We start from the raw sequence: 72089 nt of genomic DNA, 5'->3' as shown, positions 1-72089 counted from the left end.
CTCTAAAATATTGCTGTTTCTGAAAGGCCTCTGGTCCCTGGGTGCACGGAGAGATGCTTTTACACCTCCTTATTGTAAACCTAGCAGTTTGATCAGGTGCTGACTGGCGCGGCTCTCCCCAGCACATCCCGTCCAGAACGCGGCCCCGGCTGCACGCTGAAGGGCCTCTGCGGATCAGTGCCATTTACTGTGGACATCTGTTCTGGGTTAGAAGGCCACTGGAAGTCCAAGTGCATATGGAAGTCCCTTTCCACAGCAGAGGGAATCGTTCCTCCATGGTTGCTTGGGATGTTCTTGGGTAAGAGACAAGTCAAGTCACCTTCATTTATAGCGCTTTTAACAATATAGATTGTTTCAAAGCAGCTTTACAGTGATAATAGGAAATTAAATCAACAGAGATTGTTTTGGTTTTACAGCAGCTCTAGAATAAAATTATTGTCCAGCTAAAGTTAGTTTTGATTGATTCACTTCCGTTGCAAAGATCATTAGTTATTAATGATCTTTGGGGCTTCTTACACGACAATGTTTTAACTGAAAACAGAAAACTTTTAATGTGTTCTGGCCGCAGTGTTTGGTGGCTCGAGAACACAAACTTTGAAATAGGCTCCAAGGTGCAAGTTTTGAAAAATTTAGAAAAACGTCATCATCTCCGTATAAACTTCAAAAGAGGGGGCACCTTGGCTACCGCTCTGTCAAACACACACTCACACATGTCGAGAGGACAATGGTTTAACAGTGCGGCGTTAACGCACACCCGGCAGGCAGTTCCCGGTCCCGTAGTGGTGCTCCTCGCCGCACGCTCTGTTTTTCTTACTGCACATTCCTGTTAGTTTAGTTTACTGCAGCAGCATGACTGGTGAGGTCATTTATGGCACAACATGGTGGGAATTCATTTATAATGGTAAAACCTCAGCACTTTAAATGAGATCACCAGCGTCTACATCTTCCTTCCCTCTCTTCTCCTTCCGTGTTCTCTTCCGTATGTCTCGCTTTCTCTCTCAGGTGTTCTGCAGATAATGAAACGACTTGTTTGAATGTATATTTGTGTGAGGATACGAGGGAACAGGGAGTTGTGCAGTGGCTCTTTAGGGAGTGTGAGGTCGAAGGTCATTGCACACACTCCCCCGCCACTGGCTTAAATATCCACAAGGACAGGTTAAATGAATTTGCTGCAGAGAAATTTTGTAAAATAATCAGTAGGCACTAACAAATCCATCTTTCTAAAAAAAGAAAAGAAAAAAATGAATAATGCATATTTATAATACATTACACACACACACACACATATATATATATATATATATATATATATATATATATATATATATACAGTGCTATGCATAAGTTTAGACACCCATGCTAAAGTTGAATATAAAGAGGAATAAAAAATCATCTTTTGGAAATTGAACTTAATGCCTTAATTAAAAAAATTAGGAAAAATCCAACCTTTAAGGACACCAATTTTCTTTGTGAATGAATAATGTATTGTAAATAAATAAATGTTCTTCCTTAAAATACAGGGTGCCCTATGTTAAATGTCACATCCACCATCTGTCTTCCTCATCTGTCTCTGCACTACACTCCCCAGAATCCTCCTTGGCGCACACCTGCACTCACTCTCTAAGTAGTAATCACCGTCACCTGGATCCCATCACCAGCTCACCTTTATATTCAGCACTCAGTCACTCTTTGTCTGGTCTCGTTGTCAATACGTCAATTCATGTCTATTCATGTCTATTCATGTCTATTCATGTCTATTCATGTCTATTCATGACTATTCATGACTATTAATGACACACAGACTCTCTACTTCACCTACCTGCATACTTACCGTCGATCCCGATCTTCTTCAACCTGTCTTCAGTCCATCTTCAGAGAATCTTCATCATCTGCAAGAGAAAGAGAGACTTTGTTATCATTCAGTTAAGCTTCATCCAATTATCTACTTCCTGTTTACGCACCTTTCACGCTGTGTCCGATCCATTCTGCTATTAAAATATCAAACTTACCATCTTGCCTGCTTCGTTTGTACGAAACCTGACATTAAATTCCTATAGAGGCAGGCAGCTTTTTATTTTTAAAGGCCAGTTACTTCATGGATCCAAGATACTATGCATCCTGATAAAGTTCCCTTGGCCTTTGGAATTAAAATAGCCCCACATCATCACATAGCCTTCACCACACCTAGAGATTGGCATGGTTTTATTTCAGTTAGCCTAATAGCTGGTTTGATTTGCATTGAGAGATGATCTTATGGAAAGTACTCCATGCCAATCTCTAGGTATGGTGAATGCTATGTGATGATGTGGGGCTATTTTAATTCCAAAGGCCAAGGGAACTTTATCAGGATGCATAGTATCCTGGATCCTTGAAGTAACTGGCCTTTAAAAATAAAAATCTGCCTGCCTCTATGGGAATTTAACATAGGGGTGTCCAGACTTATGCACCCTGTATTTTAAGGAAGAACATTTATTTATTTACGATACATTATTCATTCACAAAGAAAATTGGTGTCCTTTTTTTATTAAGGCATTAAGTTCAATTTCCAAAAGATGATTTTTTTTATTCCTCTTTTTAGTTAACTTTAGCATGGGTGTCTAAACTTATGCATAGCACTGCATATATATTTTCCCGAAGTTGACTATTGGAGTATGTATTACAAGGGAAAACCTTTCAGTCTTTTATTCTCTCTACTTCAAAATTTCACATTTAATTCAATGCGTTACTTGCATTTCTTTGCAATTATTTGAGACACTTACTAGCAATTTGTGAAAATTGTTTCAAAGTAAATCCTTCACCAATTGTTTTTTTTTTTTTCAGTGCATTATAATGCATGCATAATACCATATATATATATATATATATATATATATATATATATATATATATATATATATATATATATATATATATATTTCATCTTGTGAATAATCATAACAACAGTTTGTCATGTCTGTTGTTGGTTTTGTTCATGGTTCATGTCTTTTATTTTGTAGTAATAGTTCCCGTGTCATGTGCTTCCCAAGTCTCATGTGTTATGTTGTCATTGGTTCATTGTCTTTTCACAGGTGTGTGTGTGTCTTGTTTAGTCATCAGTCTTTGTGTATATATAGCCCTCATGTTACCATTGTCTCTGGTCTAGCTTTATTACCTGTAACCTCTGTTGGTGAGTTTCATGTTCATAGTTAAGTTTAGTTCCTGTTCATGTTCAGGTTAGGTTGTGTTATGTTTAGTTTAAGTTATCATTTGTTTTGTTCACGTTTTGTTTAAATAAAAACTACACTTGGGTTCTTCAAGCTTGTCTCCAGTGGACTATGGTACACAGTTATAGTACATCACAATACTTTCTTATTTGTGGTTATAACCTTTAAGAGTATGATGATTTATAACACATTTATAACGAATGTTTTCTAAGTCTAATGTCGTGACATTGTTTAATTAAGATCTGCACAGTATTTTACCAATTCTTTTGAGTGGTTGTTCATATCTGAGTGTTCTAATGGGTCTGATGAGCCAAATGTGTCATGTAACCCCTTCGTAATTTCTTAAAAGAAGACTTAACTCATGTTACTTTACTTAAAGCAGAGAAAGATCAAATATAATAAAAATCATGACCACATTATGAAGCCTTATTTAACTTATACTTAATAGGTAAGTATTATAACTGTTGTTATGATTATTCATGAGATACAACATCTTTTTGTTTTTTAAGGCATTATGTTTATGATATGGGATTCACAGACTGTGTTACCATTTTTTTTAGACAGCCATTGACAATTGAATTGTTAGTGTATAAGACTTGTTATGTTGTATAAGGCATTATGCATGCATTTATAATGGATGAAGAATACCCTTAAAGGTCCCGTTCTTCGTGATCCCATGTTTCAAACTTTAGTTAGTGTGTAATGTTGTTGTTAGAGTATAAATAATATCTGTAAAATTATAAAGCTCAAAGTTCAATGCCAAGCAAGATATTTTATTTAACAGAAGTCGCCTACATCGAACGGCCCGTTTGGACTACATCCCTCTACTTCCTCCTTTAATGATGTCACTAGAACAGTTTTTTGACTAACCTCCACCCACAGGAATGCTCCCTCAACTCTACCGAAATTCGTTTATGTACTTGCGCACTTCTTATAACTTACTGTGTGTACTCAGCTCTTACGGTGATTTTCTGAAGTAAAACTGACGCTTCATCTTTTGTTTGATGTACAATAAACTTTATTAAACTCATCAGTATATGTTTGATCATCATTCGGACCTGGTCCGAAACAGCAGACTTGTAGGCTATTAATAAATAATGGATACATACAAGCAGATGATAAATACGTTATAATAACCTTAATTAAACTACTAAACTATACCTGTTCCATCTCTATACAGCACTCTGACTCTGCAGGCATTATTGTCCGACTCGAAATGAACACCGTTACTGAGAGTTTCTGATATTATCATCATTCCGTGAGATGAAATTGTCCTGAGAGACTGAGCGCGAGCTCATGAAGCTCCGCCCCCTGGGTCGTCCAGCAGCAGCTTATTTGCATTTAAAGGTCACACTAAAACAGCACGTTTTTCTGAGCCCCAAAAAATGACAATTTAAACATGCTGTAAAAAATTATCTGTTGGGTATTTTGAGCTGAAACTTCACATACACACTCTGGGGACATCAGAGACTTATTTTACATCTTGTGAAAAGGGGCATAATACGGGACCTTTAATATGCATTTAAGTATCATAAATACAGGTTTCAAAGAAAGTGTTACCAAATTTTCATTTTAAACCAGCTTATTTATCATGATGACATTATTCTAAGTTAATCTATTTCACTGATGCTTTCAAAGATAACAGAAGCATAGATTGTCTTTCTGTCTTCTGGTGGTGTGTGTGTTTTGCCCTGGCTTCTGTCTTGTCCGTCCCCCTGCTGCTGTTGAACTTGTGACCTCATTTCCATGGAGACATGTCAAGACAAAGATGGAGGGCAGCAGAGAGAGTTGGACGTCAGGCTGGAAACCTGTGTGGTCTTCAGAAATGTGTAGCCTAGTCCAACACACACATTCATTCCTGGCCCAAAAACCTAGCTCTGATTCGTAAGGAGGATTCATCTGCTTTGGAAAACCAGCAGTGCCGTATGCAGCCACAGCCGTTGAAGGAGCGCAGAATCCCTGGATAACAAATTCCTTTTCAGTAATGTCAAATGTGAAAGCTGTCTAGATGTGGGGAGGAAAAGCAAGGAGGAGGAGGTTCATAACTCATATATATATTTTGAAAAGTCGTGTCTAGTTTATAAAGGTGTGTATATTTAAGCTTTTCAAGATGAGTAATGGTAGCGTAGGTCATGGTGCATGCAGGATTGGACACCTCTCAAATAAAACAAAAACAAACACTGGCGCACTCATTTTTTCCCCTTCAAACAAAAAAAGCATAGTAAAAAGATTATGAGATGTTTTAATGGCCTAAACTTACTAGATGCCTAATCAGTCTTACAACTAATAATCATGTCACTTTATTTTCGATAGTCCACTTTAGACAATCGACTAACTATAAGTAACTTTGCAACAACATGTCAACTAACTCTCATTAGAACGTCAGTATACTGTTAGGTTAGGGTTAGTAGAATAAGTTGACATGCACTTGCAAAGTGTCTTATAGTCAGTAGAATGTCTGTTGGGGAGCATCAAAATAAAGTGTTAGCAGATATTGAGCAGACAGTCTACTAATACTCTAATGGCTGCTAGTTGACATATTACAAAGTTACTTATAGTTAGTAGAATGTCTAAAGTGGACTAAAATGAATAAAGTGTACCTTATACAAAACATAATTTCCATTAAAAACTGAATCCAAGCTCTGATTGACTGAAGTTCCCTTTCTTTTGTGGCATTCAGGGTAAGGAAATGTTATAATCATAACAGAAGAGCACATCACACTTTGACTCATAGCAGATCTTCATGCCTTATGAAAAAACATCTGGGTTAGGGTGCAATGGCAGCTGATTTCGAGTCCTTGGTATATGCTACAATGGGAGTTAAAGCAGCTGAGATGCATTAGAGGAAATGGCCTTGGAGTGAAAGACCAACCACAAGAGGAAAAAAATCTCTACAGATCTCCTGCCACTCAGTGTAAGACAGAGGAAATGCATCCCCCAATCTTCCATACTCAATCACGAATAACTACATTTTTCTTGCAGGCTAATGTTATTACATTATTCACAATAAAAGCTAGTGCACAATTTGGGGTAAATAGGAAATCCCAGGATGTGTTTTCTATTGAAATATGGTCTAGAGTTGAAATCCATGAAATCTTCCATCCCTTTCCATTTCCCATTCAATGGCATCCCATGTGCATGCATCATGTCCTTTCTACATCATCAGCCTCATGAGGTAAAGAGATGAGGTCAGGTAAAATGGCCTCATCCAGACCTCCGCAAGGCATCTGCTGGAAGCGGACACTTTCCATTATGGCAGGACGTGCTGCAGGGGTCAGTTGCTGCGAATAGGCTGCCTATTGTGCCGTCGCCAAAAGAGAGAAGTTCAGGTCAACAAACAGGCACAACTCAAAGAGGAAGTCAAATGCTGACTAACCATATTTCATCATATATATAAATATACTGCACACTACATCAATATACTGAAAAGTATATTCGCCAAATCAAGTAAATCACAGAGCTGAGTAAATCAGAATCCAATGAGGGGTTGTTAGACTCAAGGGATGGTTAGTCCTCCATTGGTCTACAACTTTCCACAGATGGAGAAATCAGAACAGAAGACCATAAAATGGGCTCTTACTTATAACAATCGCACATGATCAGATGACCAGGTCATAATGGATAGGGTACAATATACGGTAAAATTAATTCAGTTAAAAATCGGTAACACTATCCAATTCTCACTATCAACTTTGCCTATTAGCATGAATATTACTAGGATATTTGCTGTTTATTAGCACTTATAAAGCAAATTTTAATGCATGACCATATTTTAATCCTTTCCAATACCTAAACTTAACAACTCCTTTACGGACTAATAAGCAGTAATTAGCAGTTCATTGAGGCAAAAGTTGTAGTTAACAGTGAGAATTGGACCATAAACTAAAGTGTGACCAAAAGCATTCAAAAAGGACTTAGGAATGTATTTAAAGGAATAGTTCACTTCAAAATAAAAAATCTGTCATCATTTACTCATCCCTTAAGTTGTTTCAAGCCTGTATGAATTTATTTATTCTGCTGAACACAAAGGAAGATATTTTGAATACTGACATTCTTCAAAATATCTTCTTTTGTGTTCAGCAGAAGAAATAAAATCATACAGGCTTGAAACAACTTGAGGGCGAGTAAATGATGACAGAATTTTCATTTTTAAGTGAACTTTTCCTTTAAGGTTGCAAACTATTGTAAAACCTGATCAAAAATAATGTAGTTTAATAATGAATACTAATTGTGTATATATTTATGTATAACTGAGGAAAATAATACAATGAGTGATACAGAAATTGTATGAGGCACTGTTGTGTTTGAGTTTATCTTGTCATTTATGATCTATTTTGGCTCTTATGGAATACATTGCTTATCATTTATTCCACTCCTAAAAGGAAATCGTTTATTTTGCAAATAAGCTATACTACTATTCTTATTCACTGCAAAAAAAAAAAAAAAAAAAAAACTTTAGTAAACTACACTTAATTTATTTTGTTTGTCCTATTGATTTGCCTACTGTATTTGAATTAAAAAAAAGAAAAGAAAAAAAAAGTGTCTCAAGCTAAACCCAAAAATTCCCATGCGAAAAAGAAATGAAATGTAATGAGTTGAGATTTTTCTGCCGTTCTACAAGGTTGTCCAGTTTCAGTAAGTTAAACAGGTGAAACGTGTGAAAGCTTATCCTCACTCTCTCCGAAGGAATGACTAGTGATGCGTTAATCCCTGGAATCTCAGGGTAAATAGCAGTGAGCTAGAATATCAAGAGGGTCTCTCTCAATATTTGGATAAAGGATTCAGGTAGGAAGCTTTTAGGGTTGTCTCAGCTTTGAGAAAAAACAAGCTTTGTGCTGGCAGGTCGAATTTTTCACTCAGAGGATTAGAAAAATGGACCTGCTCAGTCCTCAATAGGAATTTACAACATCCATTCTATTAAGTACTAACATATAGCTATTCTATTGTACAGTCCTGTTTCGCATGGACTTATTCACTAATTGCAGTAATGACACTAACTGTGTAATAACTAGGTACTAACCCTGAACCTACCTCTAAACCTAACCTTACATGACTCAGTTCTTTCATGGGTAAGTACACTGCAAGTAGGCCTACATTGAAAGTGCATGTACATGTACAGTAAAATAAAGTGCAACCGCACAATTTTTTCCATGTCAAAATTGTGTTTGAGTTGATGATTTAAAAGACAGAAGGGACAAACATATTTAACATTTCTATTTAATATATTTAAGCCACTGACCTCCCCTATCTGCCCTGTTAAAACAAATCAAATTCATGTATGGACCACGGAAAAATTATTAATTTTTGAATTAAATTTTGCATAAGGGTATATTCAATATTATAAAACTCCTTGAATGAAATTAACCAGGGCTCAAAGCAAAAATGCTCCAGATATTTAAATGTGAAGAAAGTTTTTACATGTTTATATTTATATTTAAAAAATTCTACTCTAGGCATAGAAAGCAGTACAATATTTTTCCAGAGGTGTGTTTTATATTGCACATTATTATGTTTGTGTTCTATGTTGATTTGATTTTATAAATAATAATTGTTCAGAATGAGAATTTATTGTCATTCATTGTCTGAAATATTGGCGTGAGTGGTCGACTCTACTTTAAAAAAAAATTATTAATCCCTTTCAGTTACGGGAGGTAAATATTGCCCCTTAATGAAAGTTAATTGCTGGCACTAGTTCAAACCCTGCAAAACATGTTTCCAGTACAAGGAAGGTGTAACATTACAATGTACCAAATTTTATTCTTTTCAATCAGATAGTAAAAGCAAGACTGTGACTGATTGCTGCAGAACAAGTCTCCGTCAAAGTAACAGAGACATCACCATAACAGGGATTTGTCAAAATGTGACAGTAATTATGCATTTGTGTACTCTTGAGGATAAAACCAGCCACAAGAAGTTTCTGTTTAGGTGAATCACAAGTTTAGTTGACATAATAATTAATTCCATGACACACCCTGACATAACAGCAGCCAGCATGTGATCGATTGCGGTTCGGCATCACAGTATATCTCGACAGGCAGCGTTTTACATCAATTACTGACTTAGTCACCACAAAAAAGTCTTAACAGCCTCAACAGCTATTAAACATCATTTGCCATAACACTGCTAATTACACCTCGTCTCTAGCCATGTTCACGATAAGCTTTCCCCTTGAAGACAGACTGTTGGTCGAAGGCCAGTTTTGAACAGAACAAGACTTTGCAAGCTACTTTGCCTGTTTTAATAATGTAATCTCACCCAGATCTATATGCATGCATATACACATACATATATTTATACATGCACAACCTCTCATGCACACAAGCGTGAGCGTGTCAACACTAACCCCTATATACATACAGTACACAAACAACAAACAACACAAGCAAAACTCACATGCACACACACTCCGTGTTCTATCTCCACCTGACATCAGAACACAACACACACAATGAGCAGCACATTTGGTCCTGATATGGGCCACCTCACACGCAGAGCAACAGAGACGGGGCCAAGAATGCTTGCATGGGTGGTGCCAAGTTTGATTTTGGTGTAGGTCCATTACAAGCACAATCGGTGAGTGTGTGGCATTATGGAAGACATCCAGATGGTTAAGATGGAATGTTCTGATTTGTTTCTGAGACCTGAACCCTACCCTCTTTGACATGATCGTTATCATTCAGCACTCCAACCACACACAGCTATTCATTAGAGATGATTATCAGAGAGAGGGAGGAGAGAAGGCGTTTCGGGGGTGACAGACATGGAAAGATCAGCCGCCTCCAGTCTGAAATGAGCACTGAGGTAAGGTCATGTCACCGAAAATATCAAAACGATTAAGGCAAAGTCTGAGAATTATAGCTTCTCAATGTATTTGGGGGGCCTTTACTTACACCTATACCATTGCAGTAGCCTATCCATTGACCAATCAGATTGTGACAGCAAATGACTGACTGAAGGCTGCAGCACAAGCCTCTGTCAAAGTAACAGAGATTTCACGGTAACAGGGATTTGTCAAAAAAAAAATGCTTAAGACATAGCTTTTAGATTTTAGAATGAACATTTTAGAATATTTACAATGAAGACAAACATACAACACAGACACAGAGTATGTAAACACAAACATAAATAAATAAAGTTTCTATAAAATAATGTTTATCATCCATGTAAATTTTCCACTGCACAAAAGGTTCTTTATAGTGGAAAAGGGTTTGCTAACACTTTGTTACATGTAGTTACTATAGTAACAACTATAAATAATGCATAATTACATGCAACTAACCCTAAACCAAACCAAACCCTAATCCTAACCCTATAGCAAGTACATGTAGTTAATTAATATTACTCAATACTTACATGTATAATTACAGTGTAACAATGACACCTTAAAATAAAGTGTAACCAAGGGTTCTTTAGATTATTAAAATGTTATTAACACTAAGGTTGTTAGAAAAACTGATCACAAAAAAAAAAAAAAAAAATTCTTCTCTGGCATCACTGCAATCGAAAACCTTCATTTTTCAATTGGAACCTTCATTTTAACAGTGTAAAGAATCTTCTGTGCAATGGAAAGATTCCATGGATGCCAACGGTACTTCATGGAACCATAGATGCCAATAATGTGGTACACAAACTTGAATTAGCATAAACAATAGTAGCGAATTCTGTAGCACTTACAGTTGTTCTGGGTGTATATACGTATTATAGTAATTACGATAACTGGGTAATAACTAGGTAATAGCATTGAACTTATCCCTACCTTAACCCATGTGTTTACCTTATATTATTTAATACTTACACTGAAAGTGCAACTGTGAATGACCATAAAATATTAGTTGAACATATAGCATATCTTAGACATAAATTGATAAGGAGAGAATGCTAAGATGAGAGTGAACTAGTTACTGATCAGAGAGTCTCAGTCCAGTAGACTTTGGTATCTTGGCTAATCCAAAAAAGAATTGACAAATTAAACTTCCATTGTTCTGCCATCAGAGAGAAACGCAGGATGGAAAAAAGCAAGCTCAAGACTCATAATAAAGATAAAAGCCTGTGTTAAATCATAATTCACTTGAAACCTGCTTTTGGGAGTATTACATTTATTCCCTTTTGTGTAGAAACTCCTTGCAAAAACACACAAAAAAGGCAAGCAAAATGAACATGTTATATTGTGAGATTTAATGATATTTAAATAACATTCACTTTATTTGGCATTATAACTGTTACATTCTTTTCTATGCGATTTCCATAGACTAGTCAGAAATGACCAGAACCATATGAGACTTTTAACAGATAATTTATCAATAAAAATGAATCCCAGAAGGGATTTTCAGTTTTGTATCATGGGATATCATCAATGACAATCAGCAAAAACATGTTTGGTAGATGAAATAATAAAAGTGCTGGGAAAGTTGTAAACTTTTAACTAAGTTCGCAATGAATTCAGTGTTCACCAAAATTCACCATTGTATTACAAAGTACAAATGAATTGTCAGTTCATTGTGGTAGAATACTATAAACGAAGGTACTAAAAAATTGAAAATTACCGTAAAATTTTAAAATCAGTTTTGATTTATAACATTGTTGAGAAACATTGTATGCTACTAGTGAAAATAATATTATTACACCTACTCATCTCTGGTCTGTGTACAGTAATTCCCAGGTTGAATGGCTACTAATGACGCGTGTGTGCGTGTGTTTGTGTGTGCGTGTGTGTGTGTGTGTGTGCGTGTGTGTGTGCGTGTGCGTGTGCGTGTGTGTGTGTGTGTGTGTGTGTGTGTGTGTGTGTGTGTGTGTGTGAATATTCAATAATCCTATAATTATATTCAAAAGACAGATGTTTAATATTCCTTTGTGGTAAGCTATGTGCTTCAAAATTTGAATTATTACATAAATACTATTGTTGTTATTTTTTAATCATTAATTTCATTAATTTTTATGAAGTTTTCACACACACAAAAAAAAGATTTGCTCTAGACAGAACTATTGTACATGATAGTCGTTTAAGCCCTTAATTAATGGTCAATAGCAGTTGACTGACCACTGCATGAATGATGCAGAACATCAAAGTGAAACACTGAACATCCTTGTTAGTCCATCCTTATTTTTGCTTTGACCTCAGAGCCAAGGTTTTCCATTTTAATTTTAATAGTAAGGCTGTAATTATTTGCAGATGTTTTGAAAGGAACAGTGTATCAACCCAGACTGAGAACCTGGAGAGAAAATCCTTGCCCTTTGAGGCTGTTCAAAAGTTAAATGTGCTGTCTTTATTAGGCTGGCTGATGTAAGATGAACCACTGTGTAATAACCAATTTCACAAGCAGACCAGAAGACAATTCTGTAACAACTGACATTCCATGCTAAAATGGAGAAGAAAAAAATCCCTGTTGTTAACTTATATATACAGTATGACTTCAAATGATCAGGTGATAAAGTGTGCTATGTCTTCTCGTACTGATTGAAAGTCTGTGGCATAGTCAACATTTTCAGGAGAATTCATTTAATCTTATTACTACAATATGGCATTGTTAGTAAAATCACATAGTCCAAACTTTGGGTCAACAGCTTTTATCTCCTTGAACTACTTACTTCTTGTGTTACAAGTCGGGTTACTAAAGTGAGCTCTTTTTCTAAAGTGGAAAGATTTGCAGAACACAAAAAGGCAGAGTACTAAGCTCGGTCTGAAGTCTGACCACAGTGGTGAATCCCCATTTGACACAGATCTGCTTTGAATAAAATCAGATTTGCTTCCCCCTAAAATTAGTCTCTTAAATTACACAGTCCAAGGAACACTGTATGAGTGCAGGAGTCTTGAAGGCTGTCCTGCTCTCCAGATTGTAATGAGAAACTGCTTGCAGACTATGCTCGGTCATAAAAGCAAACACCTGCAATGTTGACACCAGGGACATCCATCTTCCTTTATCCCCACCATCAACACCCACGAGGAGGGGTATTTGCTTGACCTCTTTATTATTTCCATGTGATGAAAGTGGAGCCCACTGTCAGGGAGAAGTACAAATGCATGCTGAAAGCTAATCATCCAAAAATATTTGTATTTGCAATGAATTTCTTTCCAAATCACTTGGTAACACTTTACTTGGAGCCTGTATAAATAATGCATTAAATGCTGCGTTAATTATTAATGCTTTATTTCAATAGTCCACTTTATACTAACTATAAATAACTTTGCAACTCTCATGGAGGATTAGTATACTGTTAGGTTAGGTTAGGGTTAGTATAATAAGTTGACATGCACTTGCAAAGTGTCTTATAGTCAGTAGAATGTCTGTTGGGGAGCATCAAAATAAAGTTTTAGCAGATATTAAGCAGACAGTCTACTAATACTCTAATAGCTGCTTGTTGACATGTAGTTACAAAGTTACTTACACTTAGTAGATTGTTTAAAGTGGTAAAGTTACAATTATATCTTGTAATGCACCCTTTACCCTCTGTTTACAATTTTATGAGATGCAATGCATTGTGACGTACATTATGAATACCTTTATAGTGCATTATACAATATATAAAGGTATTATAAATGCTTCACTTAAAATGTTACCGGTCACTCTAAACATTCAATGGGATTCAACAGATGAGATTTTATGTATGATCAGAGAGAGATTTTGCATATAAAAATATCCAATCGAATAAGACACCTTTTCAGCACTATGACTATAGAGAATTATATCTTCTAAATACACAAAAAGTATGGCATACCCCCAGTAATAGTGTTTCTCTCAATAATCTCAACCCATTTCCACAGAAGAGTAAAATACTGCTGTGGGTGTGTGGACCCACTATGGACTAGTCACCTGTTGACACCATAGACTAACTAACAGGGCTCGCTCAACTGTGTTTATTTGCTTTGTATTTCAGGGGTGACAAAAAGGTGCAAAGAAAGGCGGGCTTAGAATTTACTCAGAGGATCCCATACTATTCTTCAGGAAATTGCTCTTCAAGACCAAAGCAGATACCTGAGTCACAGACTACAAGATGAGGTTAAAAGCACTTCTTTAAATCTTCTAACACAAACCTTTTGTTCTCTTGAGACTCTGAGAGTCGTAGATAAAGAGTGAGTGAGTGGCAGCTAAACACTTGTGCTCCTGTTTCCCACAAAGTTGAAGGTTTGAGGTGAATTCTTCCGGCCCTGTATTATGGCTCAGATACCTCAATCACAACATTTATTTGTTGATTTGTATTATATATAGTTAACTTTATGTTGTTAGAAGACTTCATACAGTACCACTTCAGTTCATTCTCTTTGTTAATGTTTTTTTTTTTTTTTTTTTTTTTTTTTTGTAGTCTTTTAGATTATTTTTGCTTCTTTATTTTATTCCCAGTGTAAATTATATTCAACAGACCCTCACTCTATCAAAACTACTCATCCAAGGAAGCAGATCAGCCTTCACAGGTGATGCAATGTGTCATATAATTACATTTAAGAAAACATCTAAGGTCCTCCCAAGTCCAGAAAGGTTGGGCAGAAAGGATGTTCTGGCTTCTGTTTGCATAGTGTGATCAGTAGATTGTTAGTACAAAGGCATGGTTGGGCCTCTGCATTGATGCGACTCTGCTCAAATAAAGGTATTTACTCTTGGATCATGTTGCATTCCCCATTACTGCCAAGAAGCAACTAAAACTCAACAAATATAGCCTACTTTGAAGATGCTTATAATGACACCATTAATGCTCTACTGGAAAGCTATTACTTAGTGATCAAATGAACGTAACACAATTAAATGTAAAATTTTAAATTAGAAAGACTAATTAGAATAGTGTTTTCTTGTAAAACCTTCTCAAATAATCTTTGTTTTTACACATTTTTGATAAGTAAGAATGTTCCATGTTGTTCAGAATTAACTGTAAAAAAAAAAAAAATATATATTTAATATACAATATACAAAGAAGAAGAAAAAAAAAACATTTTTCAGTATCTGTAAAGCTTCCGAACATTCTGATTGACTGACTGACTGACTGGCTGGCTGGCTGACTGACTGACTGGTTGGTTGGTTGTCAGATTGTCATATAATGTCAGTAAATTATGGAGTGCCCCAAGGATCTGTGTTAGGCCCTCTGCTATTTTCAATATATATACTGCCACTTGGTAATATGATTAAAAAAAAACATGGAAATAATTTTCACTGTTATGCCGATGATACTTATCACGACCAGATGAATTCTCTAAATTATCTAAGTTGACAGACTGTGTTAAAGATATAAAATATTGGATGACCTGTAATTTTCTTCTATTAAAATCAGCTAAGACTGAGTTATTACTTATTGGACCAAAATCATGTACACAGAATCTCTTAGAATACAATTTGCATTTGGAAGGATGTACCTTCATCCGTTTCAGTTAAAGACCTGGGAGTTATATTAGACAGCAACTTGTCTTCCGAAAATCATATTTCATGTGTTACATGCATCCTCAATAAACAAGCAACAATTACCGGTAGTCCAAAATGCAGCTGCTAGAGTTCTTACCAGGTCAAGAAAATATGATCATATAACACCAATTTTATCATCTCTACACTGGTTACCTATTAAGTTCCTTATCAATTACAAAGTATTGCTACTGACCTATAAGGCCCTAAACAGGGACGTGGGAACTATATTGTGAGAGGGGGGGCGCGATTCTTGAGGGTGGGGGGGGGGGGGGGGGGGGGATTGTTGCTTGGGGTTCAAGGCGACCGTTATTTAGAATGTCACTTTATGGTTTCCATGGTGACGCGTCATTGCTTGTCACGTGTCATACCGCAGCAGCAACAGAGCTGAATGAATGATGATCTGCTTTTATGTCATTTTTTCCCTTTTTTATTCAGAATATTCACAGATGTGTTAGCTATGGCATGAAATATCTGATATTCCGATTGTCAAATACATGCAAGTGGAATGTCTTGTATTGTTGTTTAAACACCTTTATAACGATCGCATCGCGTTAGTTGAGCTGTATGCGCGATGGGCGGCGCCATGTTAATTTATGCCGCAGACGCAGGTCACAGAATCGGATCTGTTGGATTTACAACACGTGAATTCATCCACTTCTCCCGAAATACTTAAAAGTAAGTGGCTGGTGAACTGGGAGAAGAATAGAGTAAACATTAAAGTTACTTACACAATGTGTATCTGATGTGAATAAAACGTGTCAAATTATAATGGAAAGTATTATTATTACCTCTTCCATAGACATCAGTGTGTATTTTACAAACTCTAAATGTATTTTTTTTTAGTACTTATGTGAATTTATATGTCTGAAACCTAAAATAAACAGTATGTGGTTGAAAACACTGAAAAGTTGTGATATATGACAGCTCTGAGCGCGCCTGTCTCTGGCTAAATTCAACATTTGAATTTAGCAGTTGATCATGTGATGCACTGACCGTTCTAATCACACCAGTGTGAACGTACGTGCGAAAGGCTTAAAAACAAGAAATTTTATGACACAAAATTTTGAAATAGGCTTAAATCAAACACATTTTAATTCAGATTCTGTATTTATGTATTTATATATATATAAAAAAAACAACGGAAAACAAAAACAACGAAACAAACAGCTAGCTGACCCCCAGAGGGGTGGGGAAATGGGGGGGGGGGGGGGGGGGGGCGGCCGACCCCCCCGCCCCCCCTGTTCCAACGTCTATGGCCCTAAATGATTTAGCTCCTGTGTACTTAACTGATCTTCTATCGCCTTACAATCCATCACACTCTTTAATGTCATAAAAATCTGGGCTTCTGATAGTAGAATTTCTAAGTCCACTAAAGGAGGGAGAGCGTTTTCGCATTTGGCTCCTAAACTCTGGAATAGCCTTTCTGATAATGTTTGGGGCTCAGACTCACTCTCCCAGTTTATAGATTAAAGATGCATCTCTTTATATAGCCTAGCATTCATATAATGCATCTCCTAATGCTGGGTACACGCTAAAAGATTTTTAAAATCTTAAAAGATTTTAAAAATGTGAGACCACAAACATGAGGACAAAAAATCCTAGATTTAATCGTTTTGCTCCTATAGTGTGTGGTGTGCCATGATGTGACAAAGACAGCACACCACACACAAACAGATTTTCAACCATCTTGTCAAAAAAAAGAAAAAAAAGAAAACTATAATAAGTTTATAAGTTTAACTATAGTATTTATTTGGTTATACAAATCTTCAATATGCCTTATAATAAAACCATGGTTAATTTTTGGTCTCTCTCTCTGTCACACACATACACATGTTTACTGGTACACCTATCCTTATGTGGACATTAGGCGTAATGGTTACTGAGCTAATTACATTTTCTAGCTCCTTTCCCTAACCTTCCCAACACAGAAAACTTTCTGCATTTTTACATTTGAATAAATATGGGTCATCATAATGTAGGTCAAACCAGACACACACACACACACACACACACACACACACAAATCTATTCTGTTGCTATTTGGTTAGCTACCTGGTACATCCATTGCAGAAGCTAATTCTGACCAACTCTTCTCCTTGTAAAGTCTATTGTGGTATGTTTTTTTTATTTTTATGACAAGTTGTATAAACACTCGTGCTGTTGCCACAAATCGACAAGGTGATCCTCCATCTTTGCTGTACTTTTAACTTTGTGCTGTGCCGTTTGTTATGCTTCTGTCTTCTCTCAGCTTGCTTTCTGATTGGATATTGTTTTGTTTCACGTAATAATCTCCAGAGCTTGTGCATGTTTGTCTTTGGGGTTCCCCCAGGATTTCTGATCGTAAATATTCAATGTTGAATATTTACGATTCGCGATCGGGGCGCTCCAACGTTCTTCCGAGCAGATTCAGTCACTCTAACACACCTCACACCAAGGGAAAATCTGATAAGATAATCTGTAGAACCATCAAGATAATTGGGACATTACCTAGGATTGTTGTAAGGGGAGAAATCGGCCCAAAATCAGCCCAATTATCTTGTGGTGTGTACCCAGCATAACCTTAAACAGTTTATCAGATCAAATGCACATGATTATCCTTGATTAATGTTATGAACAGCAGCTATGCTAAATATTTTCTATTTGCTCCTCTGTTTTATCTTGGGATGCCCATCCTGAGGTAACTAGAAAGTATGTCAGCTCCAGTTTGGATCCAGCCTGTTATGAAGACTTCAGATGCCCAACACCTGAGAAAAGATGACTCAGACTCCTGCGAAGACTTCAGATGACAAACTCTGAATCAACATGCACCACTGCTACCATTTTCTAAATGTCATAATCATTCAACAAACAAACAAACAAACAAACAAGTGTGCATTACTTCAATGAGCTCATTGTTTCTGCCTTAAATTATTACATTGTTCAAATGAATACATTTTTAGCTAACTGTGATTTTGTATATGCACATTTCTGAAATACATAACTTAGTTACCTCTGATAACAGATCACTCTAAATTGTAGTATTTTCTGTAAAGCTGCTTTGAAACCATGTGTATTGTGAAAAGCGCTATACAAATAAATGTAATTTAAATGATTGATTGATTGGATTGATTGATTTAAAATAAAATTGTGTAGTGTAGTTCATATAATTGAGAATCTATTAATTATGAATTATATATAACTATATACTTTAGTGGCCTATCCAAATCTCATACTTTGACTAGCGTCCGGCACACTGCACTTCTTTGCACATGCAGGTGTGTCCTTTGTCTGACCTTGAAACGTCTGATTGCATCCGACTGAATTAGTCAGTCTACAGGCTGAAGCTGAATGGAAATGTTGAGGTGGAGATTGAACTGGGGTAGCTCTAGTAATAAGAGGACATGACCGCTTCTCCATGGCTGGCCACGCTTCATGCTCTTCAAAGACCCGCGGAACCATCTGTGTGGAACTGCTGTGGGCGGTTCAGAGGACTACCGCATGTACTCGTCTGTGTAAAACACCATGTCTACATTGCAAGTGCCCCAATAATGAACTATTTGAACGCAATGCTTCAAAACCACAACACTAAACATTTGTTTTGGATGGGAGAGTGGATCATATTTTGAAATCATACTGGAAATCATACTAGTTTCATTTTATCAAAATATCACAATTAACCCATTTAATCACTTTTTTTTCACAGATAATGGAGCAAATGTATTTTACTCCCTGGAATGAAGCAAATGTAACCCCATCATCTCACAAGGGATGAGGAGAACTTAAGAGAGGGCCACAACCACAGTGTTTCATTGCAAATATCACAAAGTTTATTACACAATATTCACAAGGAGCACATGGGGTAATCAGAGATGGCAAAGAGAGAAAACAAACAAAATTGTAACCGTTACAGACAACAGGGTTCCCAATCCTATCCAATGGAAATTGCTCTGAAACTATGTGCACACTCACAAGTTCAATAAACACAATTTCACTCCAACCTCCACAAGTGTAAATTAAATCAAACCACTACCATCTGTTCCCCAAACCTTAACAGAGTAAACCATATACAAGAAAATGAGAACCCCACCATCAGTTGTAGGTCCAAAACAAACAAAACAAAACAAAAAAACAAAGACAATCTCACAAATTAAATCAATCCCTTTGCCACTTCCATACACAAGACCCAATTCAACATTAAAGTTTCAACATTAAACTTCAGACACCCATTAAGCCACCAATGCTTTCAATAAAGTAAACGGCAATCATGCATCATCTGTAAAGAAAACAAAGAAAGAATACAAATTGGTGACTGCCCTATAAAATATTTACAAGGATTAAAAACCTTAAAACCATTAAAACACAAAACACAAATTACAAATATAAAATAAAGCTTAAAACCAAATCTCCCTATTCAATAATTCAATTAAGATCAGTACCTGTATTCTCAAATATATCTGCTTAATTCTCTGAGGCACCAATCAACACCATTCCCATAAGAACACTAAAACAGAAAACAAATACAAACATGTTAAAACTAGACAAACTCACTATAGTCCTTACCTTCCCAATTCAGTTCTATGCTGCTCATTAATCAACTTGGTTTTTCATCTGCTATTACACAGCCTTGAAAGACACCAAACAGCTTTTCCTGCTTGACACATGGTATCACAAAGAGGAAGTCTAAACAGTTTGGTTTCGCCTTAATAGTGTCTTAACTCATGGGATTTGTAGTCCATCTAATTTGTAGTCCTTCACCTTCTACCCCATTACACAAACTACATGAAAGTGAAACAGTGAAACTACAGTTGCTCAGTACTATAGTAACATAATTTTATATTTTAGTATACGTGGTTCTATGAATATGCAAATAAGCCCTGCCTCCACTCACTCACACAGCTCAGAGATCCACTCGTTGACGATCACACATTGACCTGATTGGTTACAAGCTAGTTTGTGACATCAGAAACACCAGCTATTTTAAACCACATATTTGAGACTGTCTTTGGTTCACTGCAGTTTTAAGGAGAAAATACTCAGCAATGGTATTGACTTATGAATTTGCACATAGTTTGTCTTAAAGCATATTAAAAACACCACATAGACATATAAATAACATTATAAGCTTGATTTTCACCACAGAGGGACTTTAACAATGTATTATTTACAACATGTCCTGTGATCGTGATTAGTACAGTAGGTACAGATGAACAAGGCCACTCTTGTAAATTAATATGTATTATGTATGGCATTTTGACATGGCTCTGGTTATGTGAGTGTTTACACCAAATGTTCACATGAAATCAAGCATTATCATGAATATGTTTTAGACCCTTCAAACCCCAAACAAAATGTCGGTCTCTAATGCAACCAGTGGGATTAAGTGAACAAAGGGATGAATTTTAAACAATTTCGCTACTTTACGTTTCTAGACATTTAGCCATGTCCCTAAGTGCTATGTATTAATTTCTGTAAAATTAATTAAGAAAGTTTTTTTTGTTGTTGTTGTTGCTGTTGTTGTTTTACCTTTGGTTTAGGGTTAGTTGCATGTATGTATAATTTATAGTTATTACTATATTAATTACATATAACGTGTAACAAGGACACTGTTAAGCAAAGTGTTAGCATAATTTCATAGTTTTTTTTGGGGGGGGGGGGGGGGGGGGGGGGGGTTGTGTAGATCTCTGTTTTGGAAAATGTCTTTACCTGAGCAAGTCGCTCATGTTAGCATTGGCCTTTAATGGCAATTCGTAACTTAAGTTTAGCAGAATTGGTGGCAAATTTGTATGAATTTGTTCGATTTCATTTGTACATTTTCATGTGATCTGCTTATGCCCCACTGAGGGTTAGGGTTATAGGTAGACCTTCATGCTTTGGTCTTCTCAAAGATTGAAGTACCTTTTTCATTGGCAAACAGTGCAAGGCTGCAGGTTGGATTTGAATAGAAATATCCCATTACTGTTTTACAAAGTGAGAATTCCACCCTTAACAATTCAGTGAACTCACAAACCAATTCAGACTGTTTTGCTGACCTGTTTGACCAAGTATTTGACTCAAAAGAGAAGCTTCATTCTGATCTTCAGATCTCATTCTGTATGTTTAAAAGAGTCTAAGCATGTGTCCACAGTTTTACCTAGTGTGTAATACAATTAATATTTTTATTCTGTTTCTGCCCTTTCACCACAGATAATATTATTTTTTCTTGTAACTTTTGTTGCTGAATCTGTGGTCTATAGGATAAGTTATGTTAGCTGACCATTAAATACGATCTGAACTCGAGTTCCCTAAAAATGAAAACTATATATATGAAAAATATGCGAAAATTACATATAACTTCATTGTCTTGTTCAATATATTTTATGTATTCATATGTACATATTCAATTTTCTAATTTTACACAAAGATCAAATTTGTAGCTAATAGCATGAGATGAATTTGTAGCTAAATGCTTGTGAGAAAGGTGATGGTGAAGTTATCTGAGGAAATCAAGTAAAAAGTAAGGAGGAACTGGATGTAAGAACAAATGTATGCACACTCTGATATTCTCTGTCATCATGTCAGACTTTATAGGAGTGGCATGCTGTCAAAACATGATTAATGACAGGATGGTGGCAGTGTTCATTCCGAGCTCTATTGTGTACGTGGTGTATATGGCTGCTTGTCAGGTCCCGTTGGAAACTTTTCCGCATGCCTCACTTGAGTCAGACACTGACTCTCCACCAGCTCAGCAAAAAAAATTCATTTGTCTTTGTGCATGTCTTGTATTTACATCACACATTAATCTCTTGCTAGCCTACCTACTTTATCTGTCGTCACTGGTGCTGAGCTACGCACCATTACAGTTAGTATTCTCACTGTCTCTCACATAACCAGACACTCCAGCCGAAAAAAAACAACAACTTTTGCCTCTGAATTCAATGCATGCATTTGTACACATTGTCATTTTAAGTATTCACTCAAAGTGAACAGCTGATTTTCAAAAAAGCAATTCCTTTCATTTCTCGCTTTCCCCTTTTAAAATGTTGTGATGCAAGTCATATCAGAAAAATTGTATTTATGAGTTTAATGCACATGAACGTGACCACAAAGTAATAATTACAAGTGGGAAACGTGCAACTTTGATGTTGATTTACTTTGATGGTAAATTAGTTGAAATTAATGATATATATATATTTTTCATTTATAATAACACTAGCTACATGTAAGTTGCATGTACAAAATACAATAGCACAGTACAATTACGGTAGAATATCGGCTCAAGAACCTTCATAAATTGAATTAAAACATTAAAAACACAAAAAACACAAATGATGCTCATTCTTTATTCATCATTCTGTAGAAGAAGAGTTAAAAAATCTTTCTGAATTATTTGTTGAAATGGTACATTAACATCTTACTCCAACCAAAGTGACATGAACACATCTCATGTCGTAATTACAACTTCCCAACTTGTAACTTCCCAGGAGGACTTGAAAGCACCATTAGAGGACTTCACAGTGTGCATCAGAATGTCTTGTGTCCGGTTACTAAAGCAAAACTGTGTTGTATTGCTCTGTGAATTGTGCAGTGACCTCCTAGTACATGGCTCCTAGTACATTTTCAACGATAATGGCATCATTTTTAAGCACAAAAATAAGTTGCATTTTCAGACAACAGAATTGTTACAGAAGTCAAAGTCCTGCTCTATGACTATTATGCAAATGATGGCAGTTTGCATATCACAACCAAAACAGCAAAAATACTACTAGCTTACCAACCTGCAGGAAAATGACAACATTTCTATTCCTGTTTTGCCCATTGCAGTACTGCTCACGCTATTTAGATTTGAATAAAACATACACAAAACCAAGACAGAACAGTGGCTAACCACAAAAACATTTTTCTGAGGAAAGTCATCATCTTCTTTTCACCTCATAAGAACCAGTGCCAAAAAATTAGTTCAGCAACAGTTAAATTCTTTGCCACACAGCCTGATGGTAATTGCAGAAATATATAAGATGGCATGGACCACACATAACATATTTCAGCTCTTGAAATAAATCACAGATGGGCATCTTAGCAGATGATTAATTCTCTAGTCCCTGAAAATTAGGGGGAATCATGCACATCTCCTTCCATTCCCAGAGATCTGTTGACCACATATATAGAGTCACTGCATCAGAAGCCACGGACACAAAAGCATTTTTCCTACTCAGTACAGCACAAATATTTTCTATCAAAGATATCCGTCTCAGCCGGATGCATGAAACATGACAATTTGTACTAGCTACAGTATTTACATAACAACTGTTAATGCAACGCAGAAACTGACCATATACTTTAGAACAAGTCAGTGGCCTGAGTGCTAAAAAAAAATACCATCTCAATTGTATGTCCAAATTTAATTTGATGCTGCTGAAGTTTTTTTTATCTATTATTATTATTATTATTATTATTTTATGCAATCATCTGAGTTTAGGATCAAAGAGAAACTGTTGTTATTGCACATATAAAACTGCAGAGTCTTTGTCTCCAAAGCAAATCGTTCATCTAAGAATCATGTCTGTGCTGGGGCCTCTGAGGGGACATGAACATGTTATGTTTTAATTAGAGAAGATGAATGCCATTGTCCCATCTGTGTGTCTCAACGTTCAAAGTGACTGGTTGATGTGGTGAGCTGTTACAACGAGTTGAAACTTAGTAGAGAGTCATCTATTATATTGAATGGTGCTGAAGACACGTTTCTTCATGACGGTTTGCTTATATGTTGAGTAGGACAACAAGCAGCATTTACGCTGACTTAGTTTTGGCTGGCTTGATTTTTTATTATTATTATTATTATTATTATTTATTTTATTTTTTTAAATTGCATGCTGCATGAAATTAGTTACAGATTTCACTGATCAACTGATCCTTGACCTCATTTAGCACAGAATTCATCTAAATGCAAAGTGCTGAGTCAGTGAGTCAGATACAAACATTAAATAACGTTGTAACATGAAGCCGCTGCATCACTTCCAGTGGCTTGTTAGAACCATAAGATGAGCACTTGTTTCTACAGAGTCAGTCCTATCTTTCCTTTACACACAGGAGACAATGACAAATCACTCACTCTCAGGATAGGAGTACTGATGTCCTACTCTGACTCGGTAAAGGCATGCCTCTCACTATTGTTTGGCTTAACAGATGAGATTTGTTTCACCACTGTGAGTATCTGTTTAAGCTTGTTACTCCAAGACTGCCTTTAGGAGAAAAAACTTTCTTCACTTTAAAGATGTATATCTTGCATACATAGGATTTTGGGGAATTTTCATTAAAAAAACTTCTACTACAGTTCAAATTCTTAAAAAGGCCAGAGGACAGAAAGATTGATTGATAATTAACAGATAGTACATAATTTGTCTTGAACTGAGTTGCTAAAACTTTTTAAAGTCAAGGAGAACCTTTATCCAGACTTTGCTTTTACTATTTGACATCGACTATTTGAAGGGTAGCAGCTTAAGCAAAATACATAAATAAATACACCTTTAATAAAAAAGTACCAATGACAACAACAAAAAAAGTTTAAATGTCTATGAATTTCTTTCTCCTTTCACAGCTTTCTCTTTTCACAGACTAAATGCTTAAAGACCTATGATCTTCATATGGTGCGTATAATAGAATGTTAATGACTCTCTGCAACCATTCTAGAAAATCAGTTGGACATATTATAAATATACAGTTTCATTAAAGTGTAACATATTTCACATTGTGAAACTAATTATTTAAATGTCATTATTGAGATTATCATTGCATGTCTATCAGATATAGTCTTAATATTTAGATCTTATATAGCTTGATAAGTGTGTTCAACAACATTTCTCAGTCAGACTCTCTTTACCCTGGAGAACATTTTTAGCAGAGAAATTAATCAACAATGTGTGACAATGAATTGCTATCCATTATTTATTTATGGATTCTAGCTCAAATAGTACACTGTAAACATGTCATTTTACAGTAAAATACTGTTATATATACAGCTTTTGAATAGTTAAAAAGAACAAGTCATCTTAACTTACAGTAAAAAAAAACAAACAAAACATAACTTGGCATTCCCAGAATTCCCTGTGTTATACATCACATTAGAATTAAATTGTATTTTTTGGACCTTGTGTTGTTTAATTCTTTTTTATTGCATTAATTTAGTGTAATGTTGTGAATATGGTGTTTTGAGTTTGTGTGCATGATACTGCATGCACATATATTAGTATTTTCCTCAGCTTGTGAAAAGGATACTTGTGATGCACTTGGATTTTGGTTTTATTATGTTGCTTTTTTTATTTATGAACATGATATTATGGTTTTCAGTTTTCATGTTAAAGGTACAAAACAGATTTTAGTAGTGTAGTCTTTCTAATTCTGATTTTTTTTAAATCATGCTCTTTCACCATTGTTAACAATGGAATTGGCATCATTTCTCCAACGATGCATCTTACTAGTCACATCATTGTATGGAAACACACCCCTAAAAGGCAAGAAAGAAAGAAAGAAAGAAAGAAAGAAAGAAAGAAAGAAAGAAAGAAAGAAAGAAAGAAAGAAAGAAAGAAAGAAAGAAAGAAACAAAGCTTAAAAACTGCAACACTATATGTCTGGGTCTTAAAGGTGCAGTAAGCAATTTCTGAGAAACGTTGTTGATATTTGAAATCGGTCCTGCACAGACCGATCGGCGAGAGTTGCCACTTGCAGTCGGGGGTGGAAGTGAAAAATGGAGTGGGTCTATATATTTTTTTTAGCAGTTTTGTTTTGATAAACATGATACAATATAATATTATGGTTACATGAATAAAGAGATTTTACCATTATAAAACACGGATTTGTGAGCATTAGCAGAACTGAAGGTGTCAGAATAAATACAAAACACATGTCATTGTTGTCATTGGTGAATCCAGCTAAGAGTCGAGTGAGTCACTGCTGTCTCAAGTCTGACAAAATTTCTAACCAGCATGCACTGCTCCAAGTCTCGCCTGTTTCACACATGATCAGTTTGCAGTGCATATGCGGTGCCTGTTGTGGTGCGTATGCGGTGCAGGAGCAGCACGCACTATAGTGCTTTCACATATGATGTGTTTGCAGTGCGTAACTGAGCCAGGGCTGTACCACAAACTCACTATTTTTATTTAAAATCCATAAGTTATGCAGCAACTTTTATTTAAAAAAAAAAGTTTTGTCAGCATTGCGATTCTCTTTGTACACATATACACTCTTTAATAGACATATGCACGTTTAAACACAATTTAAACAATGTAGGCCTATTATTCCATGCATTACTTCTACTTATATTAAGTTGCTCAAGCAAGTTGTCAAATATTTAACCATGTACTTATATTAAAATCGCAAACATTTTAAATTAAAACTTAATTGACAAAAACAGCCGACTCTCATGCCTTTTCTTTTGCATTTAAATTTTAATACAATACACCTTGCATGTCACAAAGAACTTGTTTTTCCACCTCCACGAATGAGACAAGTGTTGTTCATTATGTCGCCTTGTTGAGGTAAATTGTAGTTTTCCTTGCTTTACCCCGGTCTTAAAGTAAAAAGATGACTGTGAAAAAAAGTAGGCTAGTATTTAATTAAATACATTTATGGTGAGATTACATTTTATTTAATTAAACGCTTTTATGGTGAAATTACTAAATTTTCAGGTCAATCTGTTCATTTTGACCACGAAACATGCGCTGTCACTTTAATTCAGCGTTTGCAGCACAGCAAAAATAGACTCTGCTGCTAGCACTGCTGTATACGCACCGCAACTGGAACGGATCGACGGACTGCAACCGCGTGCAGTGTGAAAGCTCTAACCTGTTAACATGGGTACGGAAAAATATGCACCGCATACGTACTGCAAACGGAGTAGCCTTCTGTGTGAAACGGGCGTCAGACGCTGATTGTTCTGCGCAGCACTGCATAAAGTCAAACACACCTATTGTTAATATGGTATTAATACACAACGCATTCTCATCCTAGGGCGTCATATACTGACGCTTTTGAAATTTCTTCAATATCCGACGCAAAGGGCACCCTTTAGCGTCAATATGAGACGCCGGTTATGGGTAGGTTTAGGTCTGGGGTAGGTTTAGGGTTAGACCGCTAGGAGGCGCCTCCTAGACTCATATTTATCTGCGTCTCATATTGACGCCTAAGGGTGCCCTGTGCGTCGGATATTGAAGAAATTTCAAAAGCGTCAGTATATGACGCCTTGGGATGAGAACGGGCTGCAATACATAACATTTACAGGTGCAAAACGTTTTGGTTTTTTTTACATTTGGATAGATGCTGAAACGCAGGCTACAATATGGACGTATTGACAACATTTAAACTTAAAAATGTATGTATAGCTCAAAAACATAAAATATTTATGAATATTTTATATCTTTTATATAAAGATAGCCTATTTGTATAATTGCCCTTTAATAGATAAATTGTAGATCCCTTAACCCTATCCCCAAACAACAATTTAGAGGATATAAAAATAATTAGCCTACCTATAGGCCTATGTTAAACTATGGACAGAATAAATGTGTAGAAAAATAACAATTTTAGTAACAATATAGTTTTAAACAGATACTGTGAGCTGCTAATTCCACTCTAAACCTAACTATTTATTTAAAAGAAATCTATACAGCTATATATATAAAAAAAACAGACAGACAAGTGTAATCACAATAACTATTTATTGCAAAAATGTCAAAAGCAGTACCAAGAGTAGTCAAAACGACGATGAGTTGAAGTCGCAGTCCTTTCTGGTGGAATATAATAGTTTTGTATGAGGTACAGACCAGAATTTAAGTTATTAATTGGTGAAAATCTTATCCCGATGGACACGATCCACTCTGTAAGCTAAAGGCACGCGCTTCACAAGTTCTCATTCAAAGGCACATCATGGCATGAAGCAATCTGTATGAAGCAGGCAAGAGCCAATGAACGTTTGATATCACTGCAGTAAAACATGTTTTAGGCATAAAGCTTGAAGCAGCAATTTTTTTATCTATAATGGCTGCGTCCGAAATCTTAAAAATGGTGCCTTGGAGGATGCAGTGCAAGGTAGGAAGGCATCAAGGCATGTCCGATTCACAAAATATGTTCACTTCCTGTGTCCTGAGATACCTTCATCTGATAGATTTTTGAAGGCAGCATAGATCCTTCGATGCCTTTGATATCCCACAATCCTGTGCGTTCCATTCCGTGACAATAGCTAAAAAGGGAAGATGGCGTCTGAAAGTTGCGGTTGGTAGTCAGTTTGTGTATGTACGTTTTTGACCTACATTTCCACTTTTGATGTAGGCCTAGGCCTAATTTATAGCGAGAAATTACTATTGTAGCCTAGTAATAAAATATTAGCTTAGTTTTTACCAAAGCTCGCTCTATTTTGCTGTAGATCAACCATATGCTGCCTCAGAAGTCTGTCCTAAATCAGTTTCTTGATGTAGGCTACCTTCATGCAGGGGTGTTAAATAACGAATTACAAATACTCACGTTACTGTAAGTAGTTTTTTTTGTTTTTTTGAAATTTTACTTTTTTGAGTAGTTTAAAATTGTGTAATTTTACTTTTACTTGAGTAGGCTACACTGTTAAAAAAAACTGTGAAATTTACGGTAAAAAAACGGCAGCTGTGGTTGCCAGTATTTTACCGTAAAAAATAAGGTAGCAACCTTTTATGTTTTACGGGATTTAAATTTACGGGCAAAAAAACACAATGTAAAAAAACCCCTGTGAAATTTACGGTAAAAAACGTCAGCTTGGTTGCCAGTATTTTACCGTAAAAAATATGGTAGCAACCTTACTTTAAAAAAAAAAAAAAAAACCCTTCAGCAGGATTTAGCTTCAGCTCCAGCTTCACTTATTACTAACCAGACTGACTTTATTTCTGTCAGACGTCTACAGTTCTGTTTGAGAATTAACAGAGGTTTAGATATTGATGATTTATTGTTTCATTTGAAGTCACCATGATGGAGATCAGTGACTGCTTTAGTTGGGCTCTTGACCCTTGACTTTCTGACATTAGTTTTTCTCTGCCTGCTGTAACTCTGTGTTTATAAGACATGTTGATTATGGCTAGGAAATCAGAGAGAAAATGAATCATGTGATGTTGGTTGTGTATCAGTGATGGCAATCACCATGTTTGATTCACTGAGCTCTTATAGAGTCTTATCTTTGATTATATGTGTTATTAATTTTACATTATTGATTGTAGTAGCCCTATGATTCTACAGCATGTGATCCATCATTTCTGTGATAATCAGAAGAATTTTTAAAACATTGTGTACAATAAAGGTTTGAACTGCTGTATCTTTCAGACACACACAGACATCAAGAGTCAGCGTATGAATCTCAACGATGGTGATGATAAAAGTGCAGTGCACTAGATGGAGCCTCCAATCAAAACTCATCAGTATCTCCCAGCATGCATTGCAGCAGGAATACATTATGCTGAATTGCCTTGGTATTTTCTTTTATTATTATATCTGCTTTTATTTTTGATGTTGTTTTTGTTGCAGCTTTTTAGTAGCTTGTTTTGTGATGTTCAGAGTTTTATCTGATTATTGTGTTGATTGTCACCGTTGTTGAGATTCATACGCTGAATCTTGATGTCTGTGTTGGTTTAAATCGAGCAGCAGTTCAAAACCTTTTTTCTACACCATATATTTTTAAAGTTCTTCAGATTATCTGTTGCTTGCTGCTTACAGAGATATTATACTCAATAATATGAAATATTTATTTTTAATATTATAATTAATATTATCACTTTGTTCATAAAGTGAGAGATAAGACTCTTTATGAGATCAGTGAATCAGGCCACAATATTACGATTATGTCATCATTAACCTGCCATCATCACCTGGTCACATTTTCTCTCTGATTTTCATGCCATAACGTTTGTGTTATTGTTTGTGTAACTGTTACCACACAGTTAAGGCAGTCAGAGTAAATCTAAAGTTAAAAAGTCAAGGGTCAAGAGCCCAACTAAAGCAAACACTCATCTCCATAATGGTAACTTCAAACTTTATTATTTTCAATAAAACATCAACGTCTGAACCTCTGGTAATTCTCAATAGGTAGATTACAGGAAACCACAGCTGGCAGGTTTTTATTTTTTATTTTTTATATAAAAGTTCAGTTCAATGTTCAATGCCATAAAACCTAAAATATTACAACCGTATTTTTTACGGTAAAGCACTTGCAAGATGCTAGTTTTTTACCGTAAACTTTAGTTCAGTGCCGTAAAAGCAAAAACAAATTATACCGTATTTTTTTGTTTGATGATGTAAAACTTTGTAAAATTAGTAAACATTTGCTACCGTATTTTTTACGGTAAGGTACGGTAAATGCAACGGTAAGTTTTTTTTTTACAGTGTACTTCCAAAATCCATACATTTAACAGTATATTAATGTAAAATTACATGAAATGTCCCGTGAGAGCTATTACAGTTTTTCACTGTATATAGTAAGGGTACATACCGTTAGGGAAAAAATAAAAAAAATTCTGTTGCTTTTTTACAGTTTTTTACAGTTAAAATTACGAACATTTTTTACAGTGTACATTTTAAGTGATGTATCGGTACTCTACTATTTTCCTTCCGTTTGTGGGCGTTACTCGTTACATGCTTGTTTTAATTTTATTTTTATCCATCAACATGATTGGATCAAGTAATCAGTATGGTGACTGTCATCAAATCAAATACTGCATAAAACTTTAACCCTATATCTGCTGTTACTCGTGGCTGCTGTGGAAGTGCATTCTTACAGCATCAATTCAATCGAGATATCTGCGTCTTCCTCTAATATACTAAGGTACATTTCTGCATACTATGATATGTATATAGGCTGGCCTACAGGGCCTAACATTTTGTGTGAGGTTGGGGTATTGCATAGGCCTACTGTGTTAACTCCCTCAAGTGCTGAGTTCATAATGCGGTAAATTCCCTCTCATATAGGGAATAAATTCCCTTAACATATAGAGAGATGCACGTAGCGATATGTGCACTGCTGCGTCTCTCCCTCGCGCTCGTCATGCAGCCTGATTCGGTATGCAGTGCACTATGGCGTTAACTTGAACTGCATTTCTGACAGTGTGTTCCTACAGCTCGTTAATAAACAACATTTTTTTTTATTATTATTGATCAATTTCATATAATCTGCCTTAATTTAGCAAGTGCACTTGCGCAAAAAACATTTTTCTAGTAAATCATTATTATTATTTTATTATTTTTATTATTATTATTATTTTGTGGATGCTGCTGATAAAACAGCTTTGCCGAGACTACAAAGAGACATGCATTTGTTTGTGTGCATGTATGTGTTTGTTTCATTTGTAAATTTGAAACAAATGAAACAACCCCCCCCCCCCCCCCCCCCATATGAATATATATATATATATATATATATATATATATATATTCAAACAGTCTGATTTAAATGGTGATGAATGTACTGGGTTGATGCATTTTAAAAAGATGGATGATAGCTATTCTTCAATCTTAATGACAAAAAAAAACAAACAAAAAAAAAAAAAACAGAGAATGTGAATTACAGTATGTGCAATGTTTTTTTTAAAAAATTGTTTAACTGTTTTGCTTGTTTAATTTAATTGTTTTTTTTTTTTAATTGTAGTTCACAGTGTTTATTATAGCCTAATAGGGTAGAATCGCAGTTCAGTACTCACTACTCATGAGTACTTTTAATTTAGCTACTTTTTTACTCTTACTCAAGTAGTTTTTTTGGACAAGTACTTTGTACTCTACTCACACTACTTTTTTTTTGGAATGTAATGGTACTTTTACTTGAGTATGTTTTTTCAGTACTCTTTCCACCACTGCCTTCATGTGCAAACGCTGCCAGCAAAGTCGACTCAGCGAGGCAAAAAGTCAAACAACCAGTGCGGGATGTGATGTTTACGGTCTTGAGGATCACTGAATAAAGGCTCAAATTTGTGTCCGTTCATACGACCTCACTCGTACGAATTAGTACGATTTTTGCTAAATCGTACATATTTTACGAATTGCCCAATTCCTATGAATTCATATACGAATGACCTACCCCTGACCCCGCCCCTAAACCTACCCATCACGTGGGTTTAGACAAATAGTACAAATTCGTGAGTGAGGTCGTACGAATTCGTACGAATTGGTCGTGAGATAGCGTTGGTTCTGGATTCTAAAGATTTGGATTACAGCGCACGAAAGAACCATAAAATACACATAAATTCACAAAATTCACACACACGCATAGGCCTACACACACACACACACACACAAAATACAAAAATAAAATAATGTAGGCCTATTCGTACGCTGTAATCCAAATATTTAGAATATTTACGTTTGTGAAGAACAACGACCGAAATTCTCAGCAATATCTTGTCAATCACAGCAGAGAAAACAAGATACACCCTTGGCAAACAAAATAAATATTACATGATACATAATGGTTGAACGATTACAGAAATACTACTATTCATTTTAAGGTTTTAAAGTGTAGAACCAAAACTTTAAAACAAATTTGCAGCAAAAGTCTCAGAGCGAAATGGTATCACAAGGTGTGAGTAAACTGCGTTTAATAAATGCGACTGAAAGCATAACGTCATATAAATGACAACTGAATACCACAGAATCAAGATATGAATTCCACGATTTTATTATTCATAAATGAGGATTCGTACACATTTGTACGTCTGTAAAGTTGTTCAAACGTAAATAATTTAAGTTTTAGTGCTGTCAGTATTGTAGGTTTCAGTGTCAATGGAAACGTAAGTAAATGTGTGGTAGAACAACATTTTAAAACACATACGAATACGCATGTCATGAGATCACGCTGCAACAGCACCAATGTCTCACCATTCATGCATTTGGTAGCCCCATTACATTGCATTCAAGGAATACATTTTTACCAGTTCATGTTTTCCTTGAACCCATGACATGACCTTGCTGTTGCTGTTGTTACAACAGCAATACTTACGTAATGACAGCACTCTCAAAGTTTACAGCAGCATCACTATCCACTATACCAACTGTAAACCCCAAAATGTCTGCGAGTGCTGTGTGACCGTTTCATTTGAGGAGAAGTGCATCAAAAGGAGATATTAGACTACAGTTATTAGCAGGCTAAAACTGTACAGTGTGCAATGTCTTTATAAAAGGAAGTAAATAATTTAATGTAAGGAAGTCAATAAGACGTTTTCAAACCTCGACCAATTGGTGCTAAAAGAGTTTGTATAAACAGGGCACAGGACAATTGCTGTTTATTGCAACGTTATATTTCTGGCTACAAGATATGTGCTAAGCTACTTGGTGTTTAAATTAAGCTCTTTAATTTTGATTCCTAAAAATGATTCTGCTCCTTCAGTCTATTAAATAATAATTAGGATTTCTATTAAGGTCATGAATTTGCAATGTGTACATTATTGTAAAATGCACTATGTGCATAGCTCACATTGCATCATAAAAACATTACAATTTATTTATTCATAAAGGGTTAGTTTTTACCTTTCCCTATAACTACATTTATCGAAAAGAAATAATATAATAAAAACACCTTAATGGTCAAAGCATATATGTGTTTTTAAGAAAAAAAGCTCGCATGTTTGCTTGTTACCAGAAGCAAAGAGTTTTGCTTAGAGCTTGCTAAGTAAAAGTCTATGACTATGATGTCATTGACAACTTTAAGTGCCAAAATGGCAGGAAAGTATACAGTACATGCATTGATAGGCTCTCTCTAAGGGACATGTCACAGAGATCTTTCCGTGGTGAAATCAGTCGGAGTCTCTACATTATTACCTGACAAATTACGTTAATTAACTTCAGATTTAAGCTACAGAAAGCCGAGAAATGAACCCACCAGACCTTGAATTAGAACTAAAATTTCAACTGTTATTTGGAAGATGAAAAATATCTCTTTATAATTTTCACCTTTTACGATTTAGCATGATAGCATCCATCAATGATACCGATCCTTAACTTCTACCTTCATTCAGTTAACATTTGTTCCACTTTTATTTCGTTTTACTAACTACAGAGCAGAACTAGAAAATCAACATTTCACAAGCTTGCATGAAAATGTTCCACATTGACCAGCAGTCCTAAACCATCAAACATTAACATATATAAATATTTGCATTGCACGTAGACTACTGGCTCCTCCATTTTAAATTAAACATTTGGATAGTTTGTCTTTTTTTTATATAATAATGTATAGGTCAAGTCTAGTTGTTTTATTATTATATTATTATTATTATTATTATTATTACTACTACTATTATTATTATTATGTTAACGTTATTACCAGTGAATGTAATGAAGTCGTGAATTGTTGTTGACTTTCATTTCGTTGATTGACTTTTCCACAGTAGAATATTCGATGTTTTAGGAAAGATTATATGGTCGTTGTCCTGAATATGTTTGAAACAACATTAGCAATAGGCTACAAGTACTAATATTGATAGATATTGGATATTTGTTATCAAATATCATATCGAGTTGACCTGTCAGTTTTTGCTATATCGCTTAACAAGACGTCTATTAATCAATGAAATTTCAAACAATCCAAAAAATAAAAATAAAATAATAATAATAATAATAATAATAATAATAAATTCTCACTATAATGTTTTGGCTCTGACAAGTGCAAAATATTGCTTTTCTCACAATAGACTTGTCTTTGACACGCGGGTGTTAGCCTAATTTATAAAATAAAAAATAAAAGACAAAGTAATTAGAAGACTAAAGATTAGATTAAAGACTCCAGTAATTTTAACATCATATTTAGAAATCGTATTGCTGTATAAATGAAAGCTTCAAACGAACGAATATCACCGGCCAGCGCAGCGTTTCTTATGAGGGTTCTGTATGTGCCAGGCTGTAAGGGTTCGTTCCTTTTTTTATGAATTATCCATGCAGGAAAAAATGTCAGTTGTTTGTCATTGTGTAACTTTATGATCTATTACGGTTTGCTTGTTGAAATATTAATAATTTATCTGTCCGGGGAGGTTATTTTCTCAATATTTAATTCCTAATTTATTTACTAAAATGTTGAGATTATGTAGGCTACTTTTATCATACAGTGGACGTTTTTCGTGTTTTATTTTCACAAATGAATTTGTGGCTCAATGTGCACGTTTCCAGGGTCAGCTATTTTGAGTAGTAAGGTGTAAGCTGCACTTTAGGGACATTCACCGATTTACTCCCCCACAGTGATGGAGGCAGAAATGCGCAACACATGTGCAATGTTGGCGCGAGCGCCTTTGGGCGTCAAAGAAAATAAAAATGACCACGTACAATATATGGCCGTTGTTTAAGTCACTGAAAATGTCTGCTCCCACAGTCCCACTGAATTTCATTTATAGGCATTTCATTTATTTAATTTACAGTTGTCCGGAACAATATTTGTTCGTTACAAATTAGGACACTTTATTTAGTTCTTACTTTATCTATTAATTTATTTTCATGTTTTTGTGCATTTATTCCAAATCATTTGAAATAATTGACAATTAAGTAGCCACAAGTATAAAATAAAGCATCATAATGTTAGTCACAATGTCTACTTGAAGTGTAACTCAATTACGTAGTAAGTTTAGGTGTAATTTTACAATTGTCCTACAGGTGACTGCAAGAAATGATTTAATGTATAGCCTAATGTAGTAGCTATAATAACAATCATCATCATCATCCTCATAGTGTCGAACATTATTCAAACGGTTCAAACTTGTGCACGTTACTCGAAGATCCGTATCTGTATTTTATGCTGAGCTGGCATATCTTCCACAAGATTGCAAACAAAGAACCCCTCAACAATGTCATCAGAAACGCTTTAAACAAAATGGAGGTAAACCCGTTTTAGGGAACCTGTCCAATCGAGGGTCATATGCTAAGCCGAATTATTTATATGCTTATTACTTAAATAAGATAGCTATATATTTGCACTGTGTGGCAGTGATCCAGCATCAACACAGATAGCATCACTGGAGGCGCCAAATGCGGACAAGCACCATTACGCCCAGTAGTGCACAGAAAACAGCAGAATGCCTTATCACTCCCTGCGTGCAGAGCCTATTGCGTGAAACATTCTGTTGATAAAAAAATAAAATAAAATAAAAAAGCTGCTAGCTTTACAGTGAACATAAATGTACTGAAAGCCAAGGCAGAATGAGCAGAGAAAAAACATTTGTAAAAGTTCCATATACCTTGGCGAGAACTGAAAGTGAGATTAGGTTCTCATGAAAGACAACGATTGTGACTTCGTTTTATGCAATACCTTTATTTAGCATATTTACACGTGAATTTATAAAAAATATATAACTAAAGCTTTCTTCATATTTACATTAACAATTTATTACTTTGTTCACATAGGGGTTATTTAATGTACACGTTTAAGTAATGTATTTTCACTATTTTAAAATGCACTGATGCACTAGCTTTAAGATGACAAATCATATTTTGCATCCGCTATGCAGTCGTTGTCTTAAATGGCATAGACAAAACCAGTATGACTATTGGTTACACGACCAACCACCAAAAACAGCAACCTGGAGACAGTTATAATTACAGTAAAGAACAAAGTCGTATACATTCATTCGGCTTTACAAAGATTGTATTCCCAGAGCGCGCTGAACATGGACATCACCGTCGAGAGATGTGCAGTGGTTGAACTTACAGTTTGCTTTCTTGAAATGGGAATGATTTCTAAGCTGCTGTATCAGCGCTGTTACGAGGATGAGGTAGAAAGACTGAGTCCGTGTATACTGCTCAAGTGCTGCTGCTTACTTAGGGGACTCGGTGGTTTTCTGTCTCCTGTGGAGGACAAACAGGAGGACATGTTTAGAGAGAAAACAAGTCGTAACTCTCCTCACATCCAATCAAGTCATTGTCTTTTTGTTTTTAAAACGTTTAACGTCACGTGTAATGTATGGGATCAGGCCAATGGGCATGCATGCTCTAATGTATTCGATTTTCTAAAATAGGTCACTCTGTTCAAATTTCAAAAAAAAAATAAAAAATCTATTTTAATATATATATATATATATATATATATATATATATATATATATATATATATATATATATATATATATTCTGAAATAAAAGTTTCTAAAATGTACTTATTATTACAATTTTTTTTTTTTTTTTTTTTTTTTTTTTTACAAATGCTGCCCCAAAACTGACCTACTGGATATAAGACATACACGATCAAAATTTGCCTGTAATCCTATGTTAAAGTAAGTTTATCCGCAATGTCTACAATGAGTAAACAGCATTAATCAATAGTAGAAATGCATTCATATGGGCCTATTGATGTAATAATAATTTATTGTAACCAATAATTTATTAATGCTGGTGAGCATAGGCCCCAACTGAGATCATACTGCAATGCTTATAGCCTCAGTTTACCCTGCATGACCTCATTCTCATACGATTTTTTTATGTGCATGCCTAATGGTTTGGTTGAGAACATTAGTAGCCTTGGTAGACTTCTATATGAGAGCTGAATCAGAATTTTCTTTTTCTTTTCCTCCAAGTGTTGTTTCTTGTAATTGCTATGTAATAACATAGTAATAATAACAGTAGATCTATCTACTGACGTTAAATAGGTGTATCGATATCTTAAAGTTGGAAACACCTATAACTGTCAAAATATTGTGTTTAAAGGCATGCCCATGAAAACTTCGATCTATTATTCCTAAAGTGCCGTTAAAATATGACTGATATCAAAGTATGATCGTGCATACCATCTCGCACCGCATGTTTGAACGCCATAGAAGAATGGATGTCACTCGGGTGCATCGCTACGCCACCGCCAGGGTGTGAGAGACTGGTGCCCTGGGCCTGCCAGTGATGCCCTGGGCTCACATAACTGCCTGCTGGACCACTGTACACGCCGTACTGGTTGGAGGGAGAGTAGGCGCACGCTGGGACATAGCTAGACAAAGTCGACGAAGGCTGAAGTAACAGAAGAAAAACAAGCACATTAACAGAGCAAGCAGACAACGAGAGGAAAGAGGCAGAAACACACAATATGCAAAGTAATACATAATAAGGTAACGTTTATTGTTAGGCTGCGTTTACATATAAATACGCGCGATATAAATATTACTAACAAAGTGTGTAAGCAGCTATATAAAAATAATTAGCCTACAATTTAGGAACGCTTTAATGTATATTATACAGTAGCCTATGTAATTGCACAATAACATGAAAGGTAACTTCCAAAGTCATTCAAATTATTTTTGAACAGAGCTTTCATCTCAAACAATAAAATACAAGTTTATAATTGCTACGGTACCTGAGGGTATTTTATGTCTGCATCAATTGCTGATTTGTCTATTCCATTGACTCCATGAGCAGAGGGAAATGTCGCTCTGTTGACACTACTCCAGTCCTCCATTTTTGGTGCGTATCCTTCAGCGCTAGCAATAGCTAGGAAAAATTATTGAATGTAACTTTCTGTTTTTACTTTGCTTTGCAACAAACCAAATCAGAATTACACCAAGCTGAATAAAGAATTACTAAAGGAATTAACGGTAACACTTAATTTTACAGTGTCCTTGTTACATATGTTACATGTAGCCTACTTACCATAGTAATAACAGTAGGCTAGATTATGCATAATTGCATGCAACTAACCCTTAACCAAATCCTAATCCTACCCTAACCCTATAGTAAGCACATGTAGTTGCTTAATATTACACAGTACTTACATATATAATTACACTGTAACAATGACACCTTAAAATAAAGTGTTCCCGAATTAACTGACAGCGTTAGTCTGTTTTTCTTTGCCTTGCAATGTAATGATTTGAAACGATCTTTTAAATACATTCAACACAAATGTGCAGCATATTTTTACATGAAAATGTTATGCGAAAATTCTGCATACATATTTGCTTAAATGGATTTTGAATAAATACATTATTATCATTTTCTTATGGTGACAATATTTAACGTATTATATATATATATATAATAATATATAACATGTTTTCTAATACAGTATTTTCAACAGCATGTTTTATTATAAATGCGTGTTACAACAAAATTCTATGGGGGGCTTAATGCGTGATAAGCATGTATTCGTTATATTGGACAAATAAGGAATTTAACGAATAAATGCTCATCACGCATTAAGCCCCCCCATAGCATTTTTAATTATTTATATATATATATATATATATATATATATATATATAAGCACCTATCAGCAGGTCACAACCTTTTACAGTACCGAGAACCTGAAGGCCTACTCCGTATGGTATACGGATTTGTGTAAAAATATGCCTTAGTGACTCTGTTTTCTAAATTTCAGGTATGTCAACACATTTCTAAACTTTATCTAAAGTTTTAAAATTCTGATTCTTTAAAGCAGATGATTACATAGGCCTCCTCGGTTTGCTTTGAGTAGATAGTGAGGCTGAGGCCTGTAACCGTGTGATGTACAAGTACGATTTGTTGTCTAAACCAATAGCTGTACAATAAGTCTCACCTGTAGGGTCCATGAAAGCACGAATACCCAATATATTGCTGACCGTGTGAGCTGAAGGCCAACCACGGGGAATGCTTACATGCCCACCCGTGACAGGGACACCAGGAGGATTGTTCATTTTGGTCCCGGAAGGAGACATTGCATTGGGGTATGAATACGGGTATATATGGTTATAGGAGAGGCCGGACTGCGGAGGTGCTTGTTTGCCATTTTCATATTGGTTAGGTTGGGAGAGGTTTCCAATCTTGTTCCTTAATATCCGACTGATAGAGCTGACCGAAGGAACGTTGTACTTATCACATACTCCGTCCGCGAGAAGACGGTCCCGGATCTCCCATGCAAAAATACCCGGGTCTCCCTGTTTGTAGTCCCGTATGTTTTTTACTACATTAGGCGTTGTTACTCGTGGTTTGCTGCCACCGATTGCGCCGGGCAAAATGGACCCAGTTTCGTTGTATCTCGCAAGTATTTTACTCACACACCCATGGGAGACCCGAAGCTGTCTGCTTATGTCACAGGGTCGGATGCCAAGCTGGGCTAACTCCACTATTCGTAATCTTATTGCATTGGGCAAAGGACGTCCATTGACAAAAACTCCCCCCAGCTGGTTCACCTCCCCGTAGTTTTGATCTGTAAGAAACAAAAGACATTGAAACTTCGGTTAAGTAAAATGAATGTCGTAAAACAGCATGGCACATCATATTCAGTAACCTGAGCACATCAAGGATTTTTACATGAAAATGGCGATCTTCTTTCTCTTTCTGCATTCTCTTAAATACCAACATTTTTTTTAACACTTGAAATTGTCAGTAGAAATAATTAATATTATTACTGGGCTATTGAGACAGTAGATAGCGCATAGTGGCTTTGTTTTAATAATTTACATGCTCATAACTAAAGCAAACATTGTACCATTCAGATGGAGGCTCAAAGTCACGGTTATTTCTGGTCTGAATAAAGCATCTCTCATGAAGCGTGCAGATGTGAACGAGATCTCACCCATTTGATCTTGCGATGTGTGTCTTTAAAGCAGTTTTCCTTCAATGGCTGAACGCTCCTGCATGCGGTTGCTGTGTGGAGATGTTCGGAAGACTTCGACAAACTTTTGTCTATTCCGGCTGCAAAACTTCTACATGCCAAACTTGTCTAGGGCAGAATGGGAAACGAGTGATCCTCTCCCGTTAAAGAGGGATTTGTCTGATCCCGCAGGGTGAAGTTTGCTAGAGTTAATTTGACGCGTCCTCCACGTCAATCTAACTGGTTACGCGGAGAACGATGGGTTGATTTCATTGGTCCAGAAGTCTGCGGATAGGCTGCGTGTGTGCGCGTAAGTACCATTCAGTATGCAGTTTAACCATTTCAATATATTATTTCACATTAGAAGGAAAGAGAAACGCTTCGTTTAAACTTGACACATTTCCAACATTAATAAGTTGAGCAGCATATGCAGTTGAAAAAGCAAAGGAGTGGTCTAAGAGGTGTAGCTACAACAGAAAAGCTGTTTACGCGCCCGCGTTCCGAGACGTAAGAGAAATAGACATGTATTCTAGTGCACATATTCTACACTTTCAATCGGCTATGTGATAGAAAATAATTTGAATGCGCCTTTGCCAATCCGTGCCAACCCGTGCATCAGTGAAAGCTTGATGACTTATCCATGTGTCCAACTTTAAATCCATGTACCACGCTCTATATCAGTTATTTCATACTTAGGCTATTCGATGTCTAAACCAACTAGCCATTAGACATGGGACTCCGTTTGCTGTGCTGTCACTTCTACATTGTATTTAAGCAAATCAACTTTTATGGATAGCCTAAATAATTATATACTTTGACGCATAGGCTAAACAAATAGGCCTATGTAAAATAATTTGGTGGACCAATAATGGAAATGCTCCATTAGCGTGATGCAGAATTGAGATAGGAAAATTCTGGATAAAAATACTTATCATACACTTTGTACATGGAAAGTCAGTCTAATTAATTTCTCAGCACACGTGCTCCAAATATATATGCAATCGATATCTTTGTCAAATGAATACTAGAGTTATGACTGAATTCCAAAGGCCAACACTATCACAGCATGCTCACAGAGTTTCCTGTGGAAGTAAAGATGGTATAGTTTATTAGCTCACAAAATGTCACTTGTAAAAGTTTACAGACGACCCAATAGAACAAGAAGCGGTGTCACTATCCGTACATATGTGTAGGTCACAAGTCTCTAACTTCAACACATGGAGAACATCATTCCAGATCATCTCACAGCATCTGTGGCAAAACGCTCAGTAGAATGTAACGAAATCAAAGAGGAAAACCGTTCTGTCTACTGTGTTTTGTGAGAACACACAAGAAAGAATGTACGGGGAACATAGTGTCACAACAAAGTGCTATTAGAAAATAGACATCAGCATCACAGACGTATTGTGACCGTGACCATGTAAAATTAGGTGTGATCTCCAAGATGTGTGTTGTGCGTCACAGTGAAACCATTCAAAAGAGTCCGACAGGTTTAAGTCGTGGTCAGAACCCATTAGGGGACATATTGAGAGCAGAGAGCCAAAAGTCTCCCCCCTCTGGATAATTTAGGCAATTACACTAAGTAGTCAAACTTTGTGGATACACAATGAGGTTAGCAGGGAGACACGGCTATAGAAAATTGCTTCAGGAGCACATTTGTGAAACATGCAGACGACGAACTCACTTCATGGGTGTCTTTCACAGGATTCTCAGGTATGCAGGATCATCGCACGGAGCTTCACCGACTTTATTTAAATGGAAACATGTCATGTAAAAAAAGATAAGTGTAGAGGATTGTAGCGCATTGCTATATGACCGCTGCTGTGATGTATGTCCGTAATTACACTTTTTTAGTTTGAAATGTTATTATGCGAAAATTCTTGAATAGGTTTAATGATGTGAACGGAAATTGTGCTTCCTTCCAAAGGCATGATATATTTAGAATGGTTCGATTTAAGACTCGAAACTCGGGGACTTGAGAAAGAGAGAAAAAAAAAAAGAAAAAAAGAAAAAACGCATTTCTAAACAATTCACATTGCACCTTTCTTTCTTTCTTTCTTTCTTTCTTTCTTTCTTTCTTTCTTTCTTTCTTTCTTTCTTTCTTTCTTTCTTTCTTTCTTTCATCATGACTTGCGATGTAGCTAGCCTATTTTATGGGCAGATAATACAGTAAAGTTGTATCTTGACAGTTTAAATGCGGCATGCACAATAAGCAAATTAAATCAAAACACAAAAACATAAAAAAAAAACAGATTTACTTGCTGAAAACTGTATGTTATAATAGCCACATATTTTGACATCCTTCTTTGGTATTATGTGTTATGCCTTTGTAGTAATAATATTAATAATATCACTTAATGCCTGGATGGTAGCCTAGTCTGTAAAATCTCAGTATCTATGAGCATAGTCTAATATGTCAAAGCTAAAATAATATTATTTTTGACAATATAGTATATTATTTGGAAAATAAAAGTCTATTTTAGAAATGAATTAATGTCAGTAGGCCTAACACTTTTGTTGAACACTGATATAATTTTGACCAGACGCTTCACTCATTCATTTAGAAATATAATGGACCGACAAGGCTAATGTCACGTATATGATTTGTTGGTTCTATTTACAGTCGTGCAGTTTAAAATATTGCTGATAACTGTGATAATTTAAGATTAAATTAATTCTGCTGCATTATATAACTGATCAAGATTAAATAAACACATTAGCCTAAACTGGAGACTTTCAGATTAAATATGTCGTTAGTTGTGTTCATATTTACCGGCTGGTATGTTTTGTTGATTATTATTTCACAGTAGGCATACACCCATTATCTTAAAAAATATAAAATAAACGATATATCTGCTATCATTTAGAGCCGGTCATTGGTCATTCTCACTCTTCCTATTCACAGATAAAGACCGATGCAAGATAGGATTAAGATAGGAGAGGAGAGGTGCTCTCTCTCCCAAATGAACACTGTCACATTTAAACTAGAACTAAAGTCTGGTTTGACACTTAATGTCTGTTTAAAGACGGTCTAGCGCTTCTCAGATGAGTAGGCTACTATTTTTGACATGCAAATCTGTCAGATGACGAAATATCGCAAACTTTAATTTATGATAGTATTCTAATTGTATATTATTATTAAAATTAACCCACACAACGTGTAAATTTCAATGAACTTTTAAGTCAAAAATAGTATTTAATAACACTGAATCAATGTAAATGCATTAATTTTTACAAGCAAAACTATGTTTTATTGGTTAAATCAGGTAGAATGGGCTCTTTAAAGTAACATTTGCAGGTTGCCACATGTTACAATGAATTACAAATATTTATTCAGAGTGTGCACATGCACAATAAAACATTTATAGAGAAGCATCAACTTGCTTATTTTTTAACAAACCTCAGACACCTAAAGTATATAATTCCCAGTTATGATTAACAAAGCTATAAAAATGTGGCTATTGCAATGATAAATATGACTGTCGTATTAAAACGTTTAAGTCGCGGATGTGCACGAAATATATTTTGTCTGATTTTTTATGGTCTCAGTTTTCTTTAATCCAGATGGACGGTCTATATTACGGTTTATTACAGACCCTTTGTGGCTCGGGTCTTGATTTAGTGTTTGTGAGTTTTGTGATCTCATTGCTATGTATGGAAATTATTAGTCTAGGCCTGGCCTGCTTGCTTTCAGCAGATGAGAATCAACATGGGGTGAAGAACACAAAGCCTAAGAACGAAATACAATCTATAATTCATAGCGTAAGATCTGCAGGGTCACTATGAGCTTATAAAATCACGTATAGAACATACAGCTTGATTCAACAAAACAGACTGTCGTTGTCATCTTTATGAACGCTTGGAACGTTTACATAAAATGTATTTTACAGTTTCTTAAAATATCTTAATTAGTTGATATGCTTTTCTGTACAATGAAACCATATAATCCTGTTGATTTATCATTTTATTTGCGTAAAAGAGAAAATGCTCGGGGTGGTACAACATATCTTCTAGATAAGTGATCTGAAAATGTCAAAATTATGTTGGCCACACACTAGACATAACTCAGTTCTAGCATACATTCATGACTTCTTCGATAAAAGACAAAATGTTTCCATTAAGAGTTTATTGAAATTGTGAAGTGCGAGAGTAGAGGCAGCCGGATTTATGGTTTGAAGGCTCCACCCCAAGTTCAGCAAAGTGAGTGCCAGTGTAAAGCCTGGTTAATTGTTTATGACCTTTACAGAATTTTTTTTCATGTGGAAAAAATAACTAATTGCTTCAAAGAGTAAGGCAGTATCGAACTCATGGAAGAACATATAGCAAACGCCAAAACTACTAGCTGAACATTTTTTAGGCGAAAAAACACCACTTGTGCTGAATAGTCATTGTGCTTAATGCTTTACTTTATTGATTTTGCATTGGATTGTGAATTGGATTTGATATGACTTGGATAAATTGTGGCCATAAAAAAAAGGAAAAGTGAATGCACATGGGTGTAAAAGTTGTGCTCCAAAAAATGACAGATGCAGAAACTTTATCAGTGACATTATTCAATGTTCCGTCAAAGCAATTAGAAACTCTATTAGACAAGAAATGGCAAAAGACCAAGCAAAAGACCAAACCTGGACTGATGGCATGAGCTCGTGAAAGGCCATGGAAAAGTTAATATTGTGACCTACAAGGGAAAAAGTGGAATTTTCCCAAAATTTTTTGTTTTTGTATTCCACAGCTGAGATATAAATATTTTTTTTTTTTCAGGAGTGTAGATACAAATGCTTTACAAAGGAGAAACACACATCTAACTTTTCTATTGCTACTCTGAACGCGGTGTTCTGGAGCACTCAAGCGGTAAAGTTTTGTTCGAATAGGCCAACATGCACATGTAAACGAAAATTGGATTGGATTAATTCGGATTGAATTAGTGTATGAATTAGAAATGACAATGTATAACTTAATTAATACCATGGTCTATTTCGCCATATCCCGCAGTTATTTGTTTGACCTAATGTGATTAGCAGTCGTTTAATGTAAAATAATAATAATAATAAAGAGTTTGTAACGTCATTAATTTAAAAACATAAATGTTTCCAACGACTCAAAACAACCGCAAATATATGGAAATTACCTGCTCAGATAGCATCTTTATTTATATATTAATATATATATATTGTCATATCATTTACATTTAATTTAATTAAATGCATTAATTAAACAATTATGCTCTTTTGCTTTAAAACGTTACTTCCTTTTTGCCCCTACAAACCTAATTGGGAACGTAACACTACCATATTGGAGATAAAACAAGTAGTACCTATTGATATGCCAGTCATGGGTCATCTGTTTTGCTATTGTGCTGTTCCTGTCTTTATAAAAGTTGACAATGTTGTTGCAGATAAAATATAGCACATGCAACATAATTTTTTTTTGTTAATTATTAATTATTTAACAGGTTGATTAACTATTGGTTAATAATTGATTATTAACTGAAACCCCTTTCAGGGCATCACTGTTTAACCTTTGGCCTAATGAACATCGGCCATGTTTGTAGTTATTTTTATTTGTGTTTGTAGTTCTGAACTAAATCCTGCAAAATCTTCTAGAAATTCTTGCTTTGAAACAGAATTTGAACTTGTATCATATTTGATGAAGTTTGCATCATTAATTATTTTACTTTCCTGGCTGTGTTTCCCAAAAGCATCATAAGCCTAAGTAGATCATAGAACCATTGCCACCAATGGTCTCTACGATTGTAAGCAATTCAGGAGTGCGTTTCCCGTACAACGACATTACTACTTAACCACTCTATGAAGCATCATTAGAGAGATTTACTCAGTAGTCATGATGCACATCAGTCATTCAAAATATGACTGTACGTCATATTACATCACGTAGAATGAAATTTGACAAGAAACTATGCTTCTAACCACAGGTTGAGAGAAGTAGTTCCAACCACACAACTTTGCATTAGTTCCAACCACACACAATGTCTCCTCTACTGACCATTTTGTTAGTCATAAATAAACATACAGTAATGCACATTCGTAAGAAGTAAAACGTATAGTGATCTTAATTTAAAAGGGCTCTGTAAACATACGCATCACTGCACTGTGCATTTGTGCAAGGTATTTTTAAACTGATTGAGTCATTAAAATTTTTACATTTAACTTTTTTTTCTATTTATCATATTATTTTAGATATAGGCTATTAGGCTTTTTAAACCAATTGAGCTATCAATTGAATGGCTATCTAGATTGTTTGGGTGCATGTAAATGTAGCTAGTGACGTAGAATTGGCGCCATCCCAACAAAATTTCTAACTGGCATGAACTGCTTCGGATGCTTCAGATGCAATCGGTCTGTGCAACGCTGCATGAAGTCGAACACACCTAATTACTGGATATTTAAGCAGCCAGTTATATCGTTGTACAGGAAATGCACCCCAGGTTTCTTTCTTGTTGTATCCATGCAAGGATGCGACATGAATGTGACATTATTGTTTGCAAAGTAAACATTAATTGCATTGTTACAGCTGTTCTTTCAACTAGAAAAGTAGTTCCACCTCATAGCGATGATTTAGATCAGGGGTGCCCAACCCTGCTCCTGCCGATCGACTGTCCTGCAGAGTTTATCTCCAACCCTAATCAAACACACCTGAAGCAACCAATTAAGGTCTTCAGGATCACATGAAAATTAAAGGCAGGTGTGTTTGATTAGGGTTGGAGCTGAACTGTACAGGACAGTCGATCAGCAGGAGCAGGGTTGGGCACCCCTGATTTAGATAGCTTCACTGCTCAAGTTACAAACATTTTTTACTGAACATTTTTACAAACCCTGTAATATGTAAAGTATTGTCAAATTCTGGTGGCTGTAATGAGCGCATGATGATCAAAGAATATAACACAGTCTTTAATTAATAAATCCAAAAGGAACACATGGAGTATCTTCAGAAAACACAACCACGAAAACTGAAATTACATGGAACTACACAAGTACATAAATACACAAGGAGTGGTAATGAACTGAACAGAAACAGGTGTGTAATTAATTAGAAACTACGAAAACTAATAGGGAACACAGGCAGGCAGAAAGGCAAACAGGAAATCCAAAACACCATGATAATAAAACAGAACTAATCAGAACATAACTGTTACAGAAGCTCCCCCCTCCCGAAAATTGCTTCCTCCTGCCAATGATTGTCCAAACTGATGAGAGAGAGAGAGAGAGGGAGAGAGAGAGAGAGAGAGAGAGAGAGGGAGGGCGGGTCTCTGGAGGAGGACGAGGGGCTGGCGAAGGGCAATAGACAAGAGGAGATGGTGGCAATGACAGTGGGAGGAGACAGGGAGGAGACAAGAGCAGGAGGAGCCAGGCAGTGACCCAGAACACAGCCAAGACGAAGGCCCACGGTGGAGTCGAAAGAGGGAGAAGCCATGATGGAGATTTAGCAGGTTTAACCAGGGGTACGACAGACGGAGATGGAGCTGATGGAGGTGGCTGATGACCGAAAAGCTGATGGTACAAGGCAACATACAAAGATGGATCAGGAGACTGAAGTGGAGCCGCAGCAACGAGCGTCTGAGGTGGTGCCAGAGGACTGAAGCGAAGCCAGTGGGACTGAGGACCATGGTGGAGCTGGAGGGAAGGCAAGTCCGGCAGAGCCGAAGGGGTTGGAGGGTAGTGTGATCGAGACAGAGCCAAAGAGACAAAGGAGCTCGGTGGAGCCATCAGGTTAATGGTCTCAGGTGGAGCCGAGAGAGGGAGGAGCCAAAGAAGAGCCGACTGGTCGATGGACCAAGGTGGAGTGGCGGGATTGGTGGCTGGAGGCAGAGGCAGGGGATTCTCTTGCCAAGGCAAAGCTGGAGAGGAGGAGGAGCCGAGAGACTGAAGGGAGCCAGCGGAGGTGGGGCACAGGAATTGGCTGTCATTGGTAGAGGAGGTGGGAGAGGGAGGCTGGGTGGAATCACTGGAGACACAGGAGACTTGGAGCTGGGCAGGACCAGCGGAAACACAGGAGACTTGGAGCTGAGCAGGACCAGCAGAGACACAGAAGACTTGGAGATGGGCAGGACCAGCAGAGACACAGGAGACTTGGAGCTGGGCAGAACCAGCGGAGACACAGGAGACTTGGAGCTGGGCAGGACCAGCGGAGACACAGGAGACTTGGAGCTGGGCAGGACCAGCGGAGACACAGGAGACTTGGAGCTGGGCAGAACCAGCGGAGACACAGAAGACTTGGAGCTGGGCAGGACCAGCGGAGACACAGGAGACTTGGAGCTGGGCAGGACCAGCGGAGACACAGAAGACTTGGAGCTGGGCAGGACCAGCGGAGACACAGAAGACTTGGAGCTGGGCAGGACCAGCAGAGACACAGAAGACTTGGAGCTGGGCAGGACCAGCGGAGACACAGGAGACTTGGAGCTGAGCAGGACCAGCGGAGACACAGAAGACTTGGAGATGGGCAGGACCAGCGGAGACACAGAAGACTTGGAGCTGGGCAGGACCAGCAGAGACACAGGAGACTTGGAGCTGGGTGGGACCAGAGGCGACAGGAGACATATATAAATAGGAGACATAAATATCCTCTTCCAATTCCTCATGGTATTCTGCAGAGGGAGTGTGGGCATAGCTCCACTCCATGCCCTCGAACTCCACAGGCAAGCCCACTGGAACGCACTTCATTGCCGACCCATGCACCTGGTCAGACTCTTCCCTGGGCTCGGGCTCCGGGGCAATGGTGGGCTCAATCTTTATCTCTGGCTCTTGCATCTCAACAGGCTCGGGCTCTCTGTCTGCGGTCTCTGGTGTTTGCTCTGTGCTTTTGTGTGGGTCTGTGTTCTGTCACGTTCTGGTGGCTGTAATGAGCGCACAACAATCAGAGAATATAAACACAGTCTTTAATAAATAAATCCAAGAGGAACACTTAGGAGCTAGACAGGCAAACAGGAAACGCAAAACACCATGATAATTAAAACAGAACTAACAGAACATAACCATTACACGTATAATGGCTGCATCTTTTCTAATTTTGATTCAGTTTAATATGTAAACACAAATGCTTAAAATTATTTCACATCCATCAGTGATTATTTTGCAGTCTTCTATTTTGAATGAGTGGACTAGTCGATGAGTGGACTGTACTGGAAATATTTTGCAATGCGGAAGTAAACTATTTTCTTTGAATGTGTGAAACTTCTGATTCATTAGCCACTATAGGCAAATAACTAGAAGAATAATAAAAGTACAGTAAACAGTAAGACTATTTGCGCTACAAACCATTGTGTTTATTGTCACAATTATATTGTTTAGTTTGTCTTAGTTTCACTTTCTTGGACTTTTAGTTTATTTATCACCAGTTTTCTGTTTCCTTTGTTCCTAGTTTGTTATTGTCCTTGGTGTGAACAGGCCTTCACTCTCTGACTTAACTCAGCAACTCCTGTCAGATGACTATCAATTTCAGCTCAATAAAGCTTTGTACAGAAGTTTTTTTCGTTTTTTTTTTGGTCCATTAGTACAGAAAATCCACCTAACTATGTTAAAAGCTCAATACCTACTGTACAGAGAGGCTGTGTGATATCTTTTTTCCCACAAAACCAAAATCAAGGCCACAAATATGCCTTTTTTATGTCAGGCATAGGGGCAGTGTATGGTTTTGACAGTTGTTCCTTTCAAGATTAATGAGCTTATGAGAACCTTGTGTCTTCATCTGAAGGCCACACTGGATATCTGTCAGTGTAACCAGTATACAATAACATAGCTGTGACTTTGGAATTTCAAAGAAAAAGTGAGTATTGATGTCACAGTTAAACAAGCTCAGATTCTGCTCATTTTATGTGTGTGTGAGAGAAAGAATTGGTAGCTTTCAGAGGTGGAAAATTCTAAAATAGTCATTTAGTTTCATTTCTATAGACAACCTACTGTATAAACAACCCTGGTTTAGAATTCACATGTAGACAGAACTTGGGTTTAAACTTAAATGGGTGGGTAAATGGCACCATGGAAGCAACTGCAATGGCAATAATTGAGATGAAAATCCCAGTATCTCTCGGAAATAGCAAGATACACATCAGCAACAAAAGGATTCACACTCATGAAAAGTTTAATTGAAGATTTTTCAAAAATATTAGAATGATTGGCTCTACCCAAGGCTAAATTGCTAATTTACAAGAATTATGAGCAAGTGCACACCTTATTAAATGCTTTAGAGTTGTACAGAATACTAAAAAACAGGAGAACACTGTATAAGTATTACAAATTTCTCAGTTATACGGAGCTAAAAATTGGCCTGATTTTGACATATTGTGTGTGCAGAAATTCCCCGCTTACATTCTCAAGCTTCTGCCAGACATATATAAATACCATCCCTTATTTCTGCCCTTGTGTGGGTGCCAGCCGGCCCAAGCCATGGGTTTGTTTTGGGTGTTCAGCATGGTTCTTGCTTCCACATTTCACATAAAAGGGCTACTGACTTCCTGAAATACCCACAAACCTGTGCTGCAAGTCGTCTGTCATTTGGACAATTTGTTGAAAGCTGCATATGTTAAGCCCCATGTTCACATAATGCCAGCTTGTTTGTGCAGTCACACATGGATTCATCAAACTTTACTCTTGTGGAGGGAAATGCTGAATAAATGTAATATCATTTTTTGGAAAAATTATATACCTAATTTGCCAATACAAATATACATTTGTGCACTCTCTGTTTGACTCAGTTAAGCTCAAAATTTTAAAATATAAATCATGTTTGAATGAAAGTAGTGCAGTTAAACCACTTTCATTCGACAAATGATTTATATTTAAAATTTTAAATCTCTGGTTGAATGAATGCTGTATTCTAGTGTGTAGTATTAATTGTATTAGAATTAATCACTTGCTTGTCTGTGAATGTATTTATTTAGATTAATATCTCACGCCATGCTTACTTATTTCATGTTTTTTTTAAAGACAGAATTTACTTTTAAATTATCTTCTTTTGTTCACAGTTCTTATATGCTTTCTGAGGTAAAATAACAGCTGACAGTTAAAGAGGATGTTTGTGACAAGATGTTCCATGGCAAAACCTGCTGGTTTTCAACATGTTACTTTTGACATTCTCTGTGAATTCATAAGTCACAGATCTTGTTGAGAAAATAAATGATACAAATTCATCTACACAAGGGGATTTCCACCATTTGCAAGACAAATGACAAGGAACTATTCTTCAGAGGGCGGAGTGGGGGAAAAATCTCTGCTGCAGGTAGCAGAACATGCTTCTTTTGAGTGAAGCCAGAAAGAGCCAGAAGCCAGCCTGGGCTTGTCAGTTTGAACTCGATCTTTCGGTACAGTACCCCCTCTCATATATGCATGCATTTGCACTCACATTCGTATTTTTGTTCTGCACTAAAACCAGTGAATTACATAAAATTACAAGTCTATGACATGGATGACAAGACTGAGCCAGCATCTACTCCCCCATGTCATAGTCTTCTTTTAGTGATAAAGGATATTAGAATTTAAACTGTGATAGTCTCCAAAAGCTCACAGAGCTTACACCATACATCATCCTTTCTCTTTAAGGAGAAGTGTAAGGTGAGCTTTGCTGGAAGATGACAGCACACTGCTGGTAATCTGGGTATCTATGAGTGACTTATAACAGCAGCCTCCAGTTACTCAGGAGAGCTGTGTGTATTATATCCTGGATATTATGCACTCATATGCTCCACCATCAATCATCATTACAATAATATATATAGTTTTTTTTAAATAAAAAAAATTCTAAATTTAGTTACTGTAGTTAGTTAAGTGAACTTGAAACTTGATACATTTTGTATATACTAGGCCAGTAGTTCTTTTCTTCTTTTTTTCTTTTTTTGACTCAAAGGCCCCCGTTGTCCAACACAATATTCAAGTATTCCGATATTTTTTTTGCTGTGATTATGACAAAACTTTTTTTTCCGATATATTGCATTATTTAATGTGGTTACTTAATTTTAATACATTATCCCCCGGTTTAAGCCGAGTTCGAATTATAATAGTCCTTTACGATTGTTGCTTTTCAGACTGTACAAACATGATCATCGTTGTATGTCACACTGTAAGATCTCAGTTGTCATTGATGTCAGACTGTACAGCAGTCAAGACGCGTTAAAAACAGACGCACGCAAGAAAACTTGCCCGGAGTTTTACATCATCAATCAATGACAGTCAGTGATGTGAGCTGCATTACACGTGGGATTTAAATGGTGGCTACAAAGAAATATCTAATGTTAATTTTGGTCGTGGCTTGTCTTGAAAAATGAAGACAATTTGACAGTCGTTGTAGAAGTCACACTGCAGGACTGCGAGTCAAATCTTCTGACACTGCCAGAATTTCGTCGGAGGTAAAATTTGATTGCAACTGTCATTAATCGGCTGTTGCTGATGTTAGAAAGTTTTCTTTCATCGACGCAAAACCAGGAGACGTTGGGATCACGTTCAAACAAAGTTATTCTTTATTGAGGACTTCGCGTTGACGTGGCTGCAGGAATCCAACATTATCTAACTAAGGGAACTTTACATGGTATCTTATAGGCATTTTAGGAGGAGGGACTTTTGAAGGTGGAGACAAATTCAAACAAAGCATGTAATAGGTTTAGGTAACACCCTAGACTGAGGGTCTGGCCAATCTCAATCCAATCAGCATAACCATTCAAACGCATATGTGCTAATCCAATCAGCCCAACAGTTCAATGTCTGGGCTGTGGCTCTGAGTGAAACTGGGACTCCAGAGCCATTAAAGACAATAAGGAGAAAACAGGAATTGCAACTTTGCTGAGCAGAATCATTATCTCAACCTTAAACGCTAAATACAATATTCTTCACCGTGATGTTATGTAAGGAAGCATATCTGAAATAGATTCTTAAATTTGTTATTCTTCACTGAACATGTCAAACTAACGATCAAACACTTAAGATTTTAGCCTAGGATCAGAGGAATCTTTTAGGATTTGCAAAATTAGTTTCAGACGGCCAAATCGTGGCCAAAATCGCAGTGTGCACCTGGGCTTTAAACAAGGCTTAAGTCTAGTCCCAGACTACTGTAAAAAACTGCTGTAAAAAAAAACGGCCAAATTTTACAGTAACATGCTGTTTTCCATTAAAACAGCAATATACCGTAGAAAAAAAAATGCATTCTGGGTGATATTTGTCGTTTTCGAGAAAGTAGCCTACAGGAATATACTGTGAATTAACAGCGCTCAAAGTCGACAAACAGAGGCTGTGTTCCAAATCACACCCTATACCCTCATTCACTATTCCCTACATTAGTTCACTAATATAGTCCACTTGACTGAGTGAACAATTTAAAAGTTAATTCAGACACTGATGAACACCTGCTGTTTACAAGCAGAATCACTGAAGGAAAAAGGAACAAGAAGAACAGAAAAGAAGATTAAATCAACTGAAGATGAAATACATTAAATCTCTGAAGATCTAAGCAGAGGAGGATACAGCATCACCAGCTTCACTTATTACTAATCAGTTTATTTCAGACTTTATTTCTGTCAGACGTCTACAGAAGGTCTTATTAAAAGGTGACAGAGGTTTAGATGTCATTTTATTTTCATTTGATGTTACCATGATGGTGATCAATGATCGCTTTAGTTTGGCTCTTGACCCTTGACTTTGAACAATATCTGTGTCAAGGTATTGAAAGAAATCAGGATCAGATGACAATGGCTGTTTGTTAATGGTCACAATCATCATCATCTAGTGGTCCGATTCACTGATCTAATTTATTGTCGAATGTATTTATTTGGATGATGTTTTGTTATTATTGATTATTGTATCACTGTGATTTAACATCCATAAAATATGAAAGATTTAAAAAAGTTTATTTTCAGAACATTTCGAACTTCTAGATCAGCCAGACACACACAGACATCAAGCATCGACGTATGAATCTCAACAATGGTGACAATTATAAGTTTCATGCTGCAATGCATGTTGGGTACCAGCACAGTACAAAACAATCGTCCATGACTCCATGAAGTTCAGATTTTATGTTATCTTTTTTGTTGATTGTAACCATTGTTGAGATTCATTGGCTGATTCTTGATGTCTGTGTGTGTCTAACTGAAGCCATAGTTACATTTTTTTTTAGAGAATGATGAGTTTAAAAAATCCTTCATAATTGATTACGCAGTATTGCTTGATCTTTTGCTGTAGTTTCACAGTGTAGTAATATAAATTTAAGATGTATTAAAACACACATTTTTGATAAGGGATTAGACACGGGATGTGATCATTGATCCAAACATTATGTGATTACATCATAATCAGCAACACCTGATCGCATTTGTGTTGGCTTTGTTTCTGCCACAACAAATGTGTTTCAAAAACACACAGTTACAGCAGCCAATGAAAAACTAATGTTGAAGTCAAGGATAAAGAGCCCAACTAAAGCAGTCACTGATCACCATCATAGCATCAAATGAAACAAAACAACATCTAAACCTCTTTTAATTCTCAATAGAAATTTCTGTACATGTATGAAAAAAAATTGAAGTCAATCTGGTTAGTAATAAATGAAGCTGGTAATGTTGTTTAATCCTCCTCTGCTGAGATCTTGAGAGATTTAATGTCTTCTGTGGCTGAAGTCAGTTGTAGATCTTGTGTTTCGCTTTTTATCTTCTTGTTCCTCTGTCCTTCAGTGATTCTGCTTGTTAACATCAGGTGTTCATCCCTAATGCTCAATTAATCACTGAATTATATCATTAACTGCTTCAGTGTTACTCCTACTCTGTAGTGTGGACACACAAGTGTTCATTTAAAACTGAAGATGGGGTTGCAGTGGGGTTAAAAGGGTTAAAAGTGTTAATAAACAAACAAACAAAAAACAGAGTGAAGCGTAATTTAACTGTAAATTAATTTACATAAAACTGTAGAAAAACCCAGCTGCCAGTAGATTACCGTAAAATCAGATTACCGTAACAGTCAGATTTATAAAACGAAAGAAGTTAATTTCACTGAAATATTAGTAAAAGTTAATAGAAAGAAGAAATGCGAAGTCAATAACTGATAAGGAGAGTAAATATTAAACTGAAGTGTTTTATGTGTTTTTGCAAAAGATGATATAGGAGAGATCTGTTAGTTTAATTAATTAGTTTTGTGGGTCACCATTGTGCTGGAGAGTAGAGCCTGAGCTTCAATCAAAGATGAGCAGAGAAACACTGATGTTTTGCTGCCGGTTGCTTTAAAAGCTGTAACTGTGTAGTTGCTGATGCAGTGACAATCTCTTTGCCAATTACTTTAGCACATGCATCTATTGTTCGCTAAATACGAACTGCAAAGATTTTAGTTAAAGTCATGTTTTTAATGAATTCACTATTACACATTAGGTGTTTGCAGTTTTATGTTAAGAGATATGAATTTTCAGTGGACTCAAATGAAGTCAGTTCACAGTACTATCAGTATAAATACTTGTTTTTGAACTCATACTGTTTTAAGCAATCGGTTTCCCAAATGATATGAGTTACCTTCCATGGTATTTTTAATGGTAACATACTGTAAAAATGGAGAGCTGTAAATTAACGGTAAAGGGCTGTGAATTAACAGTACACAACCACATCTGCCAGTAGATTACCGTTATTTTACAGCGAAATTTTTTACAGTGAGCTGTTTTAAGTGAAAGCAACTTGCACTGGCAAATCTTAAAATATATGATTATTTTGTGATTCCAGAAGATATGCTCTGTATTCCAGAACTGTATGTTCTTCATTAAGAAATATTTTATTAAGACATATTTTAATTAGGTTAGAGTTTAAAGCGTGGTACCGTGATGGATTGCGACCTGTTGCAATAAGTCAAGTCCATTTGTGAAATTTCCTCACTACTAAATATTCCACGGTCAACTGTTAGTGGTATTATAACAAAGTGGAAGCAATTGAGAACAACAGCAACTCAGTCACGAAGTGGTGGGGCACGTAAAATCACAGAGCGGGGTCAGTGCATGTTGAGGCTTACAGTGCGCAGAAGTTGCCAACTTTCTGCAGAGTCAATAGCTACAGACCTCCAAACTTCATGTGGCCTTCAGATTGGCTCAAGAACAGGGTGTAGAGATCTTCATGGAATGGGTTTCCATGGCCGAGCAGCTGCATCCAAGCCTTACATCACCAAGTGCAATGCAAAACATTGGATGCAGTGGTGTAAAGCACACCACCGCTGGACTCTAGAGCAGTGGAGATGTGTTCTCTGGAGTGACGAATCACGCTTCTCTGTCTGGTAATCCGATGGATGAGTCTGGGTTTGGCGGTTGCCAGGAGAACGGTACTTGCCTGACTGCATTGTGCCAAGTGTAAAGTTTGGTGGAGGGGGGATTATGGTGTGGGGTTGTTTTTCAGGGGTTGGGCTTGGCCCCTTAGTTCCAGTGAAAGGAACTCTTAATGCTTCAGCATACCAAGACATTTTGGACAATTTCCTGCTCCCAACTTTGTGGGAACAGTTTGGGGATGGCCCTTTCCTGTTCCAACATGACTGCGCACCAGTGCACAAAGCAAGGTCCATAAAGAGTCCTGACCTCAACCAGTGCTGACTAAGTTACAACTTTCAATTTATCATAACACTTTGAATTTACTTACTGAAAATTTAGTTGAACCTATTAAAGTGGCTACATGTAAGAATTCCCATGTATTACTATTTATTATTATTATTATTATTATTATTATTATTATTATTATTATTATTATTATTGCCAAAGAACAGCTTGTTACTAAACTTAATAAACAAGACCTTCCCCATCTTCCTAGGTTGTCTTTGAAAGCCTGTAGACTGATTTTATGTGAAGGACTTGGGATGTTTCTGCTGAGAAAATCAAAAGGATATGACGTTTACACGCACACCCAAAAACCTCTCTTCTGTTCTGGCACATAAAACAAATGATTATACAATGTTCAGGATAATGCCGATAGAGACATTCTGTACTGTAATGTGAATGTGTCATGCAAAGAAATGGGATTAATTCAAACTACAGTCTCACATAGTCAAATCTATATAGTCTATAGTCTTAAATATAATCAAACAATCAAAACAGTATAATTTTAATTACCTCATCTGTTGTCATGATGCCGGTGAATTGCAGAGCTAGAGCAAACATATCCACATCGCTATGATCAGATGCTTTCTTAACTATTGTTTTCTCTCCGCTGGCATTTTGTAGTGTGTTTATTTTGTTATTGAGAATAAAGCACATATTGAATCACATTTAGTCTCTTGTACATTATGTGTGCATGAGTGGGAGCATGAGCAATAAGTTGCTGGCTGCAGTTCACTTAACGGCCACATGTGTCACTAATAACAAGGGTTTCTGAATGCTACATACAGCCCCTTTAAAACTCATAAAATCAGTTTTAATAAAATTGATTTTGAATTTGTGTTCAAGTAATAGAAACAAAGATAACTTTTTTTACAGCATCAAAGCCCTTACTGGACCGTGTTCTTAACAGTGCTGGGGAAAGTTACCTTTAAAATAATGCATTACAATATTGTGTTACTTACGGTGGCCGAGAGAGCTCAACGCGCTGCAACTGAAGAAAACACATGCAAAAAGAAAAAGATCCGCAAATTAAGAAAATATCTTCATTAGTTTTACAACACGTGTGCTCCAAATAATCACAACAGAACCAAATACAGAAACGTGTTGCAAACGTTCACAACACAACCAAATACAGAAACGCTGCAAAAAGCACAGACCACAACGGAAATGTTTCCAGGGGACCCCAATAAGTGACGAACACAGCTGGGACATGCTTATTGCTCGTGAGTATGTAACGTAAGGACAGAGGCAGTCGGATCCATATGCAGCACTTTATTTCAACTCACACACAAGTAGACATAAACTCCGGCATACAATTAAACAAGGGGCAATCCAGTAACTCGTGGTGATAACAGGCTTAGGTCGAGGCAGGCAGCACAGGTTCATACACAGTCCAAGAAGCAGGCAAGGGTCAAGAGTCCAGAGAAACACGGAATACTCAAACAGGGAAGAATGCTCAGAGATGTACGCTTACAGTGTGACAAGACTTCGCACCAGACACAGGGATCACTCAGGCTTAAATAAGGAACTCAATGACCCATAATCAAACACCACTGAAACATAATTAAACATAATGAGTCCATGGTGAAACATAATGCAGGGAGAGAGTGCCCTCCAGTGGCTCACACGGGCACTCCACATCACATAGCCCCCCCCCAAAGGAGCGGCTTCCAGACGCTCCTAAGAGCTCTGGGGGGAGGTCATCGGGGGCTGGGATGGAGGGCCAGGCCCGTGGAAAGGCAGGAGGACAGGCCCATGGAGAGACCTGGGGCCTGGAAACCAGAGCAGGACAAGAGACCATGGGGAAGCACGTGTCGTAGACAACCAGGGTGGAACACACTTGACCGGAGACCAGAGTTGGGCACACTTGGAGGGGTACCAGGACGAAGCACACTTAAACGAAGACAAGGACGAAGCAGACTCAGGACTGAACGTGACCAGTGGCATGGGAAGCACAGGACCAGACAGGACTAGCGGCATAAGAATCTCAAGTGGAAATAGCACAGACAAGGTCCATGTCAGCGCCACCTCCATGGCCCTCACAGGGTACCTACTGCCCCCCCAAAAAAAGTTCTTGGGGAAATTTAAGGCTATAGCCTCCGGGCTGGAAACAGCCTCTGGAAAAGGCTCCCAGAGCTTGATAGGCGTTGGCGAGGTGAGGCGCAGAGGTGGGGCCGGCAGGGCGAGGCGCAGAGGCGGGGCCGGCAGGGCGAGGCGCAGAGGCGGGGCCGGCAGGGCGAGGCGCAGAGGCGGGGCCGGCAGGGCGAGGAGTCTAGGTACGCTCACTGGAGCCTGGCGAGCCGAGTGAGTCCTCCTCCTCTTCCTCCTGCGACGGCGCGCTGTTGGAACTGATAACTCTGGATCCAGGGGAACAGACTCGTTTCGCTTAACTGGACCTGACTCCATAAATTCAGCCGAACTTGACTCACTTTCCACACTGGATTCACTTGATTCGGGACTTGATCCACTTGACTCAGGGCTAGATTCACTTGACTCGGGATTCGGTTCACTGGACTCGGGATTCGGTTCACTGGACTCGGGATTCGGTTCACTGGACTCGGGATTCGGTTCACTGGACTCGGGATTCGGTTCACTGGACTCGGGATTCGGTTCACTGGACTCGGGATTCGGTTCACTGGACTCGGGATTCGGTTCACTTGACTCACTTGATTCACTCGACTCGGTACTCGATTCTTTCGAGTCGGCTGGCACGCGCTCAAACTCCAGTTCGGCCGGCGAAACCTCCGCTGTCTCTGGATTAACAAGTTCAACAAGACCAGTGCGGAATACGGGCTTGAGGGGTCCGACACGATGAATGGGTTTGGCAGAAACTGTATACTTGAAAGCCCCTCTAACGGTCATCAAGGGAGGATCGAACAGTTTGGCGAGATGAGGCTTTAGTGGCGTGCGGAATGAGTGAGAGAAATCCGCCACATACGAATCTCCCCGACGCAGAGACAAGAGCAGTTCTTCAGGATCCTCTTCTCCTGCGGGGAGTTCAAAAGCCTCTCTGAATAGAGCGATAAACACATCATAAGAAGGGAACGATACCCGACCTGATTCCCAGAACGCGCCTACCCACTCCAGAGCCTCTCCAGTGAACAGTGAGCAAATGAAGGAAACGCGGTCATCATCCGAGGAGTAAAACTGGGGCTGAAGATTCATATACAAGCTGCACTGCTGAAGGAATCCCTCACACGCCACAGGTGAGCCATTAAATTTTTCAGGAAGTGACAGACTGAAATAGTTCAATGCAGTACTCACACTGGGTTGCGGTGGAACAGGTGCAGTGGGAGCTTGGGCTTGATTAGTGACTGTGCTTAAGCTCTGCGGAGACACAGATTGCATAGAGCTTGTAAGTTCCTCAAGGAGAGATGTTAGTCTCGCCAGCTGTAAATGGTGAGAGGCTAGCATGGAAACTTGGGTCTTGGCCACGATGGATAGATGCTGAAAGTCTGCTGGATCCTGTAGTGGCGAAGTCTTCTGTAACGTAAGGACAGAGGCAGTCGGATCCATATGCAGCACTTTATTTCAACTCACACACAAGTAGACATAAACTCCGGCATACAATTAAACAAGGGGCAATCCAGTAACTCGTGGTGATAACAGGCTTAGGTCGAGGCAGGCAGCACAGGTTCATACACAGTCCAAGAAGCAGGCAAGGGTCAAGAGTCCAGAGAAACACGGAATACTCAAACAGGGAAGAATGCTCAGAGATGTACGCTTACAGTGTGACAAGACTTCGCACCAGACACAGGGATCACTCAGGCTTAAATAAGGAACTCAATGACCCATAATCAAACACCACTGAAACATAATTAAACATAATGAGTCCATGGTGAAACATAATGCAGGGAGAGAGTGCCCTCCAGTGGCTCACACGGGCACTCCACATCACAGAGTATCCCTATGCCCTACTCACTTCGAAGGGCAGAGCCCTTGAAGTGGGGACTTTGGAGTGAGCAGGGCACTTGTGTGCCATTATGTAGTCGTTTGGATCGCACTTGGTGAAGGGTGTACAATGTAACTGATGTGCGTTACTTAGTTACTTTTTTAATGAAAATTGTGTTATGTTGCCTTTTGCGTTACTTTTTCTCTCCTGAGCTGGGCTTGCTTGTTTGTTTGTTAGTTAATAAGTTGTATTTTGGGCAAATGTAAAGGCCCTTTCACACAACAAAAGATGTTGTGCCTGTACATTAGAGGGCACAGCTCAAACAAAACTTTCAGCTCTGCTGCCATTCTGGATCACAGAAGAAAAGAACACAGGAGAAGAAAGTTCAACACTCTCAATTTAGCACTAAAAACTAAACAAAAATAAATAAATAAAATAAACAAAACACACATGTCAATCTAAATAAATTTTTTTAATTAATGTAATTTTTGTATATTATTATGGTTGAATTGGATAATCGAAGGAGAGCAGAAAATACATTGGTTAATAAAGTGAAATTAAATACAAGTTTATATTATTTAACATATTTAATTATTGCCGGTTTGCGTAATATTCTGAGTTTGCATTTTACTGTTTTTATTCATCTTGAGGAGTACTTAATCTGTTTTTGTGCAAGTGAGATAGTAAATCCACGCTCACATTTAGTCTAAAAATAACCATCATGTTCAGAACACACAATGCCTCTGCACTTACTCCTGATTTCTCTCAACATGGGGACAGGAGAGCTGTCAGTCAATAAATTGGAAAACAAAGTAACTTGCATTACTTTTTTGATTTATCAAATATGTTGTTGTAAATTTAAAAGTAATGCGTTACTTTACTAGTTCCTTAAAAGTAATCTGATTACATAACTCGCATTACTTTTAATGTTTTAAGAGAGGGAAAGGTTTCCAAGAAGAAGCAGCGAAATAGAGCAAAATTACTGACTTGTTCAGGGCTTCAAGTGTAGGCCAGATTCATCTGTAAATAGGCTACTGTAGTTTTGTCTTCATTAACTTATCCTTAGCTAAGTATTAAACTGCTAGCAAATGTTAGTAGTAGCACCCCATTCCTATAATCCTATAAACCTCAACACACTACCGTATGCTAAAGATATATTGTAAAGATAGGCTACATTATAGTAATTTAGCAGACAGATATTCACTTTGATTTATAGTATAGGTAGGTAGGGAGTGAGGGAGCTAGGACAGAATACGACAAAAATATGAGTCATGATAATGCAATAACATGTTCAGTATTAGAATTTTCTATAAAGATATTGTCATGAAGTAGTTATTATTGTTCTAATTTTGACTTTTAGGCAATTTAGAAAATATATTTGTATGAAAAATAGTATTGTTAAATATTGGGTATAATTTTAAATAATTTTAAGATAAAACAACAACAACAACACATTGTCCTAATGTAATACTTTGAATTTAAGTCAAACAAATGTATATTATGTGCAAACCAATTACAATGAGGTGGTTGTTTTGAAACAAGGTATAGAGACAGTTCGGTTCATTACAGTAGACCTGCTGGTGAAGAAGTGACAGGTACAAGAAAAATAGCAACAACAAAAAAGTACAAACACACACACAAGGGAGAGACAGACAGATGTCAGGGAAAATGAAAAGAGAATCGCGATTTCTGGGATTTAACGGTTCGACTCTCTCAAGTCTGCATTCGATGCATCCTCTATATCAAGAACATGAATGCATGGCCATTGGTCAGTCAAACAGGCAGTCCCACCCCAAACTTGTTCTATTGATTGAGCCAATGTTGGTGTCAGGCCACTCAAACAAGCCGAGCAATGCTGAACGTTTCACAGAGCCCTGCACAGTGTTTACACTTTTTGGGGAAATCAACCAAATGCATAAATGGCTGTACTTATACTTGTTTCTGCACATTGTAAGAGGAAATATTTTAACATCCAGAAAACGACACGCAAGATATCATGACATTTTCATATTTCACAGTGTTACCCATAAAATGATAACATTAACGTGGATCTTGTTTTTTGTCTTTTATTGCTCTTGTGCAGAACTCACAATAATTTAGTTGTAGTTGGGAGTATTTATGTGCACATTTATGTGCGTGTGTGTGGTCAAACTGTAAACAGACAACAATTCATATCCAGTAATGTTCAAATCACCAAATACATTACTCCAAACATTAGAACATCAGCTTTAGATAATAAACATTAAAGTATACGCTTATAAATCAAAGATATCCCCTACAACGCAAATATCACATATTAGCATTAAACATTATCACATGTGATACAACTGTCACAGATTTCTAAAACAGTCGCTGTATTACAAACACGTATTAAACTTTGTTTAACAAATACATGCAACGCATAATGCATGAATACTTCAATAGGCAATTTAGACTGTAAATGTCTAACCGTTTAGGCGCTAATCGCAAATAGCGATCTACATGGTGATTTATCAATACACTTATAACAACAAAATGCTACTCACCACGCTGGGAATATATCGTTTTAGATTATATTTGTATCTGTAATTGTTATAGAAAGTTAGAAAGTTTGCATATGAGCACAACATGCTTTCTCACTTTTTTTCTACCTGCGCCTCTTCCTAGGCGATCACAAACCCTGCATCCCGGCCCCAATGACCCAAACTGGTCATTCAAACAAAGTAAGGGTGATGTGTCAATTAAATTAATTCAACTGAGAAGACTGGCTTCCAGGAGGCAGATTTTGTCTGCAGGACAGATGAAGACACCTGCCTGTGTTTTCACTTCCACAGTACGCACAAGTCCGTCTGCACCTGGATAGACTTGAGTAATAATTCATGCAGAATAAGCACAAGATCTCCTACTTGAAAATCTTTATTTGGTTGCAGCAATTTTTGGCGTTGTTGTAGTGCAGACAAGTATTCCTTGAGCCATCTGCACCAGAAGACATCTGCCAGATATTGCACCTGGCGCCATCTGTGTTGGTAAAGCTCTTGTTTTACGAAGGCTCCTGGAGGTAGAGTTGGACCTGAACAAAGCAAGAACAGATGATTTGGTGTGAGTGGTAGAGGATCTGATGGGTCGTCTGACAGTTTAGTGATTGATCTACCATTGACAATAGACTCAACGCAGCAAAACAGTGTTGGCAAACCTTCGTCATCTGGTGTTTAGAATGGAACAAACGGTGCGAATTTGCCTCTCCCAAACACCACCCATGTGGGAAGCGGCAGGTGGATTGAAGATCCACTTAACATTGTGCTGTAGCAGGTAATCTGAAATAATAATAATAAAGTAATCCACTCACTGATGGCTTTCCGCAACTCTCGTAATCCACAGACGAAATTAGTCCCGTTATCCGATCGTACTTCCATGGGTGGGCCTCTCTTGGAGATAAATCGCTGTAAGTCATTGATAAACGAGTCAGTATCGAGGGCAGAGGTGTGAAGTCCAGGGGTCAGAAAGTAAAAGTCCTGCCATATGTTTATTCCACCCATGAACTCAGCCAGCTGATTTCCCTAATTAATCTCCTGGCTGAAAAACTGTGCTAATTAGCAAATCCAGGTGATTGGAACAAAATACAGAGGAGGACTTTTACTTTCTGAACCTGGACTTTACACCTCTGATCGAGGGTGTGCGCAACTTCCAAGTGGATAGCTCTCGTAGTGAGACATGTAAACAAACATCCGTACCTCTTGAGCTCACTGCATGCCTTCTTAACCAAGAATGGCCCGAAGTAGTCTGTGCCCATACGAGTGAATGGAGGCTCATGAATGGAGGCTCACCTGGTGTCACTCTAGAATCAGGTAGTCCGCCATTCGCTGAGTTTGCGGCTTAGCTCTTAACTTGTGACACTGTAGACATGACTTAATAGTTTGGCTAATGACAGTACGTCCCTTTAGAATCCAGAAACGTTGACGAATTTCCACAAATACCCACTCTGGACCTGCATGTAGCTTAATAGCTTATTGGTAAGGTCTGGGCCTTGGAAAATATGATCATTCAATGAAGTACCTTGGTACCGTGCCGCACAATCATAGACAATACGAACCTTCTCCAGCTTGCGCGGATGTAGCACCGGATGATGTGGCAGGTACCACACGCAACCATCATCTCTGTTAATGTCAATGACCTCTTCTACAAATCATTTCAGCAAAGAGTCTCTGATACCTTCTGTATACTTGTGATGCAAAATCGGGTCCTTCTTTAACCTCTTTCCTAGAAGGTCTAATCGATGTTTGGCCATTCCGTAGTTATTGGGCACGACTGGATGTTCTTTGAAAGGTATTGTATAATTGTATAGTGTATAATGACCTTCCTCTTTGACTGCTTTCTTGTTCCATATATCCACAACTTTCTCATCGACTACTGACAGTGAGTCATTGTTCACGTGCACTGGATCATCCAGTTTCCAAAATCTTTCAACAGCTTGTTGTAGAGAGTGGTCAGCTTTAATGAAACTGGCAGAAATAGATGTTGAACCATCAGCTACTGGCCCATGAAGTGTCCACCCCAGGCCAGTTAGAATCGCATAAGGTTCGCCTGACTCACCGCAGTGTGTCTCACGAGGAGCAAGTATGTCTGGTTGGTCTAGACCTATCAGCAGGTGAATCTCATCAGCTAGATCAACCTCAGGTAAACTGATTTCATCCGCAATTTCCTTCAGGTGTGGCCACTGGAACACCTCATGCTGTGTGACAAAGTTGTCTAGACTTATGTTCAGGTGATCCCAACAGAGCACTCCTTTCATCAGGTAAGAGTTCCTTTGTTGAGCATCTTCAACTTGTAGGTCCACTGCTAAGGTGACTATGTTGAGATTTTTGGTCTCCATGGTGTTCAGTTTATTGTTCACTTTGCGTGACTCCAGTTTAAGAGCGTGAACTAACTTATTAGAAGCAAAGGTCCCATTAGAGCAAAGCAAAGACATTCATAGAGAATCGGTTGTGTCTGTCTGAAACCACTACTGGCAAGATGGGAAGTGCAATCTTCTTTCGACTGGCTTCAATACACTTTCTAGTGGCATGTGCTTAAATGGCTTGAGGCTGGTCAGCAGCTGGCTCACCTCCAGTAGCTAGATTAGTAGATTGGCTTTTGTCGTCATTGTTAGAAGCTACGATGGTGGAGTGCATCCAGCTGTTGTGTTTTTTCCCACATCCATGCACCTTGCATACCCAGATGCGAGTCAGGACTGTGCTGCGATGACCTTTCATTAAACAGTTCAGACAGAGCTGCTTTTGTTGAACAAAGGCCAAACGTTCTTGAAAAGACAGAGCTCTAAAGGCTTGACACTGGTTCAGAAAGTGTCCGTCAGTGCACTTTGGACACTTAAATCTTGATCTTGTCTTTGGTGTGGATGATGTGGTACATTCATTAGTAACTGACACTGTTGCAAATGTTTGCTTTTTGTTGCTGAAAGTTGACTAAGTACTTGGTTTAGAACTTGCTGGAGAATTTCGACAGGGCTGAGCAGGCAGGGCTAAGGAGATTCCCAAAGATAGGATCTGCTCTCTTAGCAGCTTCTGATTGAACAAGACTGACTATGTCATCTAAATTTGGCAAACGACCAGACTTGATGATCTCATAGTTTATTGTGAGCCATCTTTTCTTTATGTCTTCAGGTAGCTTTTCCACAATTTGTAGCAAAGTGCGTCCAGCATTCAGCTCTTCCTCACACTTCATTGCCTTTAAAGTGTCTCGGCAGCTGCACAGAATGTCCGCGAAGCTTTGCAACTGCTTGTTGTCTTTAATATCTTTGATTGAGCACCTTGTCAACCCATGCTTGTGATATTGCATATGGATTGCCAAAATGTCTTTTCAGAATAGCCATGGCTTCAGCATAGCCCAGGCTAGAGTTGGGGTTGTACAAGCAATGTGAGATAGCATCTCTAGCTTGGCCAACAGTGTACTGATGAAGTCGAGTGAGTTTCTCTTGATCTGGCACTGTCTCTTTATCAATCACAGAGGAGAACAATCTCATGAACTGCCAGTACTTTAAGGGTTCTCCATCGAACTTGATGATGTCAACATGTGGTAGATGCATGGAATCAATGTGTGAATGATATTGTTGCCTTGACAGGTCTAGTAGTTGGCATGAAGAATTCTCGTTCAATGCTAAAAGTGAGGAACGAAAGTTAAGGGATGGGTTACCTGAGACAGGAGTGGAAAAGTCTTTATTTATTGTTGTTAACTCAGCCTTTCGACGATTTTCCTCCATCTCAGAGTCTTTGAGTTTCAGTAAGCTTTTCAGTCCATCCATTTCAAATTCTGCATGCTGAAGTTGTAATTTAAACTCTGCACGCAGGCATTCTTCCTGTCAAGCAATAAGCATGGAAAGCTCTTCCTTTTCTTTCTGTCTTAGATTTTGTAGCCCTTGAAGCTGGGTAGACAGCTGGTCTACAGAAGACATTGGAGATTTAACAGCTTCATCACATATTGGCTCTTCCTCTTGGAAATTAAGTGCATCTGAAGACTCTATGTTTGGATCCTCCATTGATGGCTTAAAGTCCTCAAACCAGCTCAAGACTATGTGCTGCAAGTCCTGAACATCACGCAGGACCGATGTTAAATAGCCCTTAGAAGCATCAAGGTCATCATCATCTTCTAATGTTTTATGGTACATGTCATGAATCTCATTAAACAACCTCATCCAAAGCAGCAAGTTTCATCTCCACTTCTTTGGGCTGGTTAAAGTTCATAGAAGTTGTAATATGTGTCATCAAGCATGTCACTGCAGCCTTTGCACTTCCACGTTGACGCTTGAGACATTTTTGTTGTTGATCATGAGTCACACTTCTTTCTGAATCTTGGTCCATGTTGTCATCAATCTTCTTAATTCCTCGTGTTTGACTTTAATGTTACCCATAAAATGATAACATTAACTTGGATCTTGTTTTTTGTCTTTTATTCCTCTTGTGCAGAACTCACAATGTACACGTTAAGTTTTTTGTTGTAATTTAGTTGTAGTTGTGCACATTTATGTGTGTGTGGTCAAACTGTAAACAGAAAACTATTCACAATTAATATCCAGTAATGTTCACATCACCAAAGACATTACTCCAACCATTATAGCATCAGCTTTAGATAATAAACATTAAAGTATACGCTTATAAATCAAAGATATCCCCTACAACGCAAATATCACATATTAGCAAGAAACATTATCACATACAGTGAGGAAAATAAGTATTTGAACACCCTGCTATTTTGCAAGTTCTCCCACTTAGAAATCATGGAGGGGTCTGAAATTGTCATCGTAGGTGCATGTCCACTGTGAGAGACATAATCTAAAAAAAAAAATCCAGAAATCACAATGTATGATTTTTTAACTATTTATTTGTATGATACAGCTGCAAATAAGTATTTGAACACCTGAGAAAATCAATGTTAATATTTGGTACAGTAGCCTTTGTTTGCAATTACAGAGGTCAAACGTTTCCTGTAGTTTTTCACCAGGTTTGCACACACTGCAGGAGGGATTTTGGCCCACTCCTCCACACAGATCTTCTCTAGATCAGTCAGGTTCTGGGCTGTCGCTGAGAAACACGGAGTTTGAGCTCCCTCCAAAGATTCTCTATTGGGTTTAGGTCTGGAGACTGGCTAGGCCACGCCAGAACCTTGATATGCTTCTTACAGAGCCACTCCTTGGTTATCCTGGCTGTGTGCTTCGGGTCATTGTCATGTTGGAAGACCCAGCCTCGACCCATCTTCAATGCTCTAACTGAGGGAAGGAGGTTGTTCCCCAAAATCTCGCAATACATGGCCCCGGTCATCCTCTCCTTAATACAGTGCAGTCGCCCTGTCCCATGTGCAGAAAAACACCCCCAAAGCATGATGCTACCACCCCCATGCTTCACAGTAGGGATGGTGTTCTTGGGATGGTACTCATCATTCTTCTTCCTCCAAACACGTTTAGTGGAATTATGACCAAAAAGTTCTATTTTGGTCTCATCTGACCACATGACTTTCTCCCATGACTCCTCTGGATCATCCAAATGGTCATTGGCAAACTTAAGACGGGCCTTGACATGTGCTGGTTTAAGCAGGGGAACCTTCCGTGCCATGCATGATTTCAAACCATGACGTCTTAAGCCCTATTCGCACGGGATTAGTATTACCTAGGGACCTCCGGTAATTTGTAATAATCGCAGAGGTCGTCTGTGATTTTTATCCCGTGCGAATCTGCCATGTCTGTAAAAATGTCTGTAAAAATTCCCCCGAAAATTACCTACCGTATTTTGGCCAACACATGGGTCCTCTGATAATACCAGTCCCGTGCGAATCCCCATGTCTGTGATTTGGGCTGTTTTTCTGTGAGCCTATCGTTTTCTAAAGAACGTAATAACCATTATGGGCCGTTTAACAGTCCATTTTACGTCTGTATTAAAACTATATTAACAATAAAATCTCTCGATATGATCTACTCCAATCCGATTATAGTTTTTCTCCAATAAAAACTATTAAGTGCTGCAAAAGAGAAAACAAACTACAGTAAAGACGTGATCCGGAAGCTCAACTCGGACCGTTGTCATGGAAACGTCAAATTAAGTATTTTGGCGCAACATGGAAGCTCTTTTGGAAAGTTTGGACGCTTTTTGTGGTAGTGTAACTTAGTAGTCTGTATCGTGGAGCATTTCTTTGTCTCACACGGCCTCTAAAGACGTCCATCCTGTAAGTAGGCTATCTCAAGAAATCAAAGTGTGAAAGAGTAAAAATGATATAAAATGAAATAAACCAAATAAAACTAGATGTACCGCATGGCGGTACAAAATATGACCACCGCTCAGGCCTGCACTGGCTTTCCACAAAAAGAAATGACGTGGAGCAATTTGGCTGTATTGCGTGTTTATGTATATACCTAAAAAAAGTAGTAGTATGTGCATGTCTGTCTGTGTGTGTGTGTATGTGTGTGTGTTTGTGTATGTGTGTGTCTGTGTGTGTGTGTGTCTGTGCGTGTATGTATGCGTGCGTACATGTGTGTGCGCGTGTGTGTTTGTGTGTGTGTCTGTGCATGTGGATTTGTATGTGTGTGTGTATGGGTGTGTGACTGTGCGTGTGGATGTCAGTGTGTGTGCATGCTTGCGTTTGTTTGTATTCCTGCATGTGTGTGTGTGACAGTTAGGGTTGCCAACTTCAGAAAAGGAAAATGCGGGACAATCGTGGTTATTTATAGGAAAATGAGGGACACTCAAAATATTTGTACTGTATCACACAGTGTACGTCATTTCAGTGTCTGCAGTTAAGTTTGTGTTTAAAAGGTTATCAGACATAAACACATTTGTATTGCTTAACCTATTTATGTATTTAATTCTAAAAATAATTTTAATGTCATACATGAAAAAAGTCACATTACAAACAAACCATAGTTCAAAATAACAGCATTTATCTAAAATAGAAAGCTTTTTTAACATTATACACTAGGCTTACAGTTCAAAAGTTTGGGGTTAGTAAGATTATTTTTTGGGGAAAAAAATAAAGAAAGTAATTGCCTACTTTTATTCAGCAAGGATGCATTACATTAATCAAAAGTGACAGTTAAGATAATGTTACAAAAGCTTTCTATGTACTTTCTAAAAGCTTTAAAACATTAATAATAATCAGAAATGTTTTTTGAGCATATTATTCCCTCAGGTAGATTACATGTTTTCTTGCGTGGCTGGATGTTAGACTCATGAACAATAATCACGTTGTTTGCATTCGCCAAAATTGATTAGCCGAAATCAAAACGTGGACAGTGAAAGGAAATTACCGTTAGTGCGAGACGAGTCCGGCTTGAAGCGGAAGCGACCAGACGGCAGAGGATGTTCGCAAATCAAACAATGATTTGTCTCAAAACAGTGATTAAAAAAAGCTGTGATTGGATGATGACAGGTGTCGGTGATCATTCTCAAGTGTCGTGGTCAGCACTGCTGCTGTTGCTGTTGTATCAGTCAGTGGTTTATCAGCTTGTCAAAAAACGGGACACAGGAGGTCACGCAAGGGACAAATAAATTAGGCCCAAAATGCGGGACGTCCCACCTAATTCGGGACAGTTGGCAACCTTAGTGACAGTATCATCCTAAACCAGCAACCCTTCGCTCAACACCACCATCTACAGGCCGATGAGTGTACAGTCACTAAATGTGCACATAAATGAATTTATTTTATACCCCCCCATGGATGAAATTCTACGAAACTTAGCATACCCCCAGAGGATGTCAAGTTAATCATACACATGAAATATGGTGCAGTTCTGAACATCTCAAATGAAGATAGGGGCGATTAAAGCAGAATAATATTGCATTTAAATTTTTTATGGGAGGGGCGCAAATCACAAATGAGTGATTATGGGCTAGGTTGATGTGGGCCCTTAAGAGCAACATACCATAAAAATTTCTTCATCCTCGGTGCCACGGTTCAGGTAGTTATTTAGGAAAAACTGCATTTTTTGGGTTTGGGGGGGCCCAGCGCGGGGGGGGAGTGGCCCCCGGGGACCAAACGAAATTTTTCCGTAAAAGTCTAGTGGGGCTACATGCCCACCAAATTTCATGTTCCCCGGTGTTTCGGTGTCCTTGGTATCGTTGACGAAAAAA

At 37.5% G+C, this 72089-nt stretch overlaps 1 protein-coding gene across 2 annotated transcripts; it reads right to left on the bottom strand.

Annotated features, from left to right (window-relative positions):
- Positions 1-35996: 35996 nt before the first annotated feature.
- Positions 35997-41475, bottom strand: pax1a (paired box 1a). 2 transcript variants are annotated; one of them, XM_084097783.1, is made up of 5 exons: positions 41049-41475; positions 40050-40679; positions 38853-38986; positions 38299-38509; positions 35997-37363 (listed from the first exon to the last, which is right to left on the bottom strand). In XM_084097783.1, exons 1-5 carry the CDS (start codon positions 41050-41052, stop codon positions 37278-37280), a joined length of 1065 nt encoding a protein of 354 aa, XP_083953909.1. In that variant the 5' UTR covers positions 41053-41475; the 3' UTR covers positions 35997-37277. The 2 variants fall into 2 exon arrangements, with proteins under 2 accessions (XP_083953909.1, XP_083953910.1); XM_084097784.1 differs by having other exon boundaries at positions 36028-37363; positions 38309-38509; positions 41049-41248.
- Between the last annotated feature and the right edge of the window lie 30614 nt (positions 41476-72089).

The sequence above is a fragment of the Abramis brama genome, assembly GCF_963993115.1.
Source record: "Abramis brama genome assembly, chromosome: 21".
In the NCBI taxonomy this organism is placed as follows: domain Eukaryota; kingdom Metazoa; phylum Chordata; class Actinopteri; order Cypriniformes; family Leuciscidae; genus Abramis; species Abramis brama.
Note: the sequence above shows the minus strand (reverse complement) of the source record. Positions and strands in the feature narration are given on the sequence as shown.

Excerpts from the sequence above, each read along its gene's own strand:
- pax1a (XM_084097783.1), bottom strand. Across the intron at positions 38,987-40,049 it reads TGCTTTCATGGACCCTACAG|CTATTGCTAGCGCTGAAGGA; the intron begins GTGAGACTTATT and ends AATTTTTCCTAG. Across the intron at positions 38,510-38,852 it reads CAGACATAAAATACCCTCAG|CCTTCGTCGACTTTGTCTAG; the intron begins GTACCGTAGCAA and ends CTGTTACTTCAG.